We start from the raw sequence: 72,089 nt of genomic DNA on the forward strand, positions 1-72,089 counted from the left end.
AGAGAGAGAGAGGAGAGAGAGGAGAGAGAGAGAGAGAGAGAGAGAGAGAGAGAGAGAGAGAGAGAGAGAGAGAGAGAGAGAGAGAGAGAGAGAGAGAGAGAGAGAGAGAGAGAGAGAGAGAGAGAGAGAGAGAGGACTTCGTCATAGTAGGTTATAGTTACACCACTTTCTCACAGATCCAGTTATGATATTTGTCATCATTCCAAGTCTTTACAGGTTCTTCTTGTCCATAGTTTGTCTCAACACAGTCCGTCTGCCAGTACCTAAACAACACAGAGATCCAGACAGTCAGACACTGTAATACAAACATCCTCCTCAATTATAGACATAGTCCTATGTTTTTACAGCTTTAAAGACACTGTCAAAGATGAGCATACCATTATCAACACATTTTGTCTCTCTTTCCATTACATTTTCAAATGAAAATAGTACTCGGCTTCTATAATACATCTACAGTTCTCATGAAATGACATCCATGAGTCAAAACATATATTTTTACATGATTCGAAGCTCTCTCTCTCAGTGTCTAGTAATTACTATGCTGATATAGTCCTACAGTATGTACTGTAACTCGCCACTGTGTATTTCCAACCTCGTCTCAAAACATTTTGTATTATTCCGTACGTAAATCAGAGACACTCCATTATAATATGATATATTACCTTTCATATGGTATGTATCAAATTGTGGATGCCCATCATCCATTTTGTATGATATGTTACAAATTACAATGATATGTTACAAATTTGCAAAAACATACAATAAACATATGAACATCCTAAACATATGAATTCTACTAGCATTAGCTAGCTGGTAGAAATTACTATGTTGATCTTTGGATACAGTGACACGGAGGAGAGGAGATAGAAGGAGAGGAGATAGGAGATAGGAGGAGAGGAGATAGGAGATAGGAGGAGAGGAGAGGAGAGGAGAGGAGAGACTAATTGAGATAGATCCTTAGTGTCAGAGAGAGACATAGAGGAGGAAGAAGGAAATTAATAGAATGAAGAAGAGAGAAAAAATAAGACAAATAATTGTTCTTTTTAGATTTAGAGGAGAGTATGTAGACATACTAGTTAGTCTAATAGTTTTATTAGAAAAATGTCATGTGATTTTCCCAAAAATATAAACCTATTATTTTACTAGGCAAGTCAGTTAATAAGAACAAATTCTTATTCTCAATGATGGTGTAACTGCCTTGTTCAGGGGCAGAACGACAAATTTTGTACCTTGTCGGCTCAGGGATTTGATCTTGAAACCTTTCTGGTTACTAGTCCAATGCTCTAACCACTAGGCTACGCTGCCGCCCCACCTATGCTCATAACTTTAATAATAAGAATAACAAAGCACAGATTAGTAAATGAAGGAACAATATTTTTTTTAACTTCTTATGGCTGCAATCCCGTTAACGGGATCAATATGACAACAGCCAGTGAATGAGCAGGGCGCCAAATTCAAACAACAGAAATCTCACAATTAAAATTCCTCAAGCATGCAAGTATTTCACACCATTTTAAAGATACACTTCTTGTTAATCCCACCACAGTGTCCGATTTCAAAAAGGCTTTACAGCGAAAGCACCACAAACGATTATGTTAGGTCACCGCAAAATCACAGAAAAACACAGCCATTTATCCAGCCAATGACAGGAGTCACAAAAAGCAGAAATAGAGATAACATTAATCACTAACCTTTGATTATCTTCATCAGATGACACTCATAGGACTTCATGTTACAAAATACATATATGTTTTGTTCGATAAAGTTCATATTTAAATCCAAAAACCTCAGTTTACATTGGCGCCATGTTCAGAAATGCCTCCAAAATATCTGGAAAATTGCAGAGAACCACATCAAATAACAGAAATACTCATCATAAACTTTGATGAAAGATACATGTTGTGTCAGATTTCAAAAAGCTTTACGGCAAAAGCACAATATTCAATAATCTGAGAACAGCGTTCAGCCACAAAAGGAAGCCATACAGTTACCCGCCAAATTGTGCAGTCAACAAAACTCATAAATAGCATTATAAATCTCCACTTACCTTTGCTGATCTTCGTTGGAATGCACTCCCAGGACTCCCACTTCCACAAGAAATGTTCGTTTTGTTCGATAATGTCCATAATTTATGTCCAAATAGCTATTTTTGTTAGCGTGTTTGGTTAACAAATCCAAAGTCAGGACGCGCGTTCACTAAAAGCAGACGAAATGTCAAAAAGTTCCGTAACAGTCATTAGAAACATGTCAAACGATGTATTGAATCAATCTTTAGGATGTTTTTAACATACATTTTCAATAATGTTCCAACCGGAGAATTCCATTGTCTTCAGAAGTGCGATGGAACAGAGCTCCCTCTCATGTGAACGCGCATGGTCAGAGCATGGTCAGCTCATGATAGACCTTACTCATTCCCGTCTCCTTCGGCCCCACTTCACAGTAGAGGCATCAGACAAGGTTCTACAGACTGTTGACATCTAGTGGAAGCCGTAGGAAGTGCAAACTGACCCATATCCCACTGTGTATGTGCTAGGCGATGAGTTGAAAACCTACAAACCTCAGATTTCCCACTTCCCGGTTGGATTTTTTTCTCAGGTTTTTGCCTGCCATATGAGTTCAGTTATATTCACAGACATCATTCAAACAGTTTCATAGAAACATCAGAGTGTTTCCACCTAGAAAGGAGGGAAAAGGGCTACCTAAGTTTGGTTCCCAATCAGAGACCACGAAAGACAGCTGTCCCTGATTGAGAACCATACCCGGCCAAAACATAAAAATACAAAATCATAGAAAACAAAAATATAGAATGCCCACCCCAAATCACACCCTGACCAAACCAAATAGAGACATAAAAAGGCTCTCTAAGTTCAGGGCGTGACACCATGATCCATTTTGTATGTTACAAATTACAATTTCTATGATGTTACGATTTACATTTTGTATGACATGTTACGAATTACAATTTGTATATGTTACGAATGTCCTAAACATATGAATTCTACTAACATTAGCTAGCTGGCTAACGTTAGCAAGGCTAGGAGATAGCTGTAGCTGGACACTATATTACATATTACAATTTCTATGATGTTACGATTTACATTTTGTATGACATGTTACGAATTACAATTTGTATATGTTACGATTGTCCTAAACATATGAATTCTACTAACATTAGCTAGCAGGCTAATGTTAGCAAGGCTAGGAGATAGCTGTAGCTGGAAACTATATATTCTGTTAAAGTGTGAAGCTGTATCTTTAACAACCACAAGTCCCCCTCAACAGGAAGTGAGATGGGGTGAGAAAACATCACTTTAAAAGTGTTATTGTGTCTCATTGATGCTATGTACAGTATCTGTGTCCACAGAACCTGATAACTCAGGGAAGAGATCCTCCAGAGTTGCTGCAGTGTGTCTGGGGCTGCTGTGTGTTCTACTGGCTGGGATCATAGGCCTGTCTGTCTACTGTAAGTCTTAAATTACAATTCCTACAATTCACCAGCATTCACCTACAATTCACCAGATTATCTATTTTATTGATACACTTTGTTGTTGTGATAACAGATGATGGGGTCTCTAAGAGCTTCATAGCCTATAAGACCAACTCATCTGCAGAGATAGAACAGCTACAGACCAGCTACAACAACCTGACTAAAGAGAGAGACCAGCTACAGACCAGTTACAACACCATGACTAAAGAGAGAGACCAGCTACAGACCAGTTACAACACCATGACTAAAGAGAGAGCCCAGCTACAGACCACTTACAACACCATGACTAAAGAGAGAGACAAGCTACAGACTGAGAGAGAGTTTCTTAACTGGAGGCTTATCAATCTCAGTGAGTAAACCTACAGTAATACATTATCATTAATCCCACACAACTAATCATCAGTCTGTGTTCTTTCATTAAGTGTCCAGTGTGATAAATTGAAGGAAATTCGTATGTTCATCAATATATTCAAACCTGTCCTGAAGGCTGGAAGAAGTTTGAATCCAGTTGGTACTTCCTGTCTACTGAGACTAAAACCTGGAAGGAGAGCAGAGAGGCCTGTCTGGAGAGAGGAGCAGACCTGGTGATCATAAACAGCAGAGAGGAACAGGTGAGATGGAGAGGCGATGGGTGTGCAGGGGGTAGATATGATCAAACATATACATCTGCTAATTTATCTTTCTCAACAACAGACATTTCTCTTCAACCTCAAGAAGAGAGTCTGGATTGGTCTGACTGACTCTGTTACTGAAGGGACCTGGAAATGGGTGGACGGCACCCCACTGACCACAAGGTGAGAGATGATAACTAATCTGTCAATAAGGCTCCTTTCAACCTTTTTCTATACAGGTTCCTGTCATTGATGATAGCAGTACACATAGTAGTTAACTATAAGATGTTGACATATTATTTAGTATTATGATGTGATGTCTGACTGTTTTTAACCCTGTAGCTACTGGTTTTAACCATGATATCTGACTGTTTTAACCCTGTAGGTACTGGTATTAACCATGATATCTGACTATTTTTAACCCTGTAGGTACTGGTATTAACCATGAAATCCTGCTGTTTTTAACCCTGTAGGTACTGGTATTAATCATGATATCTGACTGTTTTTAACCCTGTAGGTACTGGTAATAACCATGATATGTGACTGTTGTTAACCCTTTAGGTACTGGTATGCCAAACAGCCTGATAATTCAGGTCCTACTGGGGACGAGGACTGTGCTGAGATACACGAAGATCAGAGTCCTCTAAAGTCATGGAATGACATGTCATGTGACAGCAAACTCAACTGGATGTGTGAGAAAGTGGTTTAACATCACCATGACAACATACTGTAACACATACACAGTGCACAGAACTTCCTCCTCTGCCTCTGTCTCTCTCTATCTTTGTCTCAAACTCAGGCACACAAATGTTGTATTTGTTTGTATTAGTATATTAATAAAAGTCCTACTTGTTTCCTGACATTGTAGCGTCCTGTTTACCAGAGTCAACATGAAGATAGTACATCAGACTCTGCTATATGGGTCCCAAAAGAGGGAAGTTAAGTTGTTATTTTCAGTGGTTCAACGAGCTTCAGTCAAAAACTGTTGAAGGAAATAGTTTCCTAAATGTTTGTTAACCAATTTTATTATAACAATGCAAACACTCTGTCCGTTTATAAGAATTTGTAAGATTCTTATTTGCATAAAATAGACAGAGACCCGTGTCCAAATTAATCAATAGCATTTATTCTCGAGAGATCTCTGACCAAAAAAAACATGTACATTAGATCATATATCACAAACAGCGTCATAGCTTTCTAAATGTCCCTCCTCTTCTCCAACAAGGACAAGCTAATCAAAAGTCCATTCTAACACACTTACGCACATATCTTACACACAATATCTGGATTATCTCCTAAAATCTCTCCACAGTTTATTACCACTTAGCTGACAGTTCCAGTCCCCCCCAGATACGGAAAACCTAGAGGGGCTTGAGCTGTCTTCCCTTATCTCCACAGAGTTATAGCTTAGTCGGTTAAAACATAGGTTAATGATCCACTTAATTTTCTTTAGACTCACACAGACATCCCTTTCTTCCCCCATATATGCTACATATCCTCTTTCTTATGAACTAACATTATTTATCAATAAAGAAAAACAGGGTAGAATTCAATTAGTTTTAGTTCCAGTTAAATGTATACAACGTTTAGTCATTTATTCATAATATTCATAACAAAAACTCCTCGACCAATCAGGTTCATTTAGAGAGAACAGAGCTGCGTCCGTTTCTGTCGCCATCTCCTCCTCACTGGTTAAGACTACCCACCCTCAATATCCACTTGGAGCAGTTTGTATTTTCAAATCTATTGTCTGGACATTATAATGACCCATGTTTGTAGTCCTGGACCTCCTGAACATGTTGATGTATATCTGGGAGTAAACAGAGGATCCAAATCAGCAGAAAGGTGAAAGGAAGGAGGAGTCCTGGAAACTCCCTGAATTATCTTGGGGCTGTTACATTTGTTGTTGTCCACTTCCCCTCTATGATCTATATCTTCCTGGTATGATATTGTCCTGTCCATCATCACAAATAGCAAGTCCCATTCCCTGGACAGGAGGACTGTGTTGAGAAATACTCTGGATGTCACGTTCCTGACCTGTTTTCTGTTAGTTTTGTATGTGTTAGTTGGTCAGGACGTGAGTTTGGGTGGGCAGTCTATGTTTTCTGTTTCTATGTTGGTTAATGGGTACCTAATATGGTTCTCAATTAGAGGCAGGTGGTTTTCATCTCCTCTGATTGAGAATCATATTAAGGTAGGTAGTTTCACAGTGTTTGTTTGTGGGTGGTTGTCTCCTGTGTCTGTGTCTATGTTGCACCATACGGGACTGTTTCGTTCGTTCGTCATTTTGTGTAGTCATTTTCCTGTTCGTGAGTTCTTCGTGTTTCATGTAAGTTCGTCGTCCAGGTCTGTCTACTCCGTTTGTTGTTTTGTTAGTTTATAGTGAAGTTCGTGTTTTCGTCTTTTCTTTAAATAAATCATGTCAACTCAAGAAGCTGCATTTTGGTTCAATCCCTGCTCCTCCTCTTCGGATGAAGAGGAGGAGGAACGCCGTTACACTGGACAAGGTGACCATGAAGAGACATGTAATGATTTATATTGTGCTGCAGATAATGGTTAAGAATAATCACTGTGACAATCTCTCACACACACATACGCAAGTATGCAAACATGTAAAAAATATATATTAGCATAGCCACAACTACCAGTGTCATTTTGTTGATACTTCCCTAGAGTTAACACCAACAGCTGTCACACAGACAGAGACACACAGATGACTCAGAGACAGAGATATCACTAGAAGCAGAGACTTAACGTATAGAGGACTTGCAGTTGACGTACGACGCCTCCTGGCGGCCATGTTGGAAGACCACCACATTAATTCTAGAAGCAGACACTTAATGTATAGTAGACCTACATAGAAAGAAAGACCCAGGCATTGTTAAAGATGTCAAAGGTCATCTATGCTGAGCCAGATATGAACAAGAAGGTCAAGTTTAACAGAGGTGAGATGGAAGAGTCAGGACAGGCAAGGGTCAAAACCGGGAGGACAAGAAAGGAGAGACTGGGGAAAAGCAGGAGCTGAGAACACAAAATGCTGGTTGACTCCAACAATCAAGACAAACTGGCAAAAAAACAACAGAAAACACAGGCATAAATACACAGGGGATAATGGGGAAGATGGGCGACACCTGGAGGGGGGTGGAGACAATCACAAAGACAGATGAAAAATATCAGGGTGTGACACCAAGAGAGAAGAGACAGCAGACACTGCTACTAATATTGTAGCAGGAGACCAGCACTCAGGTAACACACACTCAACCCTATTATAGGAGAAGGTCCAAGGTCCCTCCCTCAGGATTGTATTATCCAATGAGTTTTGTTAAGGAAAGATGAATGGTGAAAAAGCCCATAGACAAGTCTGGAATACCACCATTTTACCTCTATGGTGAGTTCATCTCTCACTTTAACCACTAGGTGGAATCATCACTTAACAATTCAGTACTGTATCCAACTATCAACATGAGAAAGAGAGAGAGAGAGAGCGAGAGCAAGAGAGCGAGAGAGAGAGCAAACGAGAGAGAGAGAGAGCAAGAGAGAGAGAGAAAGAGCAAGAGAGCGAGAGAGAGAGTGAGAAAGAGAGAGAGAGAGCAAGAAAGAGAGAGAGAGAGAGCAAGAGAGAGAGCGAGAAAGAGAGAGAGAGAGAGAATGAATGAATGAATGAAGGAGAAAGTTGTGTGCACTGTATGCTACTGTATGGGTTACATGTTGTTTTCTGTGTCACAACAACAGACATTTATCAATGGGGTTAAATCCGTCAGTCATGTCTGGATTGGTGCGGGGGCTCTCTCTCAGGCTTCCGTGCTAGCTGTGTACCCTCATATCATCACTGTTCCTCTATTCGCCGGTATTTCTCCTCCTTAGAACTGCGATACTACCCAGGCTGCGTCCAGGGTCCTGCTCCATCTAGTATTTCCTCCCATGTCCAGGATCCTTGCCCGTCTAAAATCTCTTCCCAAGTCCTGCTCCTCCTTTTCACGCTGCTTGGTCCTGTTATGGTGGGTTATTCTGTCACGTTCGTCGTAACGAGGAGACCAAGGCGCAGGGTGATTTGAATAGATTCTTCTTTTATTAACGAAGAACACTAAACAAACTTACAAAACGAACGTGACGCTATAATAGCTGCGTGCTGACACAGGCAACTACACATAGACAATAACCCACAATTCCTAAATGGAAAATGGCAACCTAAATAGGATCCCCAATCAGAGACAACGATAAACAGCTGCCTCTGATTGGGAACCAATTCAGGCCAACATAGACCTACAATCACCTAGACTTACAAAAACCCCATAGATCTACAAAAAACCCTAGACAACACAAAACACGCATACCCACCCTCGTCACACCCTGACCTGACCAAAATAATACAGAAAACATATTTAACTAAGGTCAGGGCGTGACACAGATATCATGGTTAATACCAGTACCTACAGGGTTAAAAACAGTCAGATATCATGGTTAATACCATTACCTACAGGGTTAACAACAGTCAGATATCATGGTTAATACCAGTACCTACAGGGTTAACAACAGTTAGATAACATGGTTAATACCAGAACCTACAAGGTTAAAAACAGTCAGATATCATGGTTAATACCAATACCTACAGGGTTAAAAACAGTCAGATATCATGGTTAATACCAGTACCTACATGATTAAAAACAGTCAGATATCATGGTTAATACCAGGACCTACAGGGTAAAAACAGTCAGATATCATGGTTAATACCAGTACCTACAGGGTTAAAAACATTTTGATATCATGGTTATTACCAGTACCTACAGGGTTAACACAGTCAGATATCATGGTTAATACCAGTACCTACAGGGTTAACAACAGTCAGATATCATGGTTAATACCAGTACCTACAGGGTTAACAACAGTCAGATATCATGGTTAATACCAGCACCTACAGGGTTAACAACAGTCAGATATCATGGTTAATACCAGCACCTACAGGGTTAACAACAGTCAGATATCATGGTTAATACCAGTACCTACATGATTAAAAAACAGTCAGATATCATGGTTAATACCAGTACCTACATGATTAAAAAACAGTCAGATATCATGGTTAATACCAGTACCTACAGGGTTAAAAACAGTCAGATATCATGGTTAATACCAGTACCTACAGGGTTAAATAAAGGCTACATAAAAAAAATACACAGAGGGCAGAGTAGAAATCCATGGCATGTTGGCGCATTTCTCTGTCACCTTCCCATCAGGGAGACGAAGGCAGACCATCTGTCTGCGTTGCAATGTAGACTGCCATAGTGGTAAAAAAAAGCGCTAGGAGCATCCATATCCTTGAGGGTACCAAAACTAAACCTAATCAAAGCACCCTTCACTCTTTCATGTAGAAACGACCTCAGTTCACGTCTCTTGTCCTTTAAGTTCATGACTAGTCCGTGGTCCTTCTGAGTGACTAACTTCAATTCAATAGATTTAATATCCAGTTCAAGGGCCCTGATAGTCTCTTTAACTTCAATACGAGACAGAGCAGTAATATTGGGAGGGTCTGCACATTTTTTGACAGTACACGGGGAGGGTCAAGTGTAAATATTGTTTTACGTTGTGGAAGGGGGTGATTTTATTTTTATGACACCTCGGAAAGTCAGAATATATATATATATTTTTTTTTCCTGAGCATTCTTATATCTGTCCCGTTCGTCGTAAGGATCGGACCAAGGCGCAGCGTGAGTAAAGTTCCACATAATTTTAATAATTCGAAACTCACTGAACAAAATAACAAACAACCAAATGAAACTTGAAGCTACTGATGTGCACTAAGGCACTAAGGCAACTATACATAGACAAGATCCCACAGCACAAATAAGGAAATTTGGCTACCTAAATATGATCCCCAATCAGAGACAACGATAAACAGCTGTCTCTGATTGGGAACCATATCAGGCCAACATAGACATACAAAAACCTAATGACATACAAAAACCATAGACATACAAATACTAGAGTTCCCACCCTAGTCATACCCTGACCTAACCAAAATGTATAGAAAAACAGAGATATCTAAGGTCAGGGCGTGACAATATCTAGGACAGACACTTCCAAACCTTTTTCCTTTAGATGTCATTTTTATTTAAATGTTTTGCCATTTATGAATGTGTTATTCAATGTGTTTCTGTGGACTATAGTCGTATAGTTCCAAATCAAATAGCTACAAATAACTGCAGCATGTTAGCTTAGTACCCCCCCTACCCCCCGTTGTCAAAGCAACAGTTGTCAAAGCAACAGTTTACTGTCAAAGTGGATAGACGGTAGGTTGTGTGAATGTTCACTGCCTCCCTGTGACTTCTGTTTTCTCTGTCAGTGAACACGTGGCTGCTGAAAGGATTCTTGATAACTGAGCCCCACCCCCGTTGTCAAAGCAACAGTTTAGTATCAAAGTGGATAGACAGTAGGTTGTATGAGTCTTCACTGCCTCCTTGTGGGCTCTGTTGTCTCTGTTAGTGAACACAATGGCGGCTGAAAGGATTCTCAATTGCTGAACCCCGGCCCCTCTCTCCTCCCACCCCTGTCATAACATTGGCAAGGTTCCAGGCTGACTACATTGCAAACACCTGACAGAACTCACAATTCCTGGATAGGTGTTTAACATATCAGTTAACTAAATCATATGGTATAGCAATCTGATGCTCATTTGTTGATGCGTGCAACTCAACTGCAATGTAGTTGGCCGGGAACGAGACAGCTCTCTCCTCGTTGTGGTTGATAGATTGAGCTCTGACCAACAGAAAACATCTAACCCTGCTACTGATCTCCCTCCCCCCCACCCCCCCCCCCCTCCCTCCCTCCCCCTCCCTCCCTCCCTCCCTCCCTCCCTCCCTCCCTCCCTCCCTCCCTCCCTCCCCAATCTTTCTTTGAATCTAAATATCTTTGTAGCCACTTCTAATTATATCTGAGAACAAAGAACAAACACATTTACTTCAAGTGAGCTGACATTAATATCTTTATAGCAGATGTACAGGCAGTGTCACGACTTCCGCCGAAGTCGGTCCCTCTCCTTGTTCGGGCGGCGATCGACGTCGCCGGCCTTCTAGCCATCGCCGATCCATTTTTCATTTTCCATTTGTTTTGTCTTTGTTTTACACACCTGGTTTCAATTCCCCACTTACATGTTCACTATTTAACCCTCTGTTTTCCCCCTGGTTTTTGTGCGTGTTTCTTTTCTGTATTTTGGTCCTTTTGTGTGGGCTTGGTATATCTACATGTATTTGGTAATGTTGAGTAAAGTTACTTTTATTACTCATCTCTGCTGTCCTGCGCCTGACTGCTCTGCACCAGCTACACCCAGACCCTTACAGATGGTGGATAAATAGGACAGGAGATGTAATATTGCTGAATGCTTTTCTTTATTGGTTTTAACAAAAGTTGCAGTGCACATGACAACAAAGGCCAATTCACTGGCAGAGGAAATGTTAACAATCTAACAAACAATGTGTGTAGCATTTATTACAGGACTGGTCTGACAATCTGAAAGTTGGAAAAGTACTGCTTTTATTACTGACTATTTCCTGCATTTGTGGGCGGGAGCGATGATGGATGGGGACGCTGGGGGTTGCAATAAAATCTGCATGTCATATTTGATTGAAAGCAGAAAACTTTTGCTGCTGGTTTGATTTTATTCTCTTAAAACCTGTCTAGGATCAGCGTGCCGCTAGCGGCACTCCCCCCCCCCCCCCACTGAAAAACCAGTGCCGCGAAATTCAAAAAAAATATTTTTTTAAAATATTTAACTTTCACACATTAAAGTCCAATACAGCTAATGAAAGACACAGATCTTATGAATCCAGTCAACATTTCCGATTTTTAAAATGTTTTACAGGGAAGACACAATATGTAAAGATGTACATCTATTACCTAAAAACACATTAGCATATTCCACCATCTTTTATTTGTCCACCAACACCAGTAGCCATCACCAATTCGGCTAAACTAAGATATTTATAGCCTCTAACCAACAAAAAAACTCATTAGATGACAGTCTGATAACATATTTATGGTATGGGATAGGTTTTGTTAGAAAAAAGTGCATATTTCAGGTAGATGGCATAGTTTACAATTGCACCCACCATCACAAATGGACTAGAATAATTACAATGAGCAACGTGTTTACCTAACTACTAATCATCAAACATTTCGTAAAAATACACAGCATACACGAATCGAAAGACACAGATCCTGTGAATACAGACAATATTTCAGATTTTCTAAGTGTCTTACAGCGAAAACACAATAAATCGTTATATTAGCTTAGCACATAGCAATTAGCAGCCCAGCATTGATTCTAGCCAAAGTGAGCGATAAAAGTCAACATCGCCAAAAGATATTAATTTTTTCACTAACCTTCTCAGAATTCTTCCGATGACACTCCTGTAACATCACATTACAACATGCATATACAGTTTGATCGAAAATGTTTATATTTAGCCACCAAAATCATGGTTAGACAATGTGAAATGTAGACAAGCTGGTAAAGAAAACGTCCTTGCGCCACTTAGACAGTGATCTACTCTTATACATAAATACTCATAAACGTGACTAAAAAATATAGGGTGGACAGGGATTGATAGACAATTTAATTCTTAATACAATTGCGTTATTACATTTTTTAATTTATCCTTACTTTTCAATACAGTTTGCGCCAAGCGAAGCTACGTCAAAAAACATGGCGTCCTAAGCCACTAAAATGTTTCGACAGAAACACGATTTATCATAATAAAAATGTCCTACCTTGAGCTGTTCTTCCATCAGTATCTTGGGCAAAGGATCCTTTCTTGGGAGAAATCGTCTTTTGGTGGAAAGCTGTCCTCTTGCCATGTGGAAATGTCAACTACGTTCGGGATGAACTGAAAAGCGTTCCCAACTTTTCACATCGTTGCAAAAGTAAATGTCCCAAAATCGCACTAAACGGATATAAATTGCTATAAAACGCTTTAAATTAACTACTTTGTGATGTTTGTAACTCCTATAACGAGTGAAAAGATGACCGGAGAAATATAACAGGCTAAACTAACGCTTGGAACAGGAGAGGGTCGGTGTCTTCCACGCGCGTTACGCAGCAAGAAAAGACTTGCTAGCTAAAGGTTTTTTTCATTTGTAGGGCCTGTGAACGAGCAATCGAGCCCGTTGGAATCGTCATCACGTAAAGGCATCCAGGGGAAGACGTAAGAAGTGTCCGTATAGTCATAGCAACGACAGTGCCCGTTTAAATGACTTCAGAAAAGTGGCCAACGTTTCTCAAATCTGACTCCATGTCAGGGAAATTGCTGTAGAATGGGCTCTGTTCCACTTAGAGACAAAATTTCAACTCCTATAGAAACTATAGACTGTTTTCTATCCAATAATAATAATAATATGCATATTGTACGATCAAGGATTTTGTGGGAAGCCGTTTAAAAAATTAGCCACATTAGCATAAATAGTCTAAACAGCGCCCCCATCCCCAACAGGTTAACCATCTGGCAATTCAGGTCACTTTTTCCTTTCTTAGTACTCTGCAGTTTGTAGACGACATCACACCAGAGGTCTTTCTTGTCTTTTTTGTTCATCACCTTGGTGATTTTGAACACCTCGTAGGGGGGAATCAACACTTCTTTCTCATGTGGCAGCTGAGAGTACTTCCCCAGTGGGGCACCAAAGTAGGTAGCGATCTCAAAACAGGATTTAGTTCCAAAGCCTTTAGCAATTTTCTTTTCTAAAGAGCTCGAGGTGAACTGTCCGTCTCGCATTGGAGTTTTTCCGTCATGGTGGAAAGTCACATTGGTTCCTCGGAAGGTATGGACATGCTTTTTAATAAACCGTTTCCAAAAATTGTTGTTCAGGATTCGTAAGGCATTGGTCAGAAGGAAGTGCAGGGAGTGGTACTGGAATGTTGTGGTGTAGTTCTCCTTTTGGGTACGAGTGGCAGCGTTGAATGACCTGTAAACGTTGGCTGTTGCATTCACATACACCTGGATTGCCAGGGAATAGTATTTAGACAGTTTTCCTTTTTCTTTGTAATGGTCCTCAGCAGCGGTCCAAGCCTGGTTGAAATCTTTGTTCTTTTGTCTCTCTTTTGGCAGGTAAAGGTCTAGCACCTTCCTGAACATCTTCACAGCCCTTGTAGGAGTCATCAACAGAGTCTGGAGCCATGTCTAAAGACATGCTGGATTTTGGATCATGCAGAGGGAGACTGACCTTTAGTAAATGGAAGAGAGAAATAGAGAAACAGGTGTGAAATATTATTATGATGAGAGACAGCTGTAAGTCTGTTAGATATTTATTTAGAGTTTAAGACGTTGGGGGTGGGTGGGAGGTGCTGAGTTGACATGGAATTGTTTTAAGATGGTCATACTATGGATCATTTAGCTATTTGATTTTGAATTTTAGGATCCCTTTAGGTATCAAAAAATATATAATAATAAGTAATAATAATTTGATGAAAAATGTAATGTTTTTGGCCTTTCCTTCTAACCCCATAGAAACACATTGGATAACACATTCATCAATGGCAGAAAGCAGTCAAAAAATGAATCAGAAAAAACAAGGTTTTGAAGTGTCGGTCCTAAAGCCAGGAGATATAAGAAAACTCAGGAAATGTATATATTTCTTTACACATCTATAACGTCTTTTTTGGGGTAGGCACATAACTACCTTCATTCTTCGGTTTAAAACCGGTATCTGTTACCTTCAGACGAGTCCTGTGACACTTAACTTTGTCCATACTAAAATGTTGCCTGTTATTTTCCTCTTTCACTCTCTCTCTCTCTCAAAATAGTGTAGTATCTTACCATCTTGGAGTCCAGACCCAAAATCCAAGCCTGGATGAAATACATCACAGTAAAGGTTAGGATCTTATGTCTTGCCATGATGTCAAAATGTATTGGTCAAATGGCAACTTGTAAGATACAGAATCAGCATTCAAATGTTCAACTTTCAGGGGCCTTGTAATACCAGTGCTCTTGTGGTTACTTCCACAGTCCCGCCTCTCATGCTGAGAACAGGCACAAGTACCCCTCAAACACCATAGCACAGTGTACGTACAAACACACAGACACACAAACACACACACACACAAACACACACACACACACACCAAATTACTTATGAAAACTGTTTATTCACACTTCATTCATAGTGATCTATGTGTGAACATGACCAACACCAGCAACACCATTGCTGATAATGAGAAAAGGTTTCCCATAGTCACAGTACAGAAACACCCTTAAACCTCATCATCATCCTTCTCCTCTAATCAGGGACTGATTCTGGCCTGGAATACTGGTATAAAATACACCACTTTAATCAATCAATCACCCAGAATAGTGGAAAACAGCACTGCAGTGAAGATTGAGGCCCCCAGTCCAGGGTTTCCCAACCCTCTCCTCAGGGACATTTTTGTTTTAGACCTAATCTGGCACACCTCATTCAGTCTACTAACCATCAACCCCTTGACTAATTGATGCAGGTGTGTCTGTCTGGTGTCCCAGAGGAGAGGGTTGGGAAGTACTGCACCTACTGTACAGTGTAGTAGGGATCCCTGGTCCTGGAGTGCTGCAGGCACTTCCCGTTTGTCATTTAACCGACCTGGAAGACCAGGTGTTGAATTTAGGCAATCACTGAACTGCTCAATTAGCTCAGTAGCTCAGTGTGGTCTGTAGTTGTGACACAATCCTGCAGTACCTGCAGCAGTCCAGAAAGATGTTTGTCTAGCCTGTTGGGGATGGGGGCGCTGTTTAGACTATTTATGCTAATTTGGCTAATTTTTTAAACGGCTTCCCACAAAATCCTTGATCGTACAATATGCATATTATTATTATTATTGGATAGAAAACAGTCTATAGTTTCTATTGGAGTTGAAATTTTGTCTCTAAGTGGAACAGAGCCCATTCTACAGCAATTTCCCTGACATGGAGTCAGATTTGAGAAATGTTGGCCACTCTTCTGAAGTCAGTTAAAAGGGCACTGTCGTTGCTATGACTATACGGACACTTCTTACGTCTTCCCCTGGATGCCTTTACGTGATGACGATTCCAACGGGGTCGATTGCTCGTTCACAGGCCCTACAAATGAAAAAACCCTGAAGCTAGTCATTCTTTGGGAGCTGCGTCATGAGCATAGAGGACACCGGCGCGCACCTGTTCCAAGCGTTAGTTTAGCCTGTTATATTTCTCCGGTCATCTTTTCACTCGTTATAGGAGTTAAAAACATCATAAGGTAGTTAATTTAAAGCGTTTTATAGCAATTTATATCCGTTTAGTGCGATTTTGGGACATTTATTTTTGCAACGATGTGAAAAGTTGGGCACGCTTTTCAGTTCATCCCGAACGCAGTTGACATTTCCACATGGCAAGAGGACAGCTTTCCACCAAAAGACGATTTCTCCCAAGAAAGGATCCTTTGCCCAAGATACTGATGGAAGAACAGCTCAAGGTAGGACATTTTTATTATGATAAATCGTGTTTCTGTCGAAACATTTTAGTGGCTTAGGACGCCATGTTTTTTGACGTAGCTTCGCTTGGCGCAAACTGTATTGAAAAGTAAGGATAAATTAAAAAATGTAATAACGCAATTGTATTAAGAATTAAATTGTCTATCAATCCCTGTCCACCCTATAGTTTTTAGTCACGTTTATTAGTATTTATGTATAAGAGTAGATCACTGTCTAAGTGGCGCAAGGACTTTTTCTTTACCAGCTTGTCTACATTTCACATTGTCTAACCATGATTTTGGTGGCTAAATATAAACATTTTCGATCAAACTGTATATGCATGTTGTAATGTGATGTTACAGGAGTGTCATCGGAAGAATTCTGAGAAGGTTAGTGAAAAAATTAATATCTTTTGGCGATGTTGACTTTTATCGCTCACTTTGGCTAGAATCAATGCTGGGCTGCTAATTGCTATGTGCTAAGCTAAAATAACGATTTATTGTGTTTTCGCTGTAAGACACTTAGAAAATCTGAAATATTGTCTGTATTCACAGGATCTGTGTCTTTCGATTCGTGTATGCTGTGTATTTTTACGAAATGTTTGATGATTAGTAGTTAGGTAAACACGTTGCTCATTGTAATTATTCTAGTCCATTTGTGATGGTGGGTGCAATTGTAAACTATGCCATCTACCTGAAATATGCACTTTTTTCTAACAAAACCTATCCCATACCATAAATATGTTATCAGACTGTCATCTAATGAGTTTTTTTGTTGGTTAGGGGCTATAAATATCTTAGTTTAGCCGAATTGGTGATGGCTACTGGTGTTGGTGGACAAATAAAAGATGGTGGATTATGCTAATGTGTTTTTAGGTAATAGATGTACATCTTTACATATTGTGTCTTCCCTGTAAAACATTTTAAAAATCGGAAATGTTGACTGGATTCACAAGATCTGTGTCTTTCATTAGCTGTATTGGACTTTAATGTGTGAAAGTTAAATATTTTAAAAAAATATTTTTTTTGAATTTCGCGGCACTGGTTTTTCAGTGGGGGGGGGGGGGGGTGTGCCGCTAGCGCCACGCTGATCCTAGACAGGCTAGTCTGAGTTTAGTCTGCCAATCCTTCCTTTAGCTGGTGGAGTTAAATACTGCCCTCTTCTGGCTGCTGTGCAGAATGAACCATGTCAAATAACTGAAGCAGGGTTTCCCAAACTCAGCCCACGGGACCCCAAAGGGTGGTTTTGTTCTAGCTCTACACAGCTGGTTCAACTAATCATTAAGCTTTGATCATTTGAAACAGCTGTGTAGTGTTCAGCAAAAAGTGCACCCCTTGGGGTCCAGAGGACTGAGATTGGGAAACACTGCCCTGAAGGCCTCTGGGTACATTAGTGTGTGTTTGGTTTTCAGTGGTCTCTCATGACAGTTACCAGGGTATGATTTATACAGTATCCCAATATTCTAATTCTGCTGGTTATGGTTGTTTCCTTTCCTTTGTTATGACTGAGATGTGAGAGACCTGGTAGGTTGACAGGGTTCCATTCCTTTGTTAGGACTGAGATGTGAGAGACCTGGTAGGTTGACAGGGATCCATTCCTTTGTTATGACTGAGATGTGAGAGACCTGGTAGGTTGACAGGGTTATATTCCTTTGTTATGACTGAGATGTGAGAGACCTGGTAGGTTGACAGGATTCCATACCCTTGTTATGACTGAGATGTGAGAGACCTGGTAGGTTAACAGGGTTCCATTCCTTTGTTATGACTGAGATGTGAGAGACCTGGTAGGTTGACAGGGTTCCATACCTTTGTTATGACTGAGATGTGAGAGACCTGGTAGGTTAACAGGGTTCCATTCCTTTGTTATGACTGAGATGTGAGAGACCTGGTAGGTTGACAGGGTTTCGTTCTTTTGTTATGACTGAGATGTGAGAGACCTGGTAGGTTGACAGGGTTCCTTTACATTGTTATAACTGAGATGTGAGAGACCTGGTAGGTTGACAAGGTTCCATACCTTTGTTATGACTGAGATGTGAGAGACCTGGTCGGTTGATAGAGTTCCATCACATTGCATTCATACGGTGATGTCTTTCAGTTCTGTGGTGGTAACAAAAGGAAAGGAGACAAGGAAAGGAAGGTAGCAGGTTGAGACTGTTGGGATGTGACCTTAGTGATTGTGAACATAGTTGATGAATGTGCCAAGTTTATGCTGGAGTCCAGCCACTGTATAGACAGCACCCAAAATGTCATAATTTGACTGAATGAAGATAATCTGTTTTGCTGGTTTGATTTTATTCTCCTTGGAGCAGTTAAACCATCTGGCATTTCAGGTCACATTTTTATTTCTTATTACTCTTCAGTTTGTAAACTCTCTTGCTAAGGACAGGCAAATACGGGCACAAGTACCCCTCAAACACCATAGCATAGTAAACACATGCACACAAACACACAATACCACATGACTTCTGAGAACTGTTTGTTCACACTTCTTTCATGCTGAGCTATGTGTGAACATGACCAACACCAGTAACACCACTGCTGATACTGAATAAAGGTTCCCATAGTAACAGTACAGAAAGACCCTTAAACCTCATCATCATCCTTCTCCTCTAATCAGGGACTGATTCGGGTTGGATTACTGATTGCCAATATACCACTTTAATCAATCACCCAGAATAATGGCAAACAGCACTACAGTGAAGATTGAGGCCCCCAGTCCAGGGTTTCCCAACCCTGTCCTCAGGGACCAACGGACATTTCACATTTTTGTTTTAGCCCTAATCTGGCACACCTGGTTCAGTCTACTAACCATCAACCCCTTGACTAATTGGTGTAGGTGTGCCTGTCTGGTGTCCCAGAGGAGAGGGTTGGGAAGTACTGCACCTACTGTACAGTGTAGTAGGGAACCCTGGTCCTGGAGTGCTGCAGGCACTTCCCGTTTGTCATTTAACCAACCTGGAAGACCAGGTGTTGAATTTAGGCAATCACTGAACTGACCGATTAGCTAAGTAGCTCAGTGTGGTCTGTAGTTGTGACACAATCCTGCAGTACCTGCAGCAGTCCAGAAAGAGGTTTGTCTAGTCTGAGTTTAGTCTGCCAATCCTTCCTTTAGCTGGTGGAGTTCAATACTGCCCTCTTCTGGCTGCTGTGAAGAATGAACCATGTCAAATAACTAAAGGCCTCTGGGTAAATTAGTGTGTGTTATGTTTTCAGTGGTCTCTCATGTCAGTGTCCAGGGTATGATTTAGACAGTTTCCCAATATTCTAATACTGCTGGTTATGGTTGTTTCCTTTCCTTTGTTATGACTGAGATGTGAGAGACCTGGTAGGTTGACAGGGTTCCATTCCTTTGTTATGACTGAGATGTGAGAGACCTGGTAGGTTGACAGGGTTCCATTCCTTTGTTATGACTGAGATGTGAGAGGCCTGGTAGGTTGACAGGGTTATATTCCTTTGTTATGACTGATATGTTAGAGACCTGGTAGGTTGACAGGGTTATACTCCTTTGTTATGACTGAGATGTGAGAGACCTGGTAGGTTGATAGAGTTCCATTCCTTTGTTATGACTAAGATGTGAGAGGCCTGGTAGGTTGACAGGGTTGCATTCCTTTGTTATGACTAAGATGTGAGAGACCTGGTAGGTTGACAGGGTTCCATACCTTTGTTATGACTGAGATGTGAGAGACCTGGTAGGTTAACAGGGTTCCTTTCCTTTGTTATGACTGAGATGTGAGAGACCTGGTAGGTTGACAGGGTTCCATACCTTTGTTATGACAGATGTGAGAGACCTGGTAGGTTAACAGGGTTCCTTTCCTTTGTTATGACTGAGATGTGAGAGACCTGGTAGGTTGACAGGGTTCCATTCCTTTGTTATGACTAAGATGTGAGAGACCTGGTAGGTTAACAGGGTTCCTTTCCTTTGTTATGACTGAGATGTGAGAGACCTGGTAGGTTGACAGGGTTCCATACCTTTGTTATGACTGAGATGTGAGAGACCTGGTAGGTTAACAGGGTTCCTTTCCTTTGTTATGACTGAGATGTGAGAGACCTGGTAGGTTGACAGGGTTCCATTCCTTTGTTATGACTGAGATGTGAGAGACCTGGTAGGTTGACAGGGTTCCATTCCTTTGTTATGACTAAGATGTTAGAGACCTGGTAGGTTGACAGAGTTCCTTTACTTTGTTATGACTGAGATGTGAGAGACCTGGTATAGAGTTCCATCACATTACATTCATATGGTGATGTCTTTCAGATCTGTGGTGGTAACAAAAGGAAAGGAGACAAGGAAAGGAAGGTAGCAGGTTGAGACTGTTGGGATGTGACCTTAGTGATTGTGAACATAGTTGATGAATGTGCCAAGTTTATGCTGGAGTCCAGCCACTGTATAGACAGCACAACAAATTTCATTATTTGACTGAATGCAGAAAATCTGTTTTGCTGGTTTGATTTTATCCTCCTTGGAGCGGTTAAACCATCTGGCATTTCAGGTCACTTTTTTCTTTCTTATTATTCTTCAGTTTGTAAACTCTCTTGCTAAGGACAGGCACATACGGGCACAAGTACCCCTCAAACACCATAGCATAGTAAACACATGCACACAAACACACAACACCACATGACTTCTGAGAATTGTTTGTTCACACTTATTTCATGCTGAGCTATGTGTGAACATGACCAACACCAGTAACACCACTGCTGATACTGAATAAAGGTTCCCATAGTAACAGTACAGAAAGACCCTTAAACCTCATCATCATCCTTCTCCTCTAATCAGGGACTGATTCAGGTCTGGATTACTGATAGTCAATATACCACTTTAATCAATCACCCAGAATAATGGAACGCAGCACTACAGTGAAGATTGAGGCCGCTAGTCCAGTCCAGTCCACTCTTCTCAGGGACCAACAGATGTTTCACATTTTGGTTATAGCCCTGAACTGGCAAACCTGATTCATTCTACTAACCATCAACACCTTGCCTTATTGATGCAGGTGTGCCTGTCTGGTGAACCCAGAGGAGAGGGTTGGGAAGTACTGCACCTTGTAGGCAACCGTGGTCCTGGAGTGCCACAGGCAAATCACTTTTTTAATTTAACCGACCTGGAAGTCCAGGTGTGTTGAATTTAGGCATTCACTGAACTGACCCCTATTGTGCGAGACTGGATTTGAATAACTCTAGTCTAAACTTTCTCTGTCATTCATGCCTTTAGCTGGTTAAGTGAAATGCTTCCCTCTTCCGGTAACTGTGAAGAATGCTCCATGTCTCTGCAGCTTATCTAGACCAAAGCATCTGTCAACCCTCTGTTTCAAATGTTTGTTTCCCCAGGATCCAATAACAGGTGTCAGACAGTCATATGAATATGAAAATCCCTTTATCAGATCAATTAAGAAAAGGTCAATGACTAAAATATATCCTTGATTGTTGTACTATTTGATGTTTATTGTCAACCTGCTTCTTAGACAAACCACCTAGACCGTGTCTGACATCTGTCTTGACTACTACTGACTAAAACTACTGTGTTCTAATCATACTACATACTATTTAGAATGGAGCCTGGTGAGCCGGCCGGATCTCTTAGACAAACCACCTAGACCGTGTCTGACATCTGTCTTGACTACTACTGACTAAAACTACTGTGTTCTAATCATACTACATACTATTTAGAATGGAGCCTGGTGAGCCGGCCGGATCTCTTAGACAAACCACCTAGACCGTGTCTGACATCTGTCTTGACTACTACTGACTAAAACTACTGTGTTCTAATCATACTACATACTATTTAGAATGGAGCCTGGCGAGCCTGCCGGATCTCTTAGACAAACCACCTAGACCGTGTCTGACATCTGTCTTGACTACTACTGACTAAAACTACTGTGTTCTAATCATACTACATACTATTTAGAATGGAGCCTGGTGAGCCGGCCGGATCTCTTAGACAAACCACCTAGACCGTGTCTGACATCTGTCTTGACTACTACTGACTAAAACTACTGTGTTCTAATCATACTACATACTATTTAGAATGGATCCTGGTGAGCCGGCCGGATCTCTCACATTGTTTCGCTCTGTCGTGTCATTTGTATCATTAATGCGATGACAATTATTTTATCAACTCAATTAACAAACACGTTCAATTATTACGCGATTAAATTAATCATATAACTAATTGGGTAGTAATCTTGGGGCACCATGGAAAAAGTTTGTTTGTTTAACGAGTTACCGTTACCCGAATTCACTCAATATCAATATTGGTCGTGTGTGGTTCTCAATCAGAGGCAGCTGTCTATCGTTGTCTCTGATTGAGAATCATATTTAGGTAGCCTGTTTCCCTCTGAGTTGTGGGTGATTATTTTCTGTTTAGTGTTTTTCGTCACCTTACAGGACTGTTCGTTTGTCATTTTTGTTGTTTTGTTCAGTGTTCAGTTGTTTTATTAAAATAATGAACACTTACCACGCTGCACCTTGGTCATCTTCTCCTTCTCCCGACGACGATCGTTAGAATATCATTATCATTTTAGTCGTCCATTAATTATTGTTTACCTCATCAGTCTCATTCTGAATGTTGCAAAATTCTTGGATATCTGCACAAACCCTAGCATAAATGATGAATCAGCAATATACAAATTGCCTTAAAAACGTTTTACATTGTAAAGGGCTTGACATTAATTAATAATTGTTTTATTTGGTCTGTAACACCATGGGCCAAATAGGTGACTGTAAATGGCATTGTATTGTGTTGTATTATGCAAGACAGCACTCTACAAAATAAAATTAATTATTATAACCATACAGCAAATTAGACAATGTAGACTTCCCCTTTGCCTATTGGCTTATTTGCATATTCAAACCTGTCTCAAAATACAACATTTCCCCTTTAATTAAGACATAAGCTTTTAACCTGACTGGTTTTTCAAAGACAGATTGAAAAGTGGCCTACACGTTGTGTGCTCTTGTAGGAAGCAGTAACTCCCCATTACTGACCTATACTAATGTATAACTGTAATGAACACGAGGGGAGGCAGAGAACTGGTTTCAAGCGCAGGGCGCAGCAGGTGTTTGTTGCAAAGGACCACAGGAGGAGGCAGGTAGCTGGGTCCAGGGGCAGCAGAAGGTCATACACAGGGGGTCCAAAAGGACAACAGTACAGGCAGGGAAAAGGGCTAGTAACATAGTCCGGGAGATCAGGCAATAGGTAGATAACAGGAAATTCGGTAGGCTAAAGTACAGGCAGTGAATAGGCAAAAGGCATTGTTAGAGAGGCAGGCAAAAACTATCATACACGGGAGGAGTAAATTTCGGGAAAACCAGCACTACGAAAGCCGTGTGTCACAAAACAAACAATACCTCACAGTGATGGGATGCAAAGAACTGAACTAAAGAGTGTGTGATAACGACCTACAGATGTTTGAACAGGTGATCAGAATTCAGGTGATTGGGATCTGGGGAGTGAGCTGCATTCAGGTGATCTACCATGTTTGAGGTTGAGAGTTGGAAGCAGACGTTACAATAACTGGGCTAATAACTAATCAAGCAAAGAATATCAAGAAATGTGCAAACGAGCGACTCTGCGCTCTGATCTGAACTGATGTGAAATGCGCATTCACTCGCAGGTGATTTAAAGACCACTCCTGGGCAAACCCCTTTCAAATTACATTTTTACTCCATTGTGCTCTGCGTCTGCCTACAACAAAATCACAGACTCAATCTTGCAAAGTTATATTTGTATTGGTTTGTTGCATTGAAAAGGGGCTGATAAAACATTGATTTGATTCCTGAAAAAACAATTATCTTTATAGTGCAATCTAATGGGGTGAACTCAGTGAAGTTCAATCTCTTCCATCTCTGTAGCATGGCGTTTCTTCTGCGCAGCAGTCCTGGAGGAAGTGTGCGGCCATAGACTGTCTGTTTTTTTGGGCCTGTCACTTACATTAGCAATAAGAAACTGTGTTTTAACCAGTAGCAAAATGTTTCAATCCTTTCTAGATAACAGATGCATCAAAGACTCTCTTTAGAAGCATTTTTCTCTTATATAACCAACATGACTACAGAGAGAAACCAGTTACAATAACCCCACTAAAGAGAGAGACCAGTTACAATAACCTGACTAAAGAGAGAGACCAGTTACAACACCCTGACTAAAGAGAGAGTCAGTTACAATAACCTGACTAAAGAGAGAGTCAGTTACAATAACCTGACTAAAGAGAGAGACCAGTTACAATAACCTGACTAAAGCGAGAGTCAGTTACAATAACCTGACTAAAGAGAGAGAGACCAGTTACAATAACCTGACTAAAGAGAGACCAGGTACAATAACCTTACTAAAGAGAGAGACCAGTTACAATAACCTGACTAAAGAGAGAGACCAGTTACAATAACCTGACTAAAGAGAGAGACCAGTTACAATAACATGACTAAAGAGAGAGACCAGCTACAACAACCTGACTAAAGAGAGAGACCAATTACAGACCAGTTACAATAACCTGACTAAAGAGAGAGACCAGTTACAACAACCTGACTAAAGAGAGAGACCAATTACAGACCAGTTACAATAACCTGACTAAAGAGAGAGACCAGTTACAACAACCTGACTAAAGAGAGAGACCATTTACAGACCAGTTACAACAACCTGACTAAAGAGAGAGACCAGTTACAATAACCTGACTAAAGAGAGAGACCAGTTACAGACCAGTTACAACAACCTGACTAAAGAGAGAGACCAGTTACATTAACTTGACTAAAGAGAGAGACCAGTTACAACAACCTGACTAAAGAGAGAGGCCAGTTACAAGAACCTGACTAAAGAGAGAGACCAGTTCCAACAACCTGACTAAAGAGAGACCAGTTACAACAACCTGACTAAAGAGAGAGACCAGTTACATTAACTTGACTAAAGAGAGAGACCAGTTACAACAACCTGATTAAAGAGAGATACCAGTTACAATAACCTGACTAAAGAGAGAGACCAGTTACAACAACCTGACTAAAGAGAGAGACCAGTTACAATAACCTGACTAAAGAGAAAGACCAGTTACAACAACCTGACTAAAGAGAGAGACCAGTTACATTAACTTGACTAAAGAGAGAGACCAGTTACAACAACCTGACTAAAGAGAGAGACCAGTTACAACAACCTGACTAAAGAGAGAGGCCAGTTACAACAACCTGACTAAAGAGAGAGACCAGTTACATTAACTTGACTAAAGAGAGAGACCAGTTACAGCAACCTGACTAAAGAGAGAGTCCAGTTACAAGAACCTGACTAAAGAGAGAGACCAGTTCCAACAACCTGACTAAAGAGAGACCAGTTACAACAACCTGACTAAAGAGAGACCAGTTACATTAACTTGACTAAAGAGAGAGACCAGTTACAACAACCTGATTAAAGAGAGATACCAGTTACAATAACCTGACTAAAGAGAGAGACCAGTTACAACAACCTGACTAAAGAGAGAGACCAGTTACAATAACCTGACTAAAGAGAGAGACCAGTTACAACAACCTGACTAAAGAGAGAGACCAGTTACAACAACCTGACTAAAGAGAGAGGCCAGTTACAACAACCTGACTAAAGAGAGAGACCAGTTACAACAACCTGACTAAAGAGAGAGACCAGTTACAACAACCTGACTAAAAAGAGAGACCAGTTACAATAACCTGACTAAAGAGAGAGTCAGTTACAATAACCTGACTAAAGAGAGAGACCAGTTACAGACCAGTTACAATAACCTGACTAAAGAGAGAGACCAGTTACAACAACCTGACTAAAGAGAGAGGCCAGTTACAACAACCTGACTAAAGAGAGAGACCAGTTACAACAACCTGACTAAAGAGAGAGACCAGTTACAACAACCTGACTAAAGAGAGAGGCCAGTTACAACAACCTGACTAAAGAGAGAGACCAGTTACATTAACTTGACTAAAGAGAGAGACCAGTTACAGCAACCTGACTAAAGAGAGAGTCCAGTTACAAGAACCTGACTAAAGAGAGAGACCAGTTCCAACAACCTGACTAAAGAGAGACCAGTTACAACAACCTGACTAAAGAGAGACCAGTTACATTAACTTGACTAAAGAGAGAGACCAGTTACAACAACCTGATTAAAGAGAGATACCAGTTACAATAACCTGACTAAAGAGAGAGACCAGTTACAACAACCTGACTAAAGAGAGAGACCAGTTACAATAACCTGACTAAAGAGAGAGACCAGTTACAACAACCTGACTAAAGAGAGAGACCAGTTACAACAACCTGACTAAAGAGAGAGGCCAGTTACAACAACCTGACTAAAGAGAGAGACCAGTTACAACAACCTGACTAAAGAGAGAGACCAGTTACAACAACCTGACTAAAAAGAGAGACCAGTTACAATAACCTGACTAAAGAGAGAGTCAGTTACAATAACCTGACTAAAGAGAGAGACCAGTTACAGACCAGTTACAATAACCTGACTAAAGAGAGAGACCAGTTACAACAACCTGACTAAAGAGAGAGGCCAGTTACAACAACCTGACTAAAGAGAGAGACCAGTTACAACAACCTGACTAAAGAGAGAGACCAGTTACAACAACCTGACTAAAGAGAGAGACCAGCTACAACAACCTGACTAAAGAGATAGGCCAGCTCAGGCAAATCTTTTTGTGATAGGTGAGATAACGGTGGTTAATTAGAAGTCAAATCAACAGTAATAGTATATATATGGGTTTAAGAGTATAATGAAACTTGCTAACTTTCTCAATGTGTTCACCTTTGCTCTTCAGCAGAGCAGCGTTGTCAAGAGGAATGGAGATACTTTGACTGCAGTTTCTACTTCCTCTCCTCTGAGAAGAAAACCTGGGGTTCCACCATCCTTCCACCATGTCAAAGTAGTCAGGGTTGTCAACTGGGTTGGTTTTTCTATGGATTGTAGCTAAAATGGAACAGATACAGATGAATCCTCTATTTATTTCTATGGGTCAAGGTCACGGTAATAGAAGGAAGAAACTGAGCTTGTAGAAAACAGCCAGTAGGGGGAGACAAACACTTATAAAAGTAGGTATTATACCCAACATGAGGGATGTTTCTGACCAGCATCACATTGACATACAGATTATAGACAAAACCTAAAACTGACCCTTACCTTAACCCCAACCTTCACCTAATTTGAACTAACTCAGAAAATTATGTTCTTAAAGTTTATAATGAAGCCTTTTTTTTTTATAGATGTCATGTTGTACTTGTGGTGACCTTATATCCATGGATGAAAAGTGGCCTGTGTTTTCAGGACAGATACAGTACATAAGACCTACATAGAATGTGAATAATGACATGAAGGGTACATCTCAAATGGCACCATATTCCCTGTATAGTGCACTACTTTTGACCAGGGTCCATCACTATGTAGGAAATAGGATTCCATTTGGGACAGTCAGATTAAGGAGGTTATTGCTGGAACACCTATTGTATTGTAATTTCAGTTGATTTCAGCATGTGTTGCTGTGCCAACTCATATTTATCCATACCACTGACTTCCTTTAAGATGAAACATGTCTGTATATTATTTAGGATTGTGATGTTCTAACTGTGATATATGTCTGCTGTTAACCCTGTAGGTACTGGTATTAACCATGATATCTGACTGTTTTTAACACTGTAGGTACTGGTATTAACCATGATATCTGTCTGTTGTTAACCCTGTAGGTACTGGTATTAACCATGATATCTGACTGTTTTAACCCTGTAGGTACTGGTATTAACCATGATATCTGACTGTTTTTAACCCTGTAGGTACTGGTATTAACCATGATATCTGACTGTTATTAACCCTGTAGGTACTGGTATTAACCATGATATCTGACTGTTTTTAACCCTGTAGGTACTGGTATTAACCATGATATCTGTCTGTTGTTAACCCTGTAGGTACTGGTATTAACCATGATATCTGACTGTTTTTAACCCTGTAGGTACTGGTATTAACCATGATATCTGACTGTTTTTAACCCTGTAGGTACTGGTATTAACCATGCTATCTGACTGTTATTAACCCTGTAGGTACTGGTATTAACCATGATATCTGACTGTTTTTAACCCTGTAGGTACTGGTATTAACCATGATATCTGACTGTTTTTAACCCTGTAGGTACTGGTATTAACCATGATATCTGACTGTTGTTAACCCTGTAGGTACTGGTATTAACCATGATATCTGACTGTTTTTAACCCTGTAGGTACTGGTATTAACCATGATATCTGACTGTTATTAAACCTGTAGGTACTGGTATTAACCATGATATCTGACTGTTTTTAACCCTGTAGGTACTGGTATTAACCATGATATCTGTCTGTTGTTAACCCTGTAGGTACTGGTATTAACCATGATATCTGACTGTTTTTAACCCTGTAGGTACTGGTATTAACCATGATATCTGACTGTTTTTAACCCTGTATGTACTGGTATTAACCATGATATCTGACTGTTTTTAACCCTGTAGGTACTGGTATTAACCATGATATCTGACTGTTTTTAACCCTGTAGGTAATTGGTATTAATCATGATATCTGACTGTTGTTAACCCTGTAGGTACTCGTATTAACCATGATATCTGACTGTTGTTAACCCTGTAGGTACTGGTATTAACCATGAAATCTGACTGTTGTTAACCCTGTATATACTGGTATTAATCATGATATCTGACTGTTGTTAACCCTGTATGTACTGGTATTAACCATGATATCTGACTGTTTTTAACCCTGTAGGTACTGGTATTAACCATGATATCTGACTGTTTTTAACCCTGTAGGTACTGGTATTAATCATGATATCTGACTGTTGTTAACCCTGTAGGTACCGGTATTAATCATGATATCTGACTGTTGTTAACCCTGTAGGTACTGGTATTAACCATGAAATCTGACTGTTGTTAACCCTGTATATACTGGTATTAATCATGATATCTGACTGTTGTTAACCCTGTAGGTACTGGTAATAACCATGATATCAAACTGTTTTCAACCCTGTAGGTACTGGTATTAACCATGATATCTGACTGTTTTTAACCCTGTAGGTACTGGTATTAACCATGATATCTGACTGTTGTTAACCCTGTAGGTACTGGTATTAACCATGATATCTGACTGTTATTAACCCTGTAGGTACTGGTATTAACCATGATATCTGACTGTTTTTTGCCCTGTAGGTACTACCATTAACCATGATATCTGACTGTTTTTTGCCCTGTAGGTACTGGTATTAACCATGATATCTGACTGTTTTTAACCCTGTAGGTACTGGTATTAACCATGATATCTGACTGTTTTTTGCCCTGTAGGTACTGGTATTAACCATGATATCTGACTGTTATTAACCCTGTAGGTACTGGTATTAACCATGATATCTGACTGTTATTAACCCTGTAGGTACTGGTATTAACCATGATATCTGACTGTTTTTAACCCTGTAGGTACTGGTATTAACCATGATATCTGACTGTTTTTAACCCTGTTGGTACTGGTATTAACCATGATATCTGACTGTTATTAACCCTGTAGGTACTGGTATTAACCATGATATCTGACTGTTTTTAACCCTGTAGGTACTGGTATTAACCATGATATCTGACTGTTTTTAACCCTATAGGTACTGGTATTAACCATGATATCTGACTGTTATTAACCCTGTAGGTACTGGTATTAACCATGATATCTGACTGTTTTTAACCCTGTAGGTACTGGTATTAACCATGATATCTGTCTGTTGTTAACCCTGTAGGTACTGGTATTAACCATGATATCTGACTGTTTTTAACCCTGTAGGTACTGGTATTAACCATGATATCTGACTGTTTTTAACCCTGTAGGTACTGGTATTAACCATGCTATCTGACTGTTATTAACCCTGTAGGTACTGGTATTAACCATGATATCTGACTGTTTTTAACCCTGTAGGTACTGGTATTAACCATGATATCTGACTGTTTTTAACCCTGTAGGTACTGGTATTAACCATGATATCTGACTGTTGTTAACCCTGTAGGTACTGGTATTAACCATGATATCTGACTGTTTTTAACCCTGTAGGTACTGGTATTAACCATGATATCTGACTGTTATTAAACCTGTAGGTACTGGTATTAACCATGATATCTGACTGTTTTTAACCCTGTAGGTACTGGTATTAACCATGATATCTGTCTGTTGTTAACCCTGTAGGTACTGGTATTAACCATGATATCTGACTGTTTTTAACCCTGTAGGTACTGGTATTAACCATGATATCTGACTGTTTTTAACCCTGTATGTACTGGTATTAACCATGATATCTGACTGTTTTTAACCCTGTAGGTACTGGTATTAACCATGATATCTGACTGTTTTTAACCCTGTAGGTAATTGGTATTAATCATGATATCTGACTGTTGTTAACTCTGTAGGTACTCGTATTAACCATGATATCTGACTGTTGTTAACCCTGTAGGTACTGGTATTAACCATGAAATCTGACTGTTGTTAACCCTGTATATACTGGTATTAATCATGATATCTGACTGTTGTTAACCCTGTATGTACTGGTATTAACCATGATATCTGACTGTTTTTAACCCTGTAGGTACTGGTATTAACCATGATATCTGACTGTTTTTAACCCTGTAGGTACTGGTATTAATCATGATATCTGACTGTTGTTAACCCTGTAGGTACCGGTATTAATCATGATATCTGACTGTTGTTAACCCTGTAGGTACTGGTATTAACCATGAAATCTGACTGTTGTTAACCCTGTATATACTGGTATTAATCATGATATCTGACTGTTGTTAACCCTGTAGGTACTGGTAATAACCATGATATCAAACTGTTTTTAACCCTGTAGGTACTGGTATTAACCATGATATCTGACTGTTTTTAACCCTGTAGGTACTGGTATTAACCATGATATCTGACTGTTGTTAACCCTGTAGGTACTGGTATTAACCATGATATCTGACTGTTATTAACCCTGTAGGTACTGGTATTAACCATGATATCTGACTGTTTTTTGCCCTGTAGGTACTACCATTAACCATGATATCTGACTGTTTTTTGCCCTGTAGGTACTGGTATTAACCATGATATCTGACTGTTTTTAACCCTGTAGGTACTGGTATTAACCATGATATCTGACTGTTTTTTGCCCTGTAGGTACTGGTATTAACCATGATATCTGACTGTTATTAACCCTGTAGGTACTGGTATTAACCATGATATCTGACTGTTATTAACCCTGTAGGTACTGGTATTAACCATGATATCTGACTGTTATTAACCCTGTAGGTACTGGTATTAACCATGATATCTGACTGTTTTTTGCCCTGTAGGTACTACCATTAACCATGATATCTGACTGTTTTTTGCCCTGTAGGTACTGGTATTAACCATGATATCTGACTGTTTTTAACCCTGTAGGTACTGGTATTAACCATGATATCTGACTGTTTTTTGCCCTGTAGGTACTGGTATTAACCATGATATCTGACTGTTATTAACCCTGTAGGTACTGGTATTAACCATGATATCTGACTGTTATTAACCCTGTAGGTACTGGTATTAACCATGATATCTGACTGTTTTTAACCCTGTAGGTACTGGTATTAACCATGATATCTGACTGTTTTTAACCCTGTTGGTACTGGTATTAACCATGATATCTGACTGTTTTTAACCCTGTAGGTACTGGTATTAACCATGATATCTGACTGTTTTTTGCCCTGTAGGTACTGGTATTAACCATGATATCTGACTGTTATTAACCCTGTAGGTACTGGTATTAACCATGATATCTGACTGTTTTTAACCCTGTTGGTACTGGTATTAACCATGATATCTGATGGTTTTTAACCGTGTAGGTACTGGCATGACCCACAGCCTGATAATGCAGGTGCTACTGGGAAGGAAGACTGTGCTGAGATATATATAGATCAGTGTCCTCTAAAGGCATGGAATGACTTGTCATGTGACAGCAAACTAGTGACAGCAAACTAGCAAACTAGAGATAGTGATTTAACATCACCATGACAACGTACTGTAACACTTCCTCCTTCATTCTCTCTCTCTCTCTCTTTCTGTTCCAAACCCCCCGACACACACTCATCTACACGCATGTTTTATTTGTTTCTAGTATCATATTAATAAAAGTCTTACTTATTTCCTGTTTGTAACTTCTTGTGTACCAGTAGTTATGTTTCATACATCATTAGAAACAACATGAAGTCAGTACATTTAACTTTGTTCACACTCTACGTGCTTTTCATAATTTCCAGTTCAAATAAATTCATGTTACTTGCTACAGATTTTAGCATTTAGGTCTAGTGAAAGCATTCTCAACAGTACCAAACCACCATTACATACACTGTATAGGAGTTGACTGTATCACCAATCAATGAGTGTAATAGAGATATTAAAGGATATCAAAGGATGTTACTTAATAATCTTTAACAGTCAGTCTTTGTTGTCAAGTTACATATAAGCACAATATCAAATGCTCATATTTCACTGTTGTCCCCTACATGGGTTCCAAAAGAGGGAAGTGAAATGGATCTTTTCAGTTTTTCAACCAGCTGTCACTCCAAATCTCAACCAATCAGGTTCATTAAGAGAGAGGGAGGGCTTGCCATAACAAAGGGGTAGAATACTCATTGACTCAAGACATTTCGGCTTTTTATTTTGGATAAATGTTTAAAAACATTCCACTTTGACATTATGGGGTATTTTGTGTAGGCCAGTGACAGAACATCTCAATTTAAGAAATGTTTTATTCAGGCTCTAACACAACAAAATGTGGGAAAAGTCAAGGGGTGTGTATACTTTTGGAAGGAACTGTATATACAAAACTGCACTTTAAAGGGGGTCATATACTATAGCAAGTGGACTCATGGGTAATCTTGCTCCTAGGATGTGGACACTATCTATCACTCTCAAGACATCAGGGAGTTTAATCGTGTGGACTTCAGCCAGCTGGAGAGCAGGTGAGAGAATGGGAGGAGGAGAGAAAGAATTGAGCAGACGCTGTCAAATGAATGCTGCTGCAGCCTAAATAAATCCAGTTGCTAAATTGATATCAAAGGTATTAAAAATGTACCAGTTTCGATACAGTTACTGTTGTGTGTTTGTGACAGGGACTTAGCAGTGATTGTGGCCTCAATGGCATACAACACCTGGTTCATCAAACTATACTGTAAGGACCTACGTATAAGGTCAGTGAGCAGGTTTTGGACACACTTAGTAAGTCCTCCAGTCTGGAAGAGCTCACTCTGGAGAATGCTGGTCTCAAATCTGACTATGTGCAGAAGCTGTCAGTTGCGCTCTCAGAGAATCCTGCTTCTGTCATCCTCTCTGAACTTGGCACACAACACACTGGACAACTAAGGTGTGTCTAACCTCATCCAGCAGGTTTGTCATCTCAGCAAAGTACTGCGTCTCCTCAACCTCCTTTGACCTTTGACGATCTTCATCAGATGACACTCATAGGACTTCATGTTACACAATACATGTATGTTTTGTTCGGTAAAGTTCATATCCAAAAATCTCAGTTTACTTTTGCGCGTTACGTTCAGTAATGTTTTGCTTCCAAAAGATCTGGTGATTTTGCAGAGAGCCACATCAATTTACAGAAATACTCATCATAAATGTTGATGAAAATACATGTGTTATGCATGGAACTTTAGATAAACTTCTCCTTAAACTTCTTCAGGCTGCAGGGTGAATATTGAAAAAGCTGGAAAATATGTGCACATTTTCAAACGGCCTCTTAAGAAATTTTTGATTTTACAATATGCATATATTTACTACTGTTGGATAGATAACAGTCTATAGTTTCTAAAAAGGTTTGAATTATTACTCTAAGTCGAACAGAACTATTTTTACAGCCATTTTCCCAGCCGAATTGAGATTTCCAAAATGCGATGTGTCTCTTTAAGACCTTGTCTATAAAAGGTCATTACACTTAGGGCCGTAGAAACACGTCATACGCCTTCATCAGGGTGTAATGCGGAAGTGAGAATTGAAAGGAGTCGAATATCTCGTCCATGGACTGAATACCACACCTTCTTGTGAGACCTGCGCAGTTAAAAAAAAATTCCGGGCGACAGGCAGAATTTGGACTCGGCTACTGGAAGAAGGTCGATAAAGGTGAATATGATCTCTGACTTCGATATTATTTGATACATGTCACAAAATCATCCTAAAGTATGTTTTTTCAATATACTTTAATTATATTATTGCAATTTATTCTGGACTTTAGACGTGATGTTTTGGAAGAATTTTTTGAAGACAGAAAGATTAGCGCCGCACAGCCGTGGTGCTTGCTAACCAAAGAGGGAAATATTTCGTTCTGGAACCCAACTAAAGACTGTACTGGACATTGGACCCCGTTACAACATTCTGATGGAATATCAACAAAGATAAGGACCCAATTTGGGATGCTTTTTCATATATCTGTCGAACTGTTCTATGCTAACTGTGCTAACTGTGCTAGGCTAGCGCTTGACTAGAATCAATGCTGCCTTATGCTAGCTTATGTTGTTAGCTAATATAACGATATATTGTGTTTTCGCTGTAAAACACTTCAAAAATCGGAAATATTGGCTCTATTCACACGATATCTGTCTTTCATTAGCTATCCACCATATGTTTTTCTGAAATGTTTTATGAGGTGCAATTAGTAGTTGACGTTGGTGTCTGTATTTTCTCTGGCTACTCCCGTCTGATTTCAGACTGTAGCTATGTGGTAGCATTTATGGTAGCATCAATGTAAAACTGATTTATAGCTAAAATATGCACATTTTATGAACAAAACATAGATTTATTGTGTAACATGTTATATGACTGTCATCTGAGGTAGTTTTTTCTGGGTTCTTTAGGTTGGTTTTAGGTTATTTCGGTTGGCTTGTGCATGCTACTTGAATCATAATTCATACATCATAATCATAATCATACGTGTCTGTCCACTTTTGTATTTGGTGGTGAGCTAACATAAATATATGTGGTGTTTTCTCTGTAAAACATTTAAAAAATCGGACATGTTGGCTGGATTGACAAGATGTTTATCTTTCAAATGCTGTATTGGACTTGTTAATGTGTGAAAGTTAAATATTTAAAAAAAATAGATTTTGAATTTCGCGCCCTGCAGCTGTTGTCATTTTCGTTCCGACGTCGGGCTTGCAGCCCAAACAGGTTTTAATGCAACCGCTGTGTCAGATTTGAAAAAAGCTTTACCGAAAAAGCACACCATGCAATAATCTGAGTACAGCACTCAGAGCCCAGCAAGCCAAAGAGATATCCGCCATATTGTGGAGTCAACAATGTCAGAAATAGCATTATAAATATTCACTTACCTTTGATGATCTTCATCAGAATGCACTCCCAGGAATCCCAGTTCCACAATAAATGTTTGATTTGTTCGATAAAGTCCATAATTTATGTCCAAATACCTCCTTTTGTTTGCGCGTTTAGTACACAATACAAACTGATGACGCGCTGGCAGGTCCAGGTGAAAGTTCAGACGAAAAGTCATATTACAGTCCGTAGAAACATGTCAAACTAAGTATAGAATCAATCTTTAGGATGTTTTTATCAGAAATCATCAATAATGTTCCAACCGGAGAATTCCTTTGTCTTCAGAAATGCGATGGAAAGCAAGCTACCTCTCATGTGAATGCGAGTGACCAGCTTGTGACCAGCTCGTGGCACTCTGACAGACCTCTGACTCAATCCCCTCTCAATCCCCCCTCCTTTATAGTAGAAGCATCAAACAAGGTTCTAAAGACTGTTGACATCTAGTGGAAGCCTTAGGAAGTGCAACATGACCTCATAAACACTGTAACATAGCAGCCTTCTGTTTGATCAGGGTGTTTTGAGTTGGCTAAACTAGCTAACTTAATTTGATAGCTAAGTGAGTGAAACTGAAAAAGAAAATGACTCTCTCTTTTATGCACCGCAGTGCTAGCTTGCTGTAGCTTATGCTTTCAGTACTAGATTCATTCTCTGATCCTTTATTAAGGTGGACAACATGTCAGTTCATGCTACAAGAGCTCTGATAGGTTGGAGGACGTCCTCCGGTAGTTGTCATAATTTATGTGTAAGTTTATGGAAGGGGGTGAGAACCAGGAGCCTCCAAAAGGAGGTCAGCTGTCCTCCGGCTACACCATGGTGCTACCCTACATAGTGTTGCTGAGGCTACTGTTGACCTTCATTGCAAAATAATCTGTTTTAATCAATTATTTTGTGACTAACACATTTAGTATAGTTTGGTCCAAAAATTATTATGAAATTCATTGAGGAGGAGATCTCCTCCCCCTCCTCTGAGTAGGAGCCTTCACTCATGCACAAACATTTTCCCCTTTAAAACTTCTGATTAAGATACAGACATAGATTTCCACCATTTCCGTCCCCTTTACTGTGGAAATGGCCAATCCCTGTAAACATCTCCATGGTGATTGGGGGCAGCTCGGCCAATGGTACGGTGAGCCTCATGGCACCCACCAGCACCCTGTCAGGAACGGACGTCACCTTGACCATGGAGGCCGAGGCCACTGGAGCCGCAGACTTGAACAAGGCATTCCTGCATCTCTTCCTTGTCAGCAAGGTAAGGGTCTTCTTTCAAAACTCTAAAATGTCCTCCTTTTCTCATATCCTCTCTCCCTCACAGCCACTGATTTGAAATGAATTGGTTGCTGTAAGCTACCAGTTGTTATCAGCTAAATCAGTTGTCTGACTAAGCTCTCTCTCTCTCTATCTATCCCCTCTCCCCTTCCTTCCTTCCTCCCTCCAGGTGATAGATTTTACCGCTCCCGAGTGTGGGCTACCAGGGTTCTTGTCTACCAGGGTTCTTTTTTTTTAGTACTGCAGTTTAACGGTCGCTTAGCCCAGAACACAATTTCCATACAAAGCCACAAAGACAAATTTGTCACATTTGAACATTCTTAGGAAGACACTTCTATCATCACCTTCGTGCAAAAAATATGCATAAAATGATTTAAATAATTGTCTTTGAGGCCAATAATTTTTTTAATTTCATATTCATTCAATGTCTGCCATGTTTTTGGATGATGTAATAATGTCGTCGCTGCTTGCGCTGCTCCGTGTGCACACTGAGTGCTACTGCGCATGTGATGTTGGCCTGTGTAAACCGGATGCAACCCGGATATAGATGTCCATGAATCTGCGTATGAGAATGTGAATACCTTGAAAACAACTTTAAGGACCGATGCTGGAGATGAGAAGCAGGTACGGGGAGTTGAACACAATGCAGAACAGACAGGTAACAGGATAGGAACAGCGTCAGCAAACGGGTATACAAAGACAAAAGACAATTAATGAGGAAGCACGGAACAGAGTGAGGAACCACACAGATATAGGGAAGGTAATGACATGATTGAGTCCAGCTGAGTCCAATAATTGAGTCCAGGTGAGTCCAATAATTGCTGATGCGCTTGAAGGGGGGAAGGAAAGTGTGCATAATGATGGCAGAAGTGCGCAATGCTGGGGCTCTCGAGCGCGGGAGCTGGCGGGACAGTACCCCCCCTCTAGGGGTGCCACCCAGGGTCCCACCTGGACGAGCCTGACGGGCCGGCCGATGCACGGGCGCTGGACTGGGTGTGAGCCGGCTGGGTGTGAAACCCCGACGAACCGGCTGAGGCATGAAGGCCTGTCGATCCAGCCGAGGCGTGAGATCCGGATGATCCGGCGTAACAGCCTGACGAGCCGGCAGGGCGTAAAAACCTGACGATCCGGCTTAGGACTGATGTGGGATGGGCGCCTTCTGAGCAAACCGGAGCAAGAAGCCTCTCAAGCCAGCTAGGGCGTGACAGCCCGACGAGCTGGCTTTAGGCACCCCCGATTCCGTCTGTGTCGGGCCCCGGACCCGACGTCACCACCAACCGAGAACGTCAGCACTCCCCGATGCTTCATATGATGGCTTCGGCATTCTGTAAGGACCGATGCTGGAGATGAGAAGCAGGTACGGGGAGTTGAACACTTAATGCAGAACAGAGAGGTAACAGGACAGGAACAGCGTCAGCACACGAGTATACAAAGACAAAAAACAATTAATGCAGAAGCAGGGAACAGAGCGGGGAACCAGACAGATATAGGGAAGGTAATGACAGAGGTGATTGAGTCCAGGTGAGTCCAATAATTGCTGATGGACGTGACGGGAGAACGCAGGTGTGCATAATGATGGCAGGTGTGCACAATGCCTGTGAGCTTTGGCGCCCTCGAGCGCCAGGGGGTAGAACGGGAGCAGGCGTGACTTGGACGCAGTCTCCAGTTCTTATTACACCTCAGTGGACTCCTCTGACTGCCCGTTAGCATGCAGCTCCTAAAACTGGGAGCCCTCCGCTAACCTCACCATCGGTGTCAATTGGAGAGGCATCTTCACCCTATGGCAGGGTGACGGGACCCTCAACACTTCTACAGTGGTGGGCCCCAGTGACAAGAATGTGACCCGGGTTGCCTGCAAGACCACCTGCTGTTCAAAGAATGTAGAGCTGATGGTAGTGGAAATGGCAGGCAAAGTTGGTGTAAGTCTGGTCTCATTGAAAGACTCTGTGGAGGTGGTTGTGAGCTCTACAGCCCAAAGCTGTACCTGTAGTTAGTGCTAAATCCACCCAGGTCTCTGTCACCAACACTACAACTGTACCTGTAGTTAGTAATACATCCACCCAGGTCTCTGTCACCAACACTACAGCTGCACCTGTAGTTAGTACTACATCCACCCAGGTCTCTGTCACCAACACTACAGCTGTACCTGTAGTTAGTAATACATCCACCCAGGTCTCTGTCACCAACACTACAGCTGTACCTGTAGTTAGTATTACATCCACCCAGGTCTCTGTCACCAACACTACAGCTGTACCTGTAGTTAGTACTACATCCACCCAGGTCTCTGTCACCAACACTACAGCTGTACCTGTAGTTAGTACTACATCCACCCAGGTCTCTGTCACCAACACTACAGCTGTACCTGTAGTTAGTAATGTATCCACCCAGGTCTCTGTCACCAACACTACAGCTGTACCTGTAGTTAGTACTACATCCACCCAGGTCTCTGTCACCAACACTACAGCTGTACCTGTAGTTAGTATTACATCCACCCAGGTCTCTGTCACCAACACTACAGCTGTACCTGTAGTTAGTAGTACATCCACCCAGGTCTCTGTCACCAACACTACAGCTGTACCTGTAGTTAGTACTACATCCACCCAGGTCTCTGTCACCAACACTACAGCTGTACCTGTAGTTAGTACTACATCCACCCAGGTCTCTGTCACCAACACTACAGATGTACCTGTAGTTAGTACTACATCCACCCAGGTCTCTGTCACCAACACTACAGCTGTACCTGTAGTTAGTACTACATCCACCCAGGTCTCTGTCACCAACACTACAGCTGTACCTGTAGTTAGTACTACATCCACCCAGGTCTCTGTCACCAACACTACAGATGTACCTGTAGTTAGTACTACATCTACCCAGGTCTCTGTCACCAACACTACAGCTGTACCTGTAGTTAGTAATACATCCACCCAGGTCTCTGTCACCAACACTACAGCTGTACCTGTAGTTAGTACTACATCCACCCAGGTCTCTGTCACCAACACTACAGCTGTACCTGTAGTTAGTAATGTATCCACCCAGGTCTCTGTCACCAACAATACAGCTGTACCTGTAGTTAGTACTACATTCACCCAGGTCTCTGTCACCAACACTACAACTGTACCTGTAGTTAGTACTACATCCACCCAGGTCTCTGTCACCAACACTACAGCTGTACCTGTAGTTAGTACTATGTCCACCAGAGGGACACCTTTGACTCTGTCCCTGTATGTTAGGATCTGTGTGATGCTTTCTCTCCTCCTGTGGAATAGAGTAGAGCTGTAGAGTTGTATAATAGTTCATGTAGGTAGATGTCATGTGGAACAGTGGAATCAGTGCAGAGAGAGTTGTGTCATTAGATGTAACCAGTATGTATATGTTATGTTGTACTAAAAGACAGGGTGGAGATATTAATGTTTTATCATAATACATGTGAAGGGTTTTTTATTCTTTCTATTCCCTTAAAATTGAAACTATGGAGATATTGTCAGAACTTCTGCTTTTTCATTCTGAGTAACTCTTCACTGTCAGCATAGATAGAACATTGACCCCTACATGGCCATTGGTGGCTGGTCACAACACGGGGGGAGGTTTCCCCTACGTACAGATCTAGGATCAGGTTTCTTTCCCCCAATCCTAACCTTAACCATTTATGGAATAAATATAAAATTTACCTAAGATCAACATCTAGGGACAACCTCCCCCTACACCACCGTTCACATACAGAGAGCCATAATTTGTTCTCCATTTGAAGGCTGGGGGTGCTGTAAACTCAGTCAGGATATATGTAGTGTATATGTCAATTAACAGGATCCCAAATTATTTTAGAACATGAAGAATTGGGACACTGTGAATTCACACATACATCACATAGCATGATATAAGGTCATATCATGTAGTATATTATCAAACTAAGGCTGGTGGAAGTCACATGTTGGCCAGTGTTGTGTTGATTTCACAATTTCCCTTTCACTGTAGTTGACTGATAAAGAGTTTCACTACCTAAAGTCACACAGACCCAGGACAGTGCAGGGAGAAGACACAGCTACAAACGTACATTAGAGTTGAGGTTAGAAGTAGAAGTTACTGTATTTGACCACAAGTGTGTTAAGATGTCAGAGGGAGTCTATGAAACCTCAGATGGATTTGAAGACGATGAGCCTGATGCAATGAAGAACACAGACATTGATGGCCAATTATATTCCAATGTAAGAGCCTTCAAGCCCAGTCCAAGAGATGGAGTTGTTGCTTCAGGTAAGATTGCACGAACACACACACACACACACACAAACACAAACACACACACACACACACACACACACACACACACACACACACACACACACACACACACACACACACACACACACACGTAAACACACACACACACACACACACACACACACACACACACACACACACACACACACACACACAGACACACACACACACACAAACTACACACAATATATTAAACAAGTGAGCTTATCCTGTAGTACTTTAGCTTTATTTGTCCCAATCCTGGATGATACAGTAAAACACATTACTAAAGATCTTTAATAATGTGTGATTCAGTACATGTTCAGTGGTGGAAGAGACCCTCTGGAGTTGCTGCAGTGTGTCTGGGGCTGCTGTGTGTCCTAATACTCTTTGACAGTCAGTCTTTGTTGTCAAGTTACGTATAAGCACAACATCAAATGCTCATATATGACTGTTACATATGATATTGAATAAATGTTAACAACTAGCCTTTGTTGTCCACTTCCCCTCTATGATCTATATCTTCCTGGTATGATAGTGTCCTGTCCATCATTACAAATAGCAAGTCCCGTTCCCTGGACAGGAGGACTGTGTTGAGATACACTCTGGACAAGATGACCATGTAGAGACATGGAATGATTTATATTGTGCTGCAGAATATATTTTAACAATAACCACTGTAACAATCTCTCACACTCACACAACTACGCACACAACTACGCACACAAGTTTTCAAAATTGTAAACATTTTTGTATTATTATAGCCACAACTTCCCGTGTAATTTTGTTGATACTTCCATAGAGTTAAGACCTACATCAGTCACACAGACAGAGACACACTGATGACTCAGAGACAGAGAAATCACTAGAAGCAGAGACTTAACGTATAGAGGGTTTGCAGTTGACGTACGACGCCTCCTGGCGGCCATGTTGGAAGACCACCACATTAATTCTAGAAGCAGAGACTTAATGTATAGTAGACCTACATGGAAAGAAAGACCCAGGTATTGTTGAAGATGTCAAAGGTCATCTATGCTGAACCAGATATGAACAAGAGGTCAAGTTTAACAGAGGTGAGATGGAGGAGAGGATTGTGGATATCTATGTCAGTGCAGACACCCTGAGAGACGGTGAGACCAGCACCAAGAGAGAAGAGACAGAGGACACTGCTCCTAATAATGGACCAGGAGACCAGTACTCTGGTAACACACACACACACACTCACAAAACATAACACTATATTTTATGTCTCCACAGATCCTGATAGCTCAGGGAACAGACCCTTCCTAGTTGCTGCAGTGTGTCTGGGGCTGCTGTGTGTCCTACTGGCTGGGATCATAGGCCTGTCTGTCTACTGTGAGTTTGTGTCCAAGTTTATTGCTTATCACCTAATTGTAAGAAGTGTAGGTTACTAAGCCTATTTAACTGGTGTTTTAGCTGGTAACTATATGTTTATACTTTATAGATAACAGAGCCATCAAAGATTCTGAGGATAAAAGGAACAACTTGTCACGGAGTTGTTCCCTTTATAAGACTAACGCAACTGCAGAGAGAGACCAGCTACAGACCAGATACAACAACGTGACTAAAGAGAGAGACCAGTTACAGACCAGATACAACAACCTGACTAAAGAGAAAGGCCATATTCAGGCAAAGCTTTTTGTGATTGGTGAGCTATAACTGTGATAAATTAGAAGTAAAATCAACAGTAATTATATATCAATGGGTTCATGAGTTTAAAGATACAGGGTAAGTTTCTCAACATGTTCACCTTTACTCTTCAACAGAGCAGCATTGTCAGGAGGGATGGAGATACTTTGACTCCAGTTTGTACTTCCTCTCTACTGAGGAGAAAACCTGGGAGAAGAGCAGACAGGACTGTCAGGGGAGAGGAGCAGACCTGGTGATCATAAACAGCAGAGAGGAACAGGTGAGAGACAGAGTCGGAGCAAATATAATTTTCCTCAGTACACTAATATGTGTGCAGTATTTTATAAATATCTTAAAATGTACTATCTTTATCTTTCTCAACAACAGACATTTGTCTTCAACCTCCACCTGAGAGCCTGGATTGGTCTGACTGACTCAGTTACTGAGGGGACCTGGAAGTGGGTGGACGGCACCCCACTGACCACAGGGTGAGAGATTTGACCATTTTACCAGGTGATATGGAGATAAAAAACAACAATGAGAAATTGCATCTAATCATGTTCATCAGAATGTATGTTTCCATTCATGGATGTTATTCAATGAGAACTATAGATGTATCACAATAATCAGTCATATTTTTTGTTTAAAATGTCATCATATAATAAAACAATATGATTGTAAATGGCCCATTCTGTATAATGGTATGCTCATCTTTCAGAATTTGTCTTTAAAATTGTAAAACATAGGACTATGTGTATAAATTAGGAGGATGTTTGTACCACAGTGTCTGACTGTCTGGTTCTCTGTGTTGTTTAGGTACTGGGGGGCAGGACAGTCTGATAATGGTGGTCTGTTCTCTGTGTTGTTTAGGTACTGGGGGTCAGGACAGTCTGATAATGGTGGTCTGTTCTCTATGTTGTTTAGGTACTGGGGGACTGGACAGTCTGATAATGGTGGTCTGTTCTCTGTGTTGTTTAGGTACTGGGGGACTGGACAGTCTGATAATGGTGGTCTGTTCTCTGTGTTGTTTAGGTACTGGGGGGCAGGACAGTCTGATAATGGTGGTCTGTTCTCTGTGTTGTTTAGGTACTGGGGGACAGGATAGTCTGATAATGGTGGTCTGTTCTCTGTGTTGTTTAGGTTCTGGGGGTCAGGACAGTCTGATAATGGTGGTCTGTTCTCTGTGTTGTTTAGGTACTGGGGGACAGGACAGTCTGATAATGGTGGTCTGTTCTCTGTGTTGTTTAGGTACTGGGGGTCAGGACAGCGTGTTGTTTAGGTTCTGGGGGGCAGGACAGTCTGATAATGGTGGTCTGTTCTCTGTGTTGTTTAGGTACTGGGGGACAGGACAGTCTGATAATGGTGGTCTGTTCTCTGTGTTGTTTAGGTACTGGGGGTCAGGACAGTCTGATAATGGTGGTCTGTTCTCTGTGTTGTTTAGGTACTGGGGGGCAGGACAGTCTGATAATGGTGGTCTGTTCTCTGTGTTGTTTAGGTACTAGGGGTCAGGACAGTCTGATAATGGTGGTCTGTTCTCTGTGTTGTTTAGGTTCTGGGGGACAGGACAGCCTGATGATTATGAAGGGCAAGAGGACTGTGTTGAGATATTCTATGAACAAGATAACCCTGTAAAGACATGGAATGATGACAAATGTGGCACAAATCACAACTGGATCTGTGAGAAAGTGGTGTAACAATAACCTACTGTAACAAACAGTCTCTCTCGCTCTGTTATTGTTATTATTATGTTGATGGTTGAATACAGTACTGAATGGTTTAGTGGTGATTCCCCCTGGTGGTTAAGGTGAGAGATGAACTCACCATAGAGGAGAAAAAGTTGTATTACAGAGTTCCCTATGAGCTCTTTTTCAATGAGACCTTACTCGATTCCTCCTCACATCCTCTCTCTCTTTGACTCCTTCGCCAAACACATTGGAGAATAGAATCCTAGGGGAGGGACCTTGGACCTTCTCCTCTAATAGGGTTGAGATAGAAGGAGAGGAGATAGGAGAGGAATCTAGGAAAGACTATTTGAGATCGAGCCTTAGTGTCAGAGAGACATAGAGGAGGAAGAATAAATTAAAAGAGAGTGAGGAAGAGAAAAAAAATATGATTGTTTAGATTTAGAGGAGAATATGTAGACATGTTGTACTCTGTAAAATGTTTCTTCATTATTTTTATTAGAAACATGTCATGTGACTTGCCATAGGCTTATGCTTAGTAAAAAAAAGTGTGTCCAATTATTAACCCTCAATCAATCAAATGTATTTATAAAGCCCTTCTTACATCAGCTGATGTCACAAAGTGCTGTACAGAAACCCAGCCTAAATCCACAAACAGCAAGCAATGCAGGTGTAGAAGCACGGTGGCTAGGAAAAACTCCCTAGAAAGGCCAAAACCTAGGAAGAAACCTAGAGAGGAACCAGGCTATGAGGGGTGACCAGTCCTCTTCTGGTTGTGCCGGGTGGAGATTATGACAGAACATGGCCAAGATGTTCAAATGTTCATAGATGACCAGCAGGGTCAAATACTAATAATCACAGTGGTTGTAGAGGGTGCAACAGGTCAGCACCTCAGGAGTAAATGTCAGTTGATTTTCATAGCCGATCATTCAGAGTAGTATCTCTACCACTCCTGCTGTCTCTAGAGAGTTGAAAACAGCAGGTCAGGGACAGGTAGCACGTCCAGTGAACAGGTCAGGGTTCCATAGGCGGAAGGCGGAACAGTTGAAACTGGAGCAGCAGCACGGCCAGGTGGACTGAGGACAGCAAGTAGTCATCATGCCAGGTAGTCCTGAGGCATGGTCCTAGGGCTCAGGTCCTCCAAGAGAGAAAGAAAGAGAGAAAAAGAGAGAAAATTAGAGAGAGCATACTTAATTTCACACAGGACACCGGATAAGAAAAACAAATCCAGATATAACAGACTGACCCTAGCTCCCCGACACATAAACTACCGCAGCATAAATACTGGAGACTGAGACATGAGGGGTCAGGAGACACTGTGGCCCCGTCCGACAATACCCCCGGACAGGGCCACACAGGCAGGATATAACCCTGCCTCTCCTTGTTCGGGCGGCGTTCGGCGGTCGACGTCACCGGCCTTCTAGCCATCGCCAATCTACTTTTCATTTTCCATTTGTTTTGTCTTTGTCTTACACACCTGCTTTCAATCCCCCAATTACTTGTTCATTATTTAACCCTCTGTTCCCCCATGTTTGTTTGTGAGTGATTGTTTATTTGTAATATGGTCTGTTATTGTGGGCTAGTATTATTGTGTTGTATTTGTGGATTTACTTGAGTAAATTACGTTTATTACTCATATCTGCTGTCCTGCGCCTGACACCTCAACACCAGCTACACACAGGCATTATTACAACATCATGTTTCCGAATGACATCACAAAGAGTTAAAATATATAGTGAAAACAATAGTGGTCCTAAAACGGAGCATTGAGGAACACCGAAATGTACAGTTGATTTGTCAGAGGACAAACCATCCACAGAGACAAACTGATATCTTTCCGACAAAAATATCTAAACCAGGCCAGAACTTGTCCGGGTAGACCAATTTGGGTTTCCAATCTCTCCAAAAGAATGTGGTGATTGATGGTATCAAAAGCAGCACTAAGGTCTAGTTGCACGAGGACAGATGCAGAGCCTCGGTCTGACGCCATTATAAGGTCATTTACCACCTTCACAAGTGCAGTCTCTTCAGCTGCAGCGTTTCGTATACATTGTTTGTCTTCAAGAAGGCAGTTAGTTGCAATGCATCAGCTTTTTTTTTTTTATTGAGAGGAATGGGAAATTCGAAATAGGCAGATATTTTATTATATTTTCTGGGTCAAGGTTTGGCTTTTTCATGAGAGGCTTTATTACTGCCACTTTTAGTGAGTTTAGTACACATCCGGTGGATAGAGAGCCATTTATTATGTTCAATACAGGAGGGCCAAGCACAGGAAGCAGCTCTTTCAGTAGTTTCGGTCAAATAGGGTCCAATATGCAACTTGAAGGTTTGGAGGCCATGATTATTTTCATCAATGTGTCAAGAGATATAGTACTAAAACACTTGAGTGTCTCCCTTGATCCTAGGTCATGGAAGAGTTGTGCAGACTCAGAACAACAGAGCTTTGGAGGAATACGCAGATTTAAAGAGGAGTGCGTAATTTGCTTCTTTTCCACAAAGAAGTTCATGAATTTATCACTGCTGAAGTGAAAGCCATCCTCTCTTGGGGAATGCTGCTTTTTAGTTAGTTTTGCGACAGTATCAAAATTAAATTTTGGATTGTTCTTATTTTCCTCAATTAAGTTGGAAAAATAGGATGATCGAGCAGCAGTGAGGGCTCGTCGATACTGCATGGTACTGTCTTTCCAAGCTAGTCGGAAGACTTCCAGTTTGGTGTAGCGCCATTTCTGTTCCAGTTTTCTGGAAGCTTGCTTCAGAGCTCGGGTATTTTCTGTACACCAGGGAGCTAGTTTCTTATGACAAATGTTTTTCGTTTTTAGCGTTGCGGCTGCATCTAGGGTATTGCGCAAGGTTAAATTGAGTTCCTCAGTTAGGTGGTTAACAGATTTTTGTACTCTTACGTCCTTGGGTAGGCGGAGGGAGTCTGGTAGGGCATCTAGGAATCTTTGGGATGTCTGAGAATTTATAGCACGGCTTTTGATGATCCTTGGTTGGGGTCTGAGCAGATTATTTGTTGCGATTGCAAACGTAAAATAAAATGGTGGTCCGATAGTCCAGGATTATGAGGAAAAACTTTAAGATCCACAAAATGTATTCCACGGGACAAAACTAGGTCCAGAGTATGTATGACTGTGGCAGTGAGTGGCTCCGGAAACATGTTGGACAAAACCCACTGAGTCGATGATGGCTCCGGAGTGGGTCTGTGGACTTTTCCATGTGAATATTAAAGTCACCAAAAATGTGGAATTAGGAATAGGATAGGAATTCAAGGAACTCAGTGAGGAACGCTGCATATGGCCCAGGAGGCCTGTAAACAGTAGCTATAAAAAGTGATTGATTAGGCTACCTATGTTAAACCTATGTTTATCACTTTAATATTAAGAATAACAAAGTCACAGATTAATAAATAAAGGAACAGTGTTCTTTCACAAGGACTACTAGCTTCCTGATTGAATGTGATTGGATACTTAAAACAGTGTTACATGGACACACACAGAGGGCAGGACAGTTCTAAGAGGAAACACACACACACACTAACACAAATGCTACGGAAAGGTGAAAATGACTCACAACCTTCACAGTACAAGGTACAATGTGTAGGTTACCAATAGCAACACCAAGCACCATGCACCAGTGGACCTGCCTGCTACATATCCACACACTCATCATGGTGTATATCTGCTGTTGTGTCTCTTCCTGGAGGTTGCTGTCTGCTCAAACCACTGGTTAAGGTGTGAAGTCCTCCCTACACCTATAACACTGTACGTTCTAAACACAACAGACTGTTAAGCTAAAACAGCTGTATAACAGGATATACAACATAATATACTGTCTGTTGTACTGTGTGCAGATCCATAAGGTACCAAATTATATTTTAAGGGAGCAATTAGAATTAGCCTTTATATGGAGCAGTCTGAGGAGATTCATGCTAATGTGGACAGGATACTGTGGACAGGAGCATAGATACACAACTTGAATCTCAGAACACTGGTAAATACACCGTAGTCATAGAGACACACACATGGAAGTCTAAACCAATGGTTATTATCCCTCCACTTGCCACATACATTTTTTACCTTAAGATAGTGAGGTTGGTCGATGTTCAATGACCAAAACACAAGTCTTCCAAACCCAACTGAGTAAAATAAACTAACAAACAGATTACTAATACGCTGCTAAAAAAAATAAAGGGAACAATTAAACAACACAATGTAACTCCAAGTCAATCACATTTCTGTGAAATCAAACTGTCCACTTAGGAAGCAACACTGATTGACAATAAATTTCACATGCTGTTGTGCAAATGGAATAGACAAAAGGTGGAAATTATAGGCAATTAGCAAGACACCCCCAATAAAGGAGTGGTTCTGCAGGTGGTGACCACAGACCACTTCTCAGTTCCTATGCTTCCTGGCTGATGTTTTGGTCACTTTTGAATGCTGGCGGTGCTTTCACTCTAGTCGTAGCATGAGACGGAGTCTACAACCCACACAAGTGGCTCAGGTAGTGCAGCTCATCCAGGATGGCACATCAATGCGAGCTGTGGCAAGAAGGTTTGCTGTGTCTGTCAGCGTAGTGTCCAGAGCATGGAGGCGCTACCAGGAGACAGGCCAGTACATCAGGAGACGTGGAGGAGGCCGTAGGAGGGCAACAACCCAGCAGCAGGACCGCTACCTCTGCCTTTGTGCAAGGAGGAGCACTGCCAGAGCCCTGCAAAATGACCTCCAGCAGGCCACAAATGTGCATCCTCTACTGTAACCATCTTTCTCCTGATGTGTGCACTTGTGGTGTACACTTAGACACTGGCTGAATTCTGATTCTCTACCCTTCTCCAGAAGTGTGCAGTGGTTTGGTGCAAACATGGCTGGATGGAGTTTCCACCACATTCCTCAAACTAGTTGTGTAGTGTACCAGTTAAATATCGCGTTAGAATTTGTTGTGTGACATAAAGAAGATTTCTCCAACTGTTGCGTCAAAAAACAGAACACTCAAAACATGAGCACAATGGCAGCTCTTCCTTTAAAGAACTCCAGGCCTCAAGAGGGCAGATAACCCAAAAACACGGGAGGAACTAAAAAATTGAGCCAGGATATCTGGAGGGACTACTTTTACATGCGCACCTGGCAGATAAGCATGGGTATAAAATGTTTGGGCTTAGCTTTGCTTGGGTCCTCAACATACAAATAGCTCATTGTTCAACCCTAAAGACACAACTGGTATGCAATGTTTGGAATTATTTATTATGTTGCATCCAGTGCTTAGCACAATTTACATGTTTAACTCTGGTAGGAGTGGTGACTTCTTTTTTTGTGGATATTTTCTGACTGCATAAGTAATTGCTTGAAGTGCTAGATTAAATTGTTTAAACATTTACTTTATTCAAAGCCATGCTTTGTTGCTGTGTCATGCATTGTTTATTGTGTAAAATAATGCATGTTTAATGCTCTGTTTAAGGTTATCCACCTAATCCCTATTCCTCTGTCATTCAACTACTCTATTCAACAAATCAACTGTTTCAACATATTCAACATATGGCGTCGAAACCATAATAAAACACTAAAAAGGAATTGAGTTGTCCCTTTGCATCCTTCACATGTTGAGCAAGCCGTTTTCAAGTTTGGGCAGAGCTGAAATAATTATAACACCTAGACAACTTGACACCAACAGAGCTAAACAGTTGTCTGAAAATCAGGAATACCTGTCCTGAAAAAAACGTGTCACAATAATCTCTAAATTCTCCAGGTGTGCGTACCTGTTCACTTCCCTTCATGGATTTGAATGGAAATGACTGGTACATGGGAATTCACTCTAGTCTCCATACCTACACCAACCAAATGCTTTTAGATTTGTGGGAAGTACTAGACGAATGCATACTTCCAGAGAAAGGAGATATTATTTGAACGCAATCCAGATCCGAATATTTAAAAACCAATATGGTGGACACTGTGTGTTGTATGTAGGTACTAGAACAGTGGTGGAAGAGAGGGACATTGCAGTCCCAACGATGAGGACCGTGTTGAGGTGTCCTGAAGGATGGAGGCTGTTGGGATTCAGATGTTACTTCCTGTCTACTGAGAAGAAAACCTGGGCTTACAGCAGACAGGACTGTCTGGAGAAAGGAGCAGACCTGGTGATCATAAACAGCAGAAAGGAGCAAGTGTGAGTGAGAGAGAGAGATTTATATGCTTATGAATCATGAAAATTATTAATACTCGCATTTCCCACACACACTTCTCAATATCTCTTCACACTGATGACTTTATGGCCATCTAGTGCAAGCCATCACATGACTTCCATATGAACGATGCCACAAACAGTATAACCTTGCAAAGTAGAACTTCCTGCTTGAAGGTGATTGGATACTTAAGACATTCTATCAACTGTAGTGGACCAAAGAGAGATATCAGAGAGGTACCTGGTGGAGAAGCACATTAGACCAACTACATAGCTACTTGTCAGTACAGTTAGAATCATACAGTAGATATTACCATTAGGAGTCAGTTAGAAAGGTAATCATACAGTAGATATTACCATTAGGAGTCAGTTAGAAAGGTAATCATACAGTAGATATTACCATTAGGAGTCAGTTAGAAAGGTAATCATACAGTAGATATTACCATTAGGAGTCAGTTAGAAAGGTAATGATACAGTAGATATTACCATTAGGAGTCAGTTAGAAAGGTAATCATACAGTAGATATTACCATTAGGAGTCAGTTAGAAAGGTAATGATACAGTAGATATTACCATTAGGAGACAGTTAGAAAGGTAATCATACAGTAGATATTACCATTAGGAGTCAGTTAGAAAGGTAATGATACAGTAGATATTACCATTAGGAGACAGTTAGAAAGGTAATCATACAGTAGATATTACCATTAGGAGTCAGTTAGAAAGGTAATCATACAGTAGATATAACCATTAGGAGTCAGTTAGAAAGGTAATCATACAGTAGATATTACCATTAGGAGTCAGTTAGAAAGGTAATCACACAAGATGGATGACCACATCAATGACCAGGTTATTGAATTGTTAGGGACTAAATGAACAGAGAACAAACACTAACAGGCAACTAGGAAAAGCTCAAACCAAGTTTATTCAGCCAATGGGTGAGACAGCTGAACAAACCAATACATGTTCCCAACAGCACAAGCATATAAACCCCAGTTTAGGTGGAGTCTCCTCCTTCCCTCTAAACATTACATCTTTATTGCAAAGCAGGAAGTTAATTGATTTGTCTAATAAACTGTTCCTTCTCCCTTAATGTGACCTGAGCTGACCTCATCCTCCATTCCTCACTAATCCACAGCTCTCCCTCCTTATCAGTGACCTCAACCATGTGATTGCATTTCCCTTACTCAGTGACATTCCCCTGGTTCATATTCAACCTCCAGTGACCCCACCATATACATTCATCCTACAGATAACCATTAACGTCTGGTGTAGCAAGTATTTCAAATTACAACCCAGTAACTGAAACCAGAATGTGGACCTTCTGCTTTCCATAGGATACCTGATGTCAAACAATGACATGTTCTGACTGAATGTAAATGTCCTGCATTCCCCTCTCTCCCTCAGTACCATGAACTAGGATATTTCATATTTCAAGTTTAGAACCCATCAGTCCCCTCTTTTGAAAAATAATTCCAGCCTGTTCAACATGATATAAACTTGGAAATTACTTCTAAATTTACAAAAAACATTAAACATAAACAAGACATAAAACATGATTAACTTTCACAGTTGATTATGAGGTTTACACCTCTGAGATGTATTGTCTCTGACCTACAATTACACTATACACACTCTTATTGACATCTCTCGTCAGACCACTGAGAATGATATTTCAGCTGGAGCTTGATATAAAGAAGAGTCCTCTATCTATCTCTATGGGTCAAGGTCACGGTAATAGAAGGAAGAAACTGAGCTTGTAGAAAACAGCCAGTAGGGGGAGACAAACACTTATAAAAGTAGGTATTATACCCAACATGAGGGACTTTTCTGACTGGCATCACATTGACAAGCAGATTAAAGACAAAACCTAAAACTGACCCTAACCTTCACCTAATTTGAAGTAACTGAGAAACTGAACAGATTATGAATGTTTTATGATAAAATAAAAGAATGTTCTTTATGTTTAAAATGAAGCCTTTTTCTTTATAAATGTCCTGTTGTACTTGTGGTGACCTTATATCCATGGATGAAAAGTGGCCTGTGTTTTCAGGACAGATACAGTACATAAGACCTACATAGAATGTGAATAATGACATGAAGGGTACATCTCAAATGGCACCATATTCCCTGTATAGTGCACTACTTTTGACCAGGGTCCATCACTATGTAGGAAAAAGGGTTCCATTTGGGACACAGAGGTTTAGGGAGGTTATTGCTGGAGAATCTATTGTATTGTAATTTCAGTTGATTTCAGCATGTGTTGCTGTGACAACACATATTTAGCCATACCACTGACTTCCTTTAATAACAGCTTCCTGTCTGTCTGTCTCAAATAAAATTTTATTGGTCACATACACATAGTTAGCAGATGTTAATCCGAGTGTAGCGAAATGCCTGTGCTTCTAGTTCCGATCATGAAATAATATCTAAGAAGTAATCTAACAATTTCACAACTACATTTTACACAAAAGTGTAAAGGAATTAATAAGAATATGTACATATAAATATATGGATGAGTGATGGCCGAACGGCATAGGCAAGTTGCAGTAGATGGTATAGAGTACAGTATATACATATGAGATGAGTAATGTAGGGTATGTAAACATTATATAAAGTGGCATTGTTTAAAGTGACACATTTATTACATCCAATTTTTAATTATTAAAGTGGCTAGAGATTTGAGTCAGTATGTTGGCAGCAGCCACTCAATGTTAGTGATGGCTGTTCAACAGTCTGATGGCCTTGAGATAGAAGCTGTTTTTCAGTCTCTCGGTCCCAGATTTGATGCACCTGTACTGACCTCACCTTCTGGGTGATAGCGGGGTGAACAGGCAGTGACTCGGGTAGTTGTTGTCCTTGATGATCTTTTTGGCCTTCCTGTGACATCGGGTGGTGTAGGTGTCCTGGAAGGCAGGTAGTTTGCCCCCGGTGATGCGTTGTGCAGACCTCACTACCCTCTGGAAAGCCTTACGGTTGTGGGCGGAGCAGTTGCCGTACCAGGCGGTGACACAGCCAGACAGGATGCTCTCGATTGTGCGTCTGTAAAAGTTTGTGAGTGTTTTTGATGACAAGACAAATTTCTTCAGCCTCCTGAGATTGAAGAGGCGCTGTTGCGCTGTTGCGCTTTCTTCACCACACTGTCTGTGTGCGTGGACCATTTCAGTTTGTCGGTGATGTGTACGCCGAGGAACTTAAAACTTTCCACCTTCTCCACTACTGTCCATCGATGTGGTTAGGGGGCTGCTCCCTCTGCTGTTTCCTGAAGTCCACGATCATCTCCTTTGTTTTGTTGATGTTGAGTGTGAGTTTATTTTCCTGACACCACACTCCGAGGTCCCTCACCTCCTCCCTGTAGGCCGTCTCGTCGTTGTTGGTAATCAAGCCTACCACTGTAGTGTCATCACTGGTGGGAGTCACGTGGTGGCCAGTGTTGTGTTAATCACACTGTGGTTGACTGATAAAGAGTTTCACTTCTATAAATCACACAGACGCAGGACGGTGTAGGGAGAAGACACAGGACGGTGTAGGGAGAAGACGCAGGATGGTGCAGGGAGAAGACGCAGGACGGTGCAGGGAGAAGACACAGGACGGTGCAGGGAGAAGACGCAGGACGGTGCAGGGAGAAGACGCAGGACGGTGCAGGGAGAAGACGCAGGACGGTGCAGGGAGAAGACGCAGGACGGTGCAGGGAGAAGACGCAGGACGGTGTAGGGAGAAGACGCAGGACGGTGCAGGGAGAAGACACAGGACGGTGCAGGGAGAAGACGCAGGACAGTGCAGGGAGAAGACACAGGACGGTGCAGGGAGAAGACGCAGGACGGTGCAGGGAGAAGACGCAGGACGGTGCAGGGAGAAGACGCAGGACGGTGCAGGGAGAAGACGCAGGACGGTGCAGGGAGAAGACACAGGACGGTGCAGGGAGAAGACGCAGGACGGTGTAGGGAGAAGACGCAGGACGGTGCAGGGAGAAGACGCAGGACGGTGCAGGGAGAAGACGCAGGACGGTGCAGGGAGAAGACACAGGACGGTGCAGGGAGAAGACGCAGGACGGTGCAGGGAGAAGACGCAGGACGGTGCAGGGAGAAGACACAGGACGGTGCAGGGAGAAGACGCAGGACGGTGCAGGGAGAAGACGCAGGACGGTGCAGGGAGAAGACGCAGGACAGACATATATTGGAGTTGAGGTTAGAAGTAGAAGTTACTGTATTTGACCACAAGTGTGTTAAGACGTCAGAGGGAGTCTATGAAACCTCAGATGGATTTGAAGACGATGAGCCTGATGCAATATAACAACTTAAGAGCCTTCAAGCCCAGTCCAAGAGATGGAGTTGTCGCTTCAGGTAAGATTGCATGAAAACACACATACACACAAATTACACACAAAATATTAAACAAGTGAGCTTATCCTGTAGTACTTTAGCTTTATTTGTCCCAATCCTGGATGATACAGTAAAACACATTACTAAAGATCTTTAATAATGTGTGAATCAGTACATGTTCAGTGGTGGAAGAGACCCTCTGGAGTTGCTGCAGTGTGTCTGGGGCTGCTGTGTGTCCTAACACTCTTTGAAAGTCAGTCTTTGTTGTCAAGTTACATATAAGTGTAACGGATGTGAAATGGCTAGCTAGTTAGCGGGTACGCGCTAGTAGCATTTCAATCAGTTACGTCACTTGCTCTGAGACTTAAGTAGTGTTGCCCCTTGCTCTGCAAGTGCCGTGGCCTTTGTGGAGCGATGGGTAACGACGCTTCGTGGGCGTCAGTTGTTGATGTATGCAGAGGGTCCCTGGTTCGTGCCCGTGTCGGGACGAGGGGACGGTTTAAAGTTATACTGTTACATTGATGCTGTTGACCCGGATCACTGGTTGCTGCTGAAAAGGAGGAGGTTGAAAGGGGGGTGAGTGTAACGGATGTGAAATGGCTAGCTAGTTAGCGGGTACGCGCTAGTAGCATTTCAATCAGTTACGTCACTTGCTCTGAGACTTAAGTAGTGTTGCCCCTTGCTCTGCAAGGGCCGTGGCTTTTGTGGAGCGATGGGTAACGACGCTTCGTGGGTGTCAGTTGTTGATGTGTGCAGAGGGTCCCTGGTTCGCGCCCGTGTCGGGGCGAGGGGACGGTTTAAAGTTATACTGTTACATAAGCACAATATCAAATGCTCATATTTGACTGTTGTTCCCCTATATTGGTCCCAAAAGAGGGAAGTGAAGTGGATCTTTCCTGTCATTCAACCAGCTGTCACTCAAAATCTCCTCGACCAATCAGGTTCCTTAAGAGAGAGGGAGGCAGGTCGTCTAGCGGTTAAGATTGTTTGGCCAGTAACCGATCGGTTACTGGCCAAAGGTTGAAATCCCGAGCCGACTACGTGAAAAATCTGTCGATGTGCCCTTGAGCAAGGCACTTAACCCTAATTGGTCGTGTAAGTCGCTCTGGATAAGAGCGTCTGCTAAATCACTAAAAGGTCATTCTAGAGGAGAGCCCTGGTGGTTACTGTTGTCATCTCATCCTCACTGGTTAAGACTACCCACCCTCAATATCCACTTGGACCAGTTTGTTTAGTCAAATCTATTGTCTGGACATTATAATGACCCATGTTTGTAGTCCTGGACCTCCTGAACATGTTGATGTATATTTGGGAGTAAACAGAGGGTCCAAATCAGCAGAAAGGTGAAAGTAAGGGAGAGTTCTGGAAACTCCCTGAATTATCTTTGGGCTGTTACATATTAAGTTTAACTTCTTGAGAATACAGGGGGTGCTGTTTCGCATTAGCATAATTGCCTCTACAGACTAAACTGCCTCTTATTCAATTATTGCTGTTACTATATGCATATAACCATATAGCATTGGATAGAAAACAAGCTATGGTTTCTAAAACCGTTCCAATTGAGTCTCTGAGTCAAACACAGGTCATTTCACAGCACTTTCCCTGAGCCAGAAAAAGATTGCAAGATGTGTATGCTCGCTTCAAAGCTCTGCCTATATATGGTCACGCGACCTATGACCCGAATGACACTTCCTTCTTCTTCCTCTGGGTGTCTGGAAGACGTCAGAGGAGAAATATTTTGTTTATCTTGTACTGACGTGAAATAAGATCTATTTCTTTAGCGTGACCGACAACTTCCGGTTTCTGAGATGCGCGTTTTCAGAGGTGGCATTGTCTTTTGTTATGCTGACGTTACGGATGAAAACTATCTCCGTGTCGAAGTTTGTTTGATACATGTGACCATATCACCGTAATGTATGTTTTTTCAATATAGTTTAATCAGATTATTAGAATTTTTTCGGGAGTTTTGCCGTGTTCCGTTCTTTGAGTTTTTTAACTTTGGACATGGACCGTGCCAGTCGACCAGTACCCAGGCTAAATGAAGAGGGGAAGTTGCCATTGTGAATGGATTGAACGACTCATCAGGACTAAGGACACCTTGATCAACATTCTGATGAAAGACCAGCAATAGTAAGACCCAATTTACGATGTTATTTCATATATCTGTCGTGCATGTGAACTGGTCGCGCGCGTCCAGCTGGTTTTGGCTGGCCTGGTTATGCTAATTAGCTAGTTATGCTAATTTCGCTATAAAACATTTAAAAAATCTGAAATATTGTTTGGATTCACCAGATGTTGGGCTTTCAATGTCTGTACGCTGTGTATTTTTTCTGAAATGTTTTAAGACAAGTAATTAGTTATATAACGTTGGTCTCTGTAATTGTTCTAGCTGCATCAGCACTATATCAGATTGCAGCTGCAATGTAGAACTGTGATTTATACCTGAAAAATGCACATTTAAAAAAAAAAAACTATGCTATACCATAAATATGTTATCAGACTGTCATCTTAAGAATTTTTTTGTTGGTTAGTGGCTATCAATATCTTAGTTTAGCCGAATTGGTGATAGCACCTGATGGAGTAAGAAACTGTTGGAGTAAGAAAATGGTGTCATTTTGCTAACGTGTTTAGCTAATAGATTTACATATTGTGTCTTCCCTGTAAAACATTTAAAAAATCTGAAATGGTGGTTTTATTCACAAGATCTGTGTCTTTCATTGGGTGTCTTGGACTTGTGATTTAATGATATTTAGATGCTACTATTTAATTGTGACGCTATGCTAGCGATGCTAATCAGTGTGGGGGGTGCTCCCGGATCCGGGTTAGGTACTCTGTAGAGGTTTTAATATATGTTAACAGCTAGTCTTTGTTGTCCACTTCCCATCTATGATGTATATCTTCCTGGTATGATAGTGTCCTGTCCATCATCACAAATAGCAAGTCCCATTCCCTGGACAGGAGGACTGTGTTGAGATGTACTCTGGACAAGATGACCATGTAGAGACATGGAATGATTGATATTGTGCTGCAGAAAATAGTTTAACAATAACCACTGTAATAATCTCTCACAAGTATACATGCAAATCAAATCAAAGTGTATTTGTCACGTGCGCTGAATACAACCGTTGTAGACATTACAGTGAAATGCTTACTTACAGGCTCTAACCAATAGTGCAAAAAAGGTATTAGGTGAACAATAGGTAAGTAAAGAAATAAAAACAACAGTAAAAAGACACTGAAAAAGAACAGTAGCGAGGCTATAACAGTAGCGAGGCTATATACAGTAGCGAGGCTATATACAGTAACGAGGCTATATACAGTAGCGAGGCTATATACAGTAGCGAGGCTATATACAGTAGCGAGGCTATATACAGTAGCGAGGCTATAACAATAGCGAGGCTATAACAGTAGCGAGGCTATAACAGTAGTGAGGCTATATACAGTAGCGAGGCTATAACAGTAGTGAGGCTATATACAGTAGCGAGGCTATAACAGTAGTGAGGCTATATACAGTAGCGAGGCTATATACAGTAGCGAGGCTATATACAGTAGCGAGGCTATATACAGTAGCGAGGCTATATACAGTAGCGAGGCTATAACAATAGCGAGGCTATAACAGTAGCGAGGCTATAACAGTAGTGAGGCTATATACAGTAGCGAGGCTATATACAGTAGCGAGGCTATATACAGTAGCGAGGCTATATACAGTAGCGAGGCTATATACAGTAGCGAGGCTATAACAATAGCGAGGCTATAACAGTAGCGAGGCTATAACAGTAGCGAGGCTATATACAGTAGTGAGGCTATATACAGTAGCGAGGCTATATACAGTAGCGAGGCTATATACAGTAGCGAGGCTATATACAGTAGCGAGGCTATAACAGTAGCGAGGCTATAACAGTAGCGAGACTATAACAGCAGTGAGGCTATATACAGTAGCGAGGCTATAACAGTAGTGAGGCTGTAACAGTAGCGAGGCTATATACAGTAGCGAGGCTATATACAGTAGTGAGGCTATATACAGTAGTGAGGCTATATACAGTAGCGAGGCTATAACAGATGTGAGGCTATAACAGTAGAGAGGCTATAACAGTAGAGTGGCTATATACAGTAGCGATGCTATAACAGAAGCGAGGCTATAACATTAGCGAGGCTATAACAGTAGTGAGGCTATATACAGTAGCGAGGCTATAACAGTAGCGAGGCTATAACAGTAGCGAGGCTATAACAGTAGCGAGGCTATATACAGTAGTGAGGCTATAACAGTAGTGAGGCTATAACAGTAGCGAGGCTATATACAGTAGCGAGGCTATATACAGTAGCGAGGCTATAACAGTAGCGAGGCTATATACAGTAGCGAGGCTATAACAGTAGCGAGGCTATATACAGTAGCGAGGCTATAACAGTAGCGAGGCTATAACAGTAGCGAGGCTATATACAGTAGCGAGGCTATATACAGTAGCGAGGCTATAACAGTAGCGAGGCTATATACAGTAGCGAGGCTATAACAGTAGCGAGGCTATATACAGTAGCGAGGCTATAACAGTAGCGAGGCTATAACAGTAGCGAGGCTATATACAGTAGCGAGGCTATAACAGTAGCGAGGCTATATACAGTAGCGAGGCTATAACAGTAGCGAGGCTATAACAGTAGCGAGGCTATATACAGTAGCGAGGCTATATACAGTAGCGAGGCTATAACAGTAGCGAGGCTATATACAGTAGCGAGGCTATATACAGTAGCGAGGCTATAACAGTAGCGAGGCTATAACAGTAGCGAGGCTATATACAGTAGCGAGGCTATATACAGTAGCGAGGCTATAACAGTAGCGAGGCTATATACAGTAGCGAGGCTATATACAGTAGCGAGGCTATATACAGTAGCGAGGCTATAACAGTAGCGAGGCTATAACAGTAGCGAGGCTATATACAGTAGCGAGGCTATAACAGTAGCGAGGCTATATACAGTAGCGAGGCTATATACAGTAGCGAGGCTATAACAGTAGCGAGGCTATAACAGTAGCGAGGCTATATACAGTAGCGAGGCTATATACAGTAGCGAGGCTATAACAGTAGCGAGGCTATATACAGTAGCGAGGCTATATACAGTAGCGAGGCTATAACAGTAGCGAGGCTATAACAGTAGCGAGGCTATATACAGTAGCGAGGCTATATACAGTAGCGAGGCTGTAACAGTAGCGAGGCTATATACAGTAGCGAGGCTATAACAGTAGCGAGGCTGTAACAGTAGCGAGGCTATAACAGTAGCGAGGCTATAACAGTAGCGAGGCTATAACAGTAGCGAGGCTATATACAGTAGCGAGGCTATATACAGTAGCGAGGCTATATACAGTAGCGAGGCTATATACAGTAGCGAGGCTATAACAGTAGCGAGGCTATAACAGTAGCGAGGCTATATACAGTAGCGAGGCTATAACAGTAGCGAGGCTATATACAGTAGCGAGGCTATAACAGTAGCGAGGCTATAACAGTAGCGAGGCTATATACAGTAGCGAGGCTATATACAGTAGCGAGGCTATAACAGTAGTGACGCTATATACAGTAGCGAGGCTATATACAGTAGCGAGGATATAACAGTAGCGAGGCTATAACAGTAGCGAGGCTATATACAGTAGCGAGGCTATATACAGTAGCGAGGCTATATACAGTAGCGAGGCTATAACAGTAGCGAGGCTATAACAGTAGCGAGGCTATATACAGTAGCGAGGCTATAACAGTAGCGAGGCTATATACAGTAGCGAGGCTATAACAGTAGCGAGGCTATAACAGTAGCGAGGCTATAACAGTAGCGAGGCTATATACAGTAGCGAGGCTATATACAGTAGCGAGGCTATAACAGTAGTGACGCTATATACAGTAGCGAGGCTATATACAGTAGCGAGGCTATATACAGTAGCGAGGCTATAACAGTAGCGAGGCTATAACAGTAGCGAGGCTATAACAGTAGTGACGCTATATACAGTAGCAAGGCTATATACAGTAGCGAGGCTATATACAGTAGCGAGGATATATACAGTAGCGAGGCTATAACAGTAGCGAGGCTATAACAGTAGTGAGGCTAAAACAGTAGTGAGGCCTTATACAGTAGCGAGGCTATAACAGTAGTGAGGCTATAAACAGTAGCGAGGCTATATACAGTAGCGAGGCTATAACAGTAGCGAGGCTATAACAGTAGCGAGGCTATATACAGTAGCGAGGCTATATACAGTAGCGAGGCTATATACAGTAGCGAGGCTATATACAGGCACCGGTTAGTCGGGCTGATTGAGGTAGTATGTACATGAAAATATGGTTAAAGTGACTATGCATATATGATAAACAGAGAGTAGCAGCAGCGTAAAAGAGGGGTTGGGGGTGCACACAATGCAAGTAGTCCGGATAGCCAATTGATTACCTGTTCAGGAGTCTTATGGCTTGTAAAAACTGGTAAAAACTGTTGAGAAGCATTTTTGTCCTAGACTTGGCACTCCGGTACCTCTTGCCATGCGGTAGTAGAGAGAACAGTCTATGACTGCACAAAAGTACACACACAATTACACTCAACTATGCAAACTTGTTCTGTTTTACATTAGCATAACCACAACTACCGTGTCATTTTGTTGATACTTCCATAGAGGTAAGACCTACAGCAGTGACACAGACAGAGACACACAGATTACTCAGAGACAGAGATATCACTAGAAGCAGAGACTTAATGTATAGTAGACCTACATAGAATGAAAGACCCAGGTATTGTTAAAGATGTCAAAGGTCATCTATGCTGAACCAGATATAACCAAGAAGGTCAAGTTTAACAGAGGTGAGATGAAGGAGAGGATTGTGGATATCTATGTCAGTGCAGACACCCTGAGAGACGGTGAGACCAGCACCAAGAGAGAAGAGACAGAGGACACTGCTCCTAATAATGGACCAGGAGACCAGCACTCAGGTAACACACACACACACACACACACACACACACACACACACAAACTCACAAAACATAACAGTATCTTGTATGTGTCCACAGAGCCTGATAGCTCAGGGAGGAGACCCTTCCTAGTTGCTGCAGTGTGTCTGGGGCTGCTGTGTCTTCTCCTACTGGCTGGGATCATAGGCCTGTCTGTCTACTGTGAGTTTGTGTTCAAGTTCATTGCTTATCACCCAGTTATAAGAGGTGCAGGTTACTATGCCTAATTACTTGGTGTTTTACCTAATAACTGTGTTTACACTTTGTAGATAACAGAGCAATTAAAGATTCTGAGGATAAAAGGAACAAGTTGTTCCAGAGTTTCTCCCTTTATAACACAACTGCAGAGAGAGACCAGCTACGGACCAGATACAACAACCTGACTAAAGAAAGAGACCAGCTACAGACCAGATACAACAACCTGACTAAAGAGAAAGGCCATATTCAGGCAAAGCTTTTTGTGATAGGTGAGATATAACTGTGATTAATTAGAAGTAAAATCAACAGTCGTTATATATCAATGGGTTTATAAGTATAGAGATACTGGCTACGTTTCTCAATGTGTTCACCTTTACTCTTCAACAGAGCAGCATTGTCAGGAGGGATGGAGATACTTTGACTCCAGTTTGTACTTCCTCTCTACTGAGAAGAAAACCTGGGAGGAGAGCAGACACGACTGTCAGGGGAGAAGAGCAGACCTGGTGATCATAAACAGTGATATGGAACAGGTGAGAGGGGGAGGGAGAGAGAGAGAGAGAGACAGAGCAAATATAATTTTCATCAGTACACTAATACGTGTGCAGTATTTTATAAATGTATTAAAAGTGACATTATCTTTATCTTTCTCAACCACAGACATTTCTCTTCAACCTCCGCCTGACAGCCTGGATTGGTCTGACTGACTGTTACTGAGGGGACCTGGAAGTGGGTGGATGGCACAACACTGACCACAGGGTGAGATATTTGACTATTTTACCTTGTGATATACATAACAACAATGATAAATTGCATCTAATCATGTTAATCAAAATGTGTGTTTCTACTCATGGATGTTATTCAATGAGAACTATAGATGTATCACGGAAATCAAGTCATATTTTTAGATTAGAATGTCATTATATATAAAAAATATATAATTGTTGATGGTTCATTCTTGATAATGGTATGATGATCTTACAGAGTGTGTCTTTAAAACTGTTAAAACATAGGACTATGTGTATAAATTAGGAGGATGTTTGTACCACAGTGTCTGACTGTCTGGTTCTCTGTGTTGTTTAGGTACTGGGGGACAGGACAGTCTGATAATGGTGGTCTGTTCTCTGTGTTGTTTAGGTACTGGGGGTCAGGACAGTCTGATAATGGTGGTCTGTTCTCTGTGTTGTTTAGGTACTGGGGGACAGGACAGTCTGATAATGGTGGTCTGTTCTCTGTGTTGTTTAGGTACTGGGGGACAGGACAGTCTGATAATGGTGATCTGTTCTCTGTGTTGTTTAGGTACTGGGGGACAGGACAGCCTGATAATGGTGGTCTGTTCTCTGTGTTGTTTAGGTACTGGGGGACAGGACAGTCTGATAATGGTGGTCTGTTCTCTGTGTTGTTTAGGTACTGGGGGACAGGACAGTCTGATAATGGTGGTCTGTTCTCTGTGTTGTTTAGGTACTGGGTGTCAGGACAGTCTGATAATGGTGGTCTGTTCTCTGTGTTGTTTAGGTACTGGGGGTCAGGACAGTCTGATAATGGTGGTCTGTTCTCTGTGTTGTTTAGGTACTGGGGGACAGGACAGTCTGATAATGGTGGTCTGTTCTCTGTGTTGTTTAGGTACTGGGTGTCAGGACAGTCTGATAATGGTGGTCTGTTCTCTATGTTGTTTAGGTACTGGGGGTCAGAACAGCCTGATGATTATGAAGGGCAAGAGGACTGTGTTGAGATATTCTATGAACAAGATGACCCTGTAAAGACATGGAATGATGACAAATGTGGCACAAATCACAACTGGATATGTGAGAAAGTGGTGTAACAATAACCCACAGTAACAAACATTCTGCCCAAACAAGTGGTCTATCTCTATCTCTATCTCTATCTATCTCTATCTATCTCTATCTCTATCTCTATCTATCTCTATCTCTATCTATCTCTATCTCTATCTATCTCTATCTCTATCTATATCTATCTATCTATATCTATCTATCTCTATATCTATATATCTCTATCTATATATCTCTATCTATCTCTATCTCTATCTATCTCTATCTCTATCTCTATCTATCTCTATCTATCTATCTCTATCTATCTCTATCTCTATCTCTATCTCTATCTCTATCTATCTATCTATCTATCTATCTATCTATCTATCTATCTATCTATCTATCGCTATCTATCTATCTATCTATCTCTATCTCTATCTATCTCTATCTATCTCTATCTCTATCTATCTATCTCTATCTATCTCTATCTATCTCTATCTCTCTCTATCTCTCTCTATCTCTCTCTATCTCTCTCTATCTATCTCTATCTCTCTCTATCTATCTCTATCTCTCTCTATCTCTCTCTATCTATCTCTATCTCTCTCTATCTATCTCTATCTCTATCTATATCTATCCATCTATCTATCTATCTATCTATCTATCTATCTCTATCTCTATCTATCTATCTCTATCTCTATCTATTTCAATTCAATTCAATTCAAGGGGCTTTATTGGCATGGGAAACATGTGTTAACATTGCCAAAGCAAGTGAGGTAGATATTATACAAAAGTGAAATAAACAATACAAATTAACAGTAAACATTACACATACAGAAGTTTCAAAACAATAAAGACATTACAAATGTTATATTATATATATACAGTGTTGTAACAATGTACAAATGGTTAAAGCACACAAGTTAAAATAAATAAGCATAAATATGGGTTGTATTTACAATGGTGTTTGTTCTTCACTGGTTGCCCTTTTCTTGTGGCAACAGGTCACAAATCTTGCTGCTGTGATGGCACACTGTGGAATTTCTCCCAGTAGATATGGGAGTTTATCAAAATTGGATTTGTTTTCAAATTCTTTGTGGATCTGTGTAATCTGAGGGAAATATGTCTCTCTAATATGGTCATACATTGGGCAGGAGGTTAGGAAGTGCAGCTCAGTTTCCACCTCATTTTGTGGGCAGTGTGCACATAGCCTGTCTTCTCTTGAGAGCCATGTCTGCCTACGGCGGCCTTTCTCAATAGCAAGGCTATGCTCACTGAGTCTGTACATAGTCAAAGCTTTCCTTAAGTTTGGGTCAGTCACAGTGGTCAGGTATTCTGCCACTGTGTACTCTCTGTTTAGGGCCAAATAGCATTCTAGTTTGCTCTGTTTTTTTGTTAATTCTTTCCAATGTGTCAAGTAATTATCTTTTTGTTTTCTCATGATTTGGTTGGGTCTAATTGTGCTGTTGTCCTGGGGCTCTGTGGGGTGTGTTTGTGTTTGTGAACAGAGCCCTAGGACCAGCTTGCTTAGGGGACTCTTCTCCAGGTTCATCTCTCTGTAGGTGATGGCTTTGTTATGGAAGGTTTGGGAATCGCTTCCTTTTAGGTGGTTGTAGAATTTAACGGCTCTTTTCTGGATTTTGATAATTAGTGGGTATCGGCCTAATTCTGCTCTGCATGCATTATTTGGTGTTCTACGTTGTACACGGAGGATATTTTTGCAGAATTCTGCATGCAGAGTCTCAATTTGGTGTTTGTCCCATTTTGTGAAATCTTGGTTGGTGAGCGGACCCCAGACCTCACAACCATAAAGGGCAATGGGCTCTATGACTGATTCAAGTATTTTTAGCCAGATCCTAATTGGTATGTTGAAATTTATGTTCCTTTTGATGGCATAGAAGGCCCTTCTTGCCTTGTCTCTCAGATCGTTCACAGCTTTGTGGAAGTTACCTGTGGTGCTGATGTTTAGGCCGAGGTATGTATAGTTTTTTGTGTGCTCTAGGGCAACGGTGTCTAGATGGAATTTGTGGTCCTGGTGACTGGACCTTTTTTGGAACACCATTATTTTGGTCTTACTGAGATTTACTGTCAGGGCCCAGGTCTGACAGAATCTGTGCAGAAGATCTAGGTGCTGCTGTAGGCCCTCCTTGGTTGGTGACAGAAGCACCAGATCATCAGCAAACAGTAGACATTTGACTTCGGATTCTAGTAGGGTGAGACCGGGTGCTGCAGACTGTTCTAGTGCCCGCGCCAATTCGTTGATATATATGTTGAAGAGGGTGGGGCTTAAGCTGCATCCCTGTCTCACCCCACGACCCTGTGTGAAGAAATGTGTGTGTTTTTTGCCAATTTTAACCGCACACTTGTTGTTTGTGTACATGGATTTTATAATGTCGTATGTTTTACCCCCAACACCACTTTCCATCAATTTGTATAGCAGACCCTCATGCCAAATTGAGTCGAAGGCTTTTTTGAAATCAACAAAGCATGAGAAGACTTTGCCTTTGTTTTGGTTTGTTTGGTTGTCAATTAGGGTGTGTAGGGTGAATACATGGTCTGTTGTACGGTAATTTGGTAAAAAGCCAATTTGACATTTGCTCAGTACATTGTTTTCATTGAGGAAATGTACGAGTCTGCTGTTAATGATAATGCAGAGGATTTTCCCAAGGTTACTGTTGACGCATATTCCACGGTAGTTATTGGGGTCAAATTTGTCTCCACTTTTGTGGATTGGGGTGATCAGTCCTTGGTTCCAAATATTGGGGAAGATGCCAGAGCTAAGGACGATGTTAAAGAGTTTTAGTATAGCCAATTGGAATTTGTTGTCTGTATATTTGATCATTTCATTAAGGATACCATCAACACCACAGGCCTTTTTGGGTTGGAGGGTTTTTATTTTGTCCTGTAACTCATTCAAGGTAATTGGAGAATCCAGTGGGTTCTGGTAGTCTATAATAGTTGATTCTAGGATTTGTATTTGATCATGTATATGTTTTTGCTCTTTATTCTTTGTTATAGAGCCAAAAAGATTGGAGAAGTGGTTTACCCATACATCTCCATTTTGGATAGATAATTCTTTGTGTTGTTGTTTGTTTAGTGTTTTCCAATTTTCCCAGAATTGGTTAGAGTCTATGGAGTCTTCAATTACATTGAGCTGATTTCTGACGTGCTGTTCCTTCTTTTTCTGTATTGTTTTAGTGATTCACCATAGTGAAGGCGTAGACTCAGGTTTTCCGGGTCTCTATGTTTTTGGTTGGACAGGTTTCTCAATTTATTTCTTAGATTTTTGCATTCTTTATCAAACCATTTGTCATTGTTGTTCATTTTCTTCAGTTTTCTATTTGAGATTTTTAGATTTGATAGGGAAGCTGAGAGGTCAAATATACTGTTAAGATTTTCTACTGCCAAGTTTACACCTTCACTATTGCAGTGGAACATTTTACCCAGGAAGTTGTCTAAAAGGGATTGAATTTGCTGTTGCCTAATTGTTTTTTGGTAGGTTTCCAAACTGCATTCCTTCCATCTATAGCATTTCTTAATGTTACTCAGTTCCTTTGGCTTTGATGCCTCATGATTGAGTATTGCTCTGTTCAAGTACTGTGATTTTGCCTCTCTCTCTCTCTCTCTCTCTCTCTCTCTCTCTCTCTCTCTCTCTCTCTCTCTCTCTCTCTCTCTCTCTCTCTCTCTCTCTCTCTCTCTCTCTCTCGCTCTCCTCTTCTCTCTCTCTCTCTCTCTCTCTCTCTCTCTCTCTCTCTCTCTCTCTCTCTCTCTCTCTCTCTCTCTCTCTCTCTCTCTCTCTCTCTCTCTCTCTCTCTCTCTCTCTCTCTCTCTCTCTCTCTCTCTCTCTCGCTCTCTCTCTCTCTCTCTCTCTCTCTCTCTCTCCCTCTCTCTCTCTCTCTCTCTCTCTCTCTCTCTCTCTCTCTCTCTCTCTCTCTCTCTCTCTCTCTCTCTCTCTCTATCTCTCGTCTACCTCTCTCTATCTCTCGTCTACCTCTCTCTCTCTCTCTCTCTCTCTCGTCTACTTCTCTCTCTCTCATCTACCTCTCTTTCTTGTCGACATCTCACTCTCTCTCTCTCTCTCTCTCCTCTCTCTCTCTCTCTCTCTCTCTCTCTCGACATGCTAATGTCGACAGGAAGAGCCATGGACAGGATACTGTGAACAGGAGCATAAACAAACAACCTCAAGCTGGGGACACTGGTTATTAATATTCAAAAACAGAATACAATATGTCTTCCAAATGAAGGTACCTTAATTCACAAGGAAAACTTTTGAAATGACATACTTATGGAAATTGATACATGAAATGCTAAATACTACATCTCCTAAATGAAACGTTGTTCCTTTAAGACTAGAGGTTAAATGTTCTGAAATGTTCTAGACGCTGTATTTCAGGATGTATAGTAACTGCAGAAACATACATTTTCATGTTCATAAAGTCCTATGTAACTCGCAATGGTGTATTTCCAACCTGGTCTCAAAGCAATTCGTATTATTCTGTATGTAAATCCAAGACACACCATTTAGTATGATATGTTACGTTTCATATGGTGTGTATCAATTTGTGGATGCCCGTCATCTATTTTGTATGATGTGTTACGAATTTGCAATACTTACAATATATCATGAATTTGCTAAACATATGATTGGTTATGAATTCTACTATTATTAGCTAGCTGGCTAACGTTGGCAAGGCTAGGAGATAACTGTAACTGGCCACTATATTTCCTGTTGCTGCGAGAAGTTGTATCTTTAATTAAAGTAAGCCTTTTCCTTTATAGAAGTCCTGTTGTACTTGTGGTGACCTTATATCCATGGATGAAAAGTGGCATGTGTTTTCAGGTCAGATGCGGTGCATAAGACCTACATAGAATGTGAAAAATAACATTAAGTGTACGTCTCAAATGGCACCATATTCTATTGTTTCGTGCACTAATTTTAACCAGGGTTCATCACTATATAGGAAATAGTTTTCCATTTGGGACACAGTAAGATTAGGGAGGTTATTGCTGGAACACCTCTTGTATTGTAATTTCAGTTGATTTCAAAATGCGTTGCTGAGCCAAATCAAATTTAGCCATACCACTGACTTTCTTTAATAACAGCTTCCTGTCTGTCTGTCAGTGGTTGGTGGTTATTAGCAGACCTGGGCCACGTATTCATTAAGTCACACCAGAGAAAATAATTTTACAATCGCAAATGAAAACATGCTATTCTAATTGGACAGGTACAGTTAGTCTCTCCCTGTTTCCATTTGCTTTCTTCCATTTCGTGCCTAATGAATATGACCCAGATACTTTAGCTGTGCTTGGTTGAGCTTGCCTGGCTTAATGGAACCAATAGAATTGTCCCGAAAGCTCAAAGTATTTGACAGATTTCAAATAGTATTTAAACCAGGGTCTGGTTGTTCGTAATTTTTAAAATCATCCAGAGACATTATTAAGATACATCCAATATGTTAATCAGTGATATAGAGAAGTAAGAGATCATATAAGAGGGTGTGTCTGCTGTATGTATTTGTATTTATTATGGATCCCCATTAGTTCCTGCCAAGGCAGCAGCTACTCTTCCTGAGGTCCAGCAAAATTAAGAAGCAAACCATTTAAACAACATTACAATACATTCACAACAGATTTCACAACATATTAAGTGTGTGCCCTCAGGCCCCTACTCTACTACCACATATCTACAACACAAAATCCATGTGTACGTGTGTGTATAGTGCCTATGTTATCTAGTGTGTGTGTCTGCATGTGTATGTTTCTATGTTCGTGTTGCTTCACAGTATGTGGGTGGAACTTCCCCCAGAAGACCAGGAAGTTACTCAGGAATCAGATAACAAGGTGAAAGAAGAAGAAGAAAGTGTCCCAACTATAACCAGCCAGAACATGTTACTGTATAACCAGCCAGGACATGTTACTGTATAACCAGCCAGGACATGTTACTGTATAACCAGCCAGGACATGTTACTGTATAACCAGCCAGGACATGTTACTGTATAACCAGCCAGGACATGTTACTGTATAACCAGCCAGGACATGTTACTGTATAACCAGCCAGGACATGTTACTGTATAACCAGCCAGGACATGTTACTGTATAACCAGCCAGGACATGTTACTGTATAACCAGCCAGGACATGTTACTGTATAACCAGCCAGGACATGTTACTGTATAACCAGCCAGGACATGTTTCTGTTCCACAAATCCCCACCTACAACAGTGTCAAAAGCAGTCAGCTTCAGAGTCAGACACTCTGTACTGGGGTTCTCCTCTGGGTGAACGTTTAGTTTTTTATCCTAGCACTACACTACTGATTCAAATCATCAAAGCTTGATGATGAGTTGGTTATTTGAATCAGCTGTGTAGTGCTAGGGCAAAAAACAAAACGTTCACCAATTGGGGCCCCAGGACCGAGTTTGTGAAATCCTGCTTTAAGACACTGTAGCTTTAGTCAATAAACATTGTTGAAAATGTCTGAGTCCATCTATACCAAGAAGGTTTGACAGAGGTGAGATGGAAGAGAGGATTGTGGATATCTACATCAGTGCAGACACCCTGAGGGACAATCAGATCAGCACCACAACACATGTGCAGAAAGGCCAGCTACGGCCTCCCGTGTGGCGCAGTGGTCTAAAGCACTGCATCACAGCGCTAGCTGTGCCACAAGCGATTCTGGGTTTGAGTCCAGGCTCTGCCGCGACTGGGAGATCCATGGGGCGGCGCACAATAGGCCCAGCCACATACTGATTAGGGGAGGGTATGGACGGAAGGGATGTCCTTGTCCCATCGCGCATAAGCGACTCCTGTAGCGGGCCGGTCGCAGTGCACGCTGATGCGGTCGCCAGGTGCACAGTGTATCCGCCAACACATTGGTGCAGCTGGCTTCCGGGTTAAGTGAGTGTTGTGTCAAGAAGCAGTTCGGCTTGGTTGGGTTGTGTTTCGGAGGAAGTACGGCACTCAACCTTTGCCTCTCCCGAGTCCGTACGGAAGTTGCAGCGATGAGACAAGACTGACTACCAATTTGATAGTATAAAAAATATATATAAAAAATACAAAAAGAAAGGCCAGCTACAACACCCTTACTGACTAGAGAAACCAGCCAGTTCTGATGCAATATATATTAGTGAGCAACTTCTTCTTTATTGTTGTTGAAGATAACGTCTCTAATAACTCAGAGACCAGACACAACAACCTGACTAAAGAGAGAGGCCAGTTATAGACCAGATACAACAACCTGACTAAAGAGAGAGACCAGTTAAAACAACCTGACTAAAGAGAGAGGCCAGTTACAGACCAGCTACAACAACCTGACTGAAGAGAGAGGCCAGTTACAGACCAGATACAACAACCTTACTGAAGAGTGAGATCAGCTACAGACCAGATACAACATCCTGACTAAAGAGAGAGGCCAGTTACAGACCAGCTACAACAACCTGACTAAAGAGAGAGAGATCAGCTACAGATCAGATACAACAACCTGACTAAAGAGAGAGACCAGTTACAACAACCTGACTAAAGAGAGAGGCCAGTTACAGACCAGCTACAACAACCTGACAAAAGAGAAAGACCAGTTACAACAACCTGACTAAAGAGAGAGATCAGCTACAGACCAGCTACAACAACCTGACTAAAGAGAGAGATCAGCTACAGACCAGCTACAACAACCTGACTAAAGAGAGAGATCAGCTACACACCAGCTACAACAACCTGACTAAAGAGAGAGACCAGATACAACAACCTGACTAAGGAAAGACCACCTACATACCAGCTAAAACAACCTGACTAAAGAGAGAGGCCAGTTACAGACCAGCTACAACAACCTGACTAAAGAGAAAGACCAGTTACAACAACCTGACTAAAGAGAGACCACCTTCAGACCAGCTACCACAACTTGACTGAAGAGCGTGATCAGCTACAGACCAGCTACAACAACC

At 41.3% G+C, this 72,089-nt stretch overlaps 3 protein-coding genes and 1 pseudogene across 3 annotated transcripts in view; 3 read left to right on the forward strand and 1 right to left on the reverse strand.

Moving 5' to 3' along the window:
- LOC129841057 (CD209 antigen-like protein E) overlaps positions 1–4,807 on the forward strand; it is a 22,952-nt gene extending 18,145 nt beyond the window's left edge. Inside the window, exons 2-6 of the mRNA XM_055909166.1 lie at positions 3,365–3,463; positions 3,561–3,836; positions 3,974–4,098; positions 4,181–4,281; positions 4,660–4,807. Coding sequence (XP_055765141.1) covers positions 3,365–3,463; positions 3,561–3,836; positions 3,974–4,098; positions 4,181–4,281; positions 4,660–4,807 — 749 coding nt within the window. The remainder of the gene's footprint in view (positions 1–3,364; positions 3,464–3,560; positions 3,837–3,973; positions 4,099–4,180; positions 4,282–4,659) is intronic.
- A 6,210-nt stretch (positions 4,808–11,017) lies between these two features.
- On the reverse strand, positions 11,018–15,013 carry LOC129841058 (ecto-ADP-ribosyltransferase 5-like). The gene is given in 4 exon segments (XM_055909168.1): positions 11,018–11,023; positions 13,584–14,220; positions 14,222–14,304; positions 14,898–15,013. Coding segments are annotated over 4 exon segments (804 nt in total). The 5' UTR covers positions 14,976–15,013.
- Positions 15,014–41,137: 26,124 nt separating this feature from the next.
- On the forward strand, positions 41,138–43,798 carry LOC129841606 (CD209 antigen-like). The gene is made up of 5 exons (XM_055909986.1): positions 41,138–41,395; positions 42,659–42,757; positions 42,867–43,070; positions 43,189–43,331; positions 43,439–43,798. Exons 1-5 carry the CDS (start codon positions 41,254–41,256, stop codon positions 43,541–43,543), a joined length of 693 nt encoding a protein of 230 aa, XP_055765961.1. The 5' UTR covers positions 41,138–41,253; the 3' UTR covers positions 43,544–43,798.
- An 18,123-nt stretch (positions 43,799–61,921) lies between these two features.
- LOC129841059 (C-type lectin domain family 4 member E-like) lies at positions 61,922–64,211 on the forward strand (annotated as a pseudogene).
- The last annotated feature ends 7,878 nt before the right edge of the window (positions 64,212–72,089 follow it).

This window comes from Salvelinus fontinalis, chromosome 42 (assembly GCF_029448725.1).
Source record: "Salvelinus fontinalis isolate EN_2023a chromosome 42, ASM2944872v1, whole genome shotgun sequence".
Taxonomy (NCBI): domain Eukaryota; kingdom Metazoa; phylum Chordata; class Actinopteri; order Salmoniformes; family Salmonidae; genus Salvelinus; species Salvelinus fontinalis.

What these genes read in the sequence shown, in the direction of transcription:
- LOC129841606 (XM_055909986.1), top strand. Translation starts at nt 41,254, where the DNA reads ATGTCAGAGGGAGTCTATGAAACCTCAGATGGATTTGAAGACGATGAG. An exon ending in CATAGGCCTGTCTGTCTACT is followed by an intron (nt 42,758 to 42,866) that starts GTGAGTTTGTGT and finishes TATACTTTATAG; the next exon opens with ATAACAGAGCCATCAAAGAT. An exon ending in GGCAAAGCTTTTTGTGATTG is followed by an intron (nt 43,071 to 43,188) that starts GTGAGCTATAAC and finishes ACTCTTCAACAG; the next exon opens with AGCAGCATTGTCAGGAGGGA.